This window comes from Thunnus maccoyii, chromosome 2, assembly GCF_910596095.1.
Source record: "Thunnus maccoyii chromosome 2, fThuMac1.1, whole genome shotgun sequence".
In the NCBI taxonomy this organism is placed as follows: Eukaryota; Metazoa; Chordata; class Actinopteri; order Scombriformes; family Scombridae; genus Thunnus; species Thunnus maccoyii.
This window is the reverse complement of record NC_056534.1, coordinates 8,563,656-8,630,656: the sequence shown is the minus strand read 5'-3', so window position 1 is coordinate 8,630,656 and position 67,001 is coordinate 8,563,656. Positions and strand designations below refer to the sequence as shown.

The window sequence follows — 67,001 nt, the reverse complement described above, 5'->3', positions numbered from 1 at the left end:
ACACTCCGCAACACTCCCACTTTGTACCCGACTACAGCCTCACACTGCAGGAACCACACTTAGCCTCTTACACCCCACTTCGTACTGTACTAAGTACCAAGTGTTTAGGTATGGAAATATTGTATGTCCATTGACAGTTGAGTCCTGCCAGATTGAAAATTCTTGAACCCTTCATGGATGTAGAAATGGATGAGGAGATTTATTTCCAAAGCACAACCCCACCCACCTGCAAACTTTTTGACTAGCCACCAAAAATCTCAGAATATTTAGGCTGAAGAGAGCTCCCGCAGAGCGGGCTGTTGTACACAGCTGTTTTTACAGGCTCAGTGGTATTCAAAATAACTGACAATTGTGGAGTGTCCCTTTAATTGAACTTTCCAGTTCTGCTTCAATTTTAGGCATCAGTTGAGGATACTGTATTTTTCTTCAAAGGTGAAATTTTTAAAAAATTTGCCTAAAAAATCTTAACATCTAAAATCTAAAAGTCTATAATGTGAAATATGTGTATGATCCTGGAATATAAACTCCTCCTCAAGTCATTAGACCCCCAAAGTCATAGAAAAACTACCCTAGAACGTGACCTTGGTGTCCTCAGAAGCCACAGCCCTGGATGTGTAGACAAATTTGGTGATGATCTATTCCTAAATAATGCAGTTTAATAAAATACACTAATATTTTCTTAAGATGTCTCTCTAAATATTGGTTCAATGAAGCTCTTGTGAGCTTCAAATAAAAAAAATCATTAACCACCCTTTTATTTTTTTTCTTTTTGTTTGTTTTTTTGATTATATTTAATTGCATTTTTGTGGTGGGTTTTGTACTCTGACAATAGAATAAATAGATGATCCCATAAACACACTGAAACTGTTAATCTCTCTTTTTCATGTGTCAGAAATGAGCAGCCAACCCGTCAGTTTGGTGTATTGATTGCTTCCCATGAGAAAATCATCCCACTGTAGCGTTTCATTGCCAAGCAGCAGATCAAACATGCCTGTGGAGGATCAGGGTCGATGTGTTTGTTTTCTCGCGCTCCTGTTAAAATCTGTTCCTCGTTTTCAACCTTGCAGGTACACTGACACAAACACACACACATGCAGACACACAAACACACATCAGCACTGCAGTGTGACTGTTCCCACAGCTGACCTTGTTCTGGGACCTGAAACCAGTGATAGTAGCACTGTATTATATCACATACAGTAGATGAAAGACGGAGTTAACAGCAGAGGTCACATAGGCAAATATTAACATACCTGATTCCCTTAAAGGTACATTCCATGATTTTGTTATAACATCTAATATGCCCCTTAATCCCCACTTTTCTTGTAACTCTGTATTTATGTTTTGGAATCAAAGTCTGTGATAAGTTTGAAAATTTAAGCAGTTTAGGATTTGGTCACACTGGTCATCTCCTCATCTGAACACGAAAGGTGGGGACATTTTTCTCTTTCTGTAAATTCCAAAATAATAATAAACAAAATAATCTCAAACTGGTTTGAGGAGCCTCTGTCTATTTTTATCCTCCCAAAGTTCCTGTCAGGTCAGAGGACATGTCGACTAAATTTCACACACACACACTTCACTGTGTGTAAGCAGACAGGCTGGGTCTTAAGATTTAATGTCAACATTACAAAACACTTGTAGCTGCATTATAATATATGTAATCAGTACATAAATTTTCAAGCAATAATATCTGAATGGGTTGTTTTTTTTAAATGCTTAAAATGAAAATGTTTATGTATTCCTGAAATAAGTGACCTCTTGTGTTTGTGCAAATATTAACGGTCATTTCTCAGTAGTAAAGATAGGAGTAGAGTGATGTCAGCGCTGCGGAGGATTTTAGACGAGAGGTCAGGGTGGTCATACAAAGCGTGTGATTTTGACACTGCTGGAGTCTGTGGATCATCTTACATCTCCAGCAAACTGTGGGTTTCTTTTAACCATGAAAAGACACGTTTTAGTTGCCTGAAGACCTAAACCATCCAGGTGTCAGATCAGAAAATGCTCATAGGAGATGTTTTGGGGTCTTTTGGGTTTTGGTTATTAAGGTAATTTTGTAAGGCAAATACAACCTTATTTGTCTTTTTGTAAAGGATATGATTGTGACGTGGCTGGGTATACAGGGACAGACAACACCAACACACCTATAACATAAAGATTACAACATTTTTTTTGCCAGTGTATATATATTTTTCTTACATACTAATGAGCACACAGAAGAGTAAAAGAAGAAAACAACAAACACTAACACCACCAAGTTTCCTGCTTACCACAAGCCAGTGGTGAAAAGTAGTGTACTCAAGTATAATTTTGGGGTAAAGATGAAATCGGTGGTTTCCAATCTTTTTGGCTGTTGATGTCTTACAAAAAGCAGTGTGTAGTCGGGGTCACATTTCAGATGTCTGAGTTGTTAACAGCTCCACCAAATAGTGATTTTTCCTTCTAAACTTCTCACATGGTTTCGTTTTCATAAGTGTTCAAATGATCAAATATTTTACCAAAAGTCAAAGATAAGAGAAAAAGTCCACAAACTGAAAACAGATTTTTGTATCATAACTTTGTTTTTTCTTCTTTCCTCTCCCATTAATCATCTCACGACCCCTCAGATTTATCTGGTGACCCTTTGGAGGGGCCCGACCCCTAGGCTGGGAACCACTGGACTAAACTATCTAACTGTATATAAAGTAGTTCAAACTAGCTCCAATTCCAGCAGCTACAACAGTAACAGAACTTGTACTTGTAATGAAGTGTTTTTCATTGCTGTATTGGTATTTTTACTTAAGTAAAGGATCTGAATACTTCTTCCACCACTGCCACAAGCTAGTTTTTCCCAAACTGCGGGAAAAGCACGTGTTGCTAATATCAGTATTGATTGCTGCATTGCATTTCAATTGTTATTGTTAATAGTTTTTATGTACTTTTCCTGTTAGTTTTCAAAATGAAAAAGGTGTATGAATCTGATTAATCTGAAAATGACAGAGAAGCAGCAGAGCTCTGTTACTAACAAGGCTATCATGATTCATGCTAGCAAGATTTATTGAGAAAGCAAAACGCCATGTGAAGTACAAGATGGACAAACTTTTGACAAGCAAGAAAATTTAAACCCTTGAAGGGATTTTTTTTGGCTCCTAAAGGGGAAAAATTTGGGAACTTGTCCCAGAAGTAATCATTAAAGGTCAACTTTAATGGAAATTATTAATGGGTTTGGAATGCATGTTGGACCAATCAAATTGCCACTTACATCTTTTATTATTTTTTTTTAAAATAATGTGATTGTGCAACAACTCTGATCATGAAACACTTAAAAACACACAGTAAATCAAACTCTCACACTGCAAGGCAAACCAGGCTTAAACTGTAAATGTACCAAATAATGTGATAATATGGTTATAACTGACTTTATTTGCTGATTTGATTCCTCATGCTTCAATACAGACAACATGTAGAAAAAAAGGGAATTGGCTTCGCTCTTGATACTTCTGGCTTCATGTTTTGTCAAAACAGTTCTGGTAGACAAAGTAATAAAAACCTTTTTTTGTACTAAATCAGACACATCACCTTTGGCTAACTGTGAACACATGCCTTTATGTTTTCATTGTGTGTGAGTCATGTAGATGGAAGCAGGATTTCATCTGGACAGCGCTCATGCATGTCCTGGCTTGCCTGACTGACCGTCTCACTTTAGACTCTCAGATGTCTCACGGCGTGTGTTTATACGAGTGTATGTAGGCGATGGTGTATTGGGTGATGTAGCTGCATGTACTTAAATACTGTATATTTGCATGTTTCATTAACATTTGTACAATATGTTTGTGTGCCATGTTTTTTTCTGTATGTATGGATTACGAATGTGTGCAGTATGTGTGTGCGTGACACCAGTTTACAAGCCTTCGCTGTCAGTGATGCTGTTAAACCCATTTTGCAGGCTGAGGGTTAGTGAGCCCTGAACGATGACAGTTTCAGGTTTCAGTGTGTTCCTGAACACGCAGCGCAGCCCTGCAGTTGAATTTAGTGTCTCCGTCCACAGCTCATTTACAGCTTAGGTGTCGGGCGGAAGTATTTGGTTAGTGGTCCACCTACGGTCACTTTCCCAAGACTGTATAAATACACAGGCTTAAAATGGAAATGCAACTGAATTGTAAATAAAAAGAAATGCGAGTGAGTATAGACATTTTCATTAAGGCAAAGCATGTGAAAAGCAAAAAGGATTCGGATGGCATGTTGCTCTTCAAGCCTCATCATAAATAAATTTCATTTTGCACGGATAGTCAGTTAAAATTGTAAAACAGAAACACAAATTTGAGTAATTTTATGGAGTGATCAGGTTCAATGTCACTTCAACAGGAAACACTCGTTATGGGGATTGAACTTGTGGCTTTTTTAAAGTAATAACTATAATTCTAAAATAATGAGAAATAAAAAAGAGATTGTTATTACAGGCGTGATTGTTGTCTTGCCAACTGTTTCATTTCTATGTTGCTACAGTAAGAGCAGAGTTGGATTAATCCCAAAAATGTTTGGTTAGGATCTCATCTACACCACAATTCCTTCTCCTTAGTTTGAACTATTGCAAAAAGTTTGTTTTATTGCATTTTGTAACAAAATCCACTTGCTTTGTGTTTCCGAAGCTTTAAACCACATCTCGTGGCTTTCCTCGGTGGATGAAGTTGCTCACTTGTCACAGAGAAGGTGTAGTTATTATGATGTGACCTAAGTAAGTAATAACCCCCGTCTCTGTTAAAGGATGGTCCTGCTCCAGCCATGCACTTATATTTTAGGTCATGTGATAATAACTAAACTATCTCCATTACAACTGAGTAGCTTCATCTGCTGAGGAAGGCCACACGATGTGGTTGAAAGCTTTGGAAACACCAAGTAATTGGATCATTACCTTTTTTGTCAAGCTTCTGTTTCTAAAGTCATGAATAAACCTTCAAGCTCAACACCTTCTAATTGGTTCATTTAGGTTCAATCTACCAAATTGCTATGAAAAAATGTGTAAATAAATCTCGAGTATTGAGAAGTAGTTTATTTTGTCTGTTTGGAAGTTCTGGCCACGGCAGCAGTGGAAAGAGCACAAAGCATATTCGTGCTATTTGTTGTAATTGGCCCTCTTTGCAGTTATGCTGGTTAAGAAGGAAGAAAAATGAAGCTTAATTTTTTGCTCTGCTCAGGTTTCCAAGTGTAATGGAACTGCTGGCTTCCAGACGTCAACATCCATCTACTTATAAACCCTTATGTTATAAGGTCATTTCCTGTAGTTTATTAGGGATTTAATTCTCACTCACAAACAGTCACTAATGCATCTCTCCACAGTAAGCTTGTAGGGAAACAGAAAATTGCATTTTCAAGTATAATTTATCCGGCACCACTTGAGTTTGAATGGCAGGGTTATAAACCAATTTAACAAACATAAGGACCAGTGTGTAAGATTTAGTGATATCTAGTGGTGAGGTTGCAGATTGCATTTAGGTCCTCTCTAGAGCCAGTGTTTGGTTTGTCTGTTCTGGGCTACTGTAGAAACATGACGGTGCAACATGGCGGGCTCTGTTGAAGAGGACCCACTTCCTCTATAGATATAAAGGGCTCATTCTAAGGTAACACAAATGTAATGATTCTTATTTTCAAGGAATTATACACTAATTAAAACATACTTATGAATATTATATCCATTTCTGCCAATAGATCCCCCTAAATCTTACACACTGGTCCTTTAAAGCTGCTCTAATCAATATTTTAATATTAACAATGGATAAAAAGACTATGTGATAAGTGTCACTTTTCACCTGACTGCAGTTCCCCTCAGCTCTATGGAGCATTTTGGTATCTTTCAGCTCATTGTTTTGGTTTTACAGCCCACTGCTGCTCTGTTTTGGTTCACTCTCACCGCTCTCATGAGTATCGTTTTCAGCAATTTTCAACAAAATCACACTGATAAACCCACTTTACACTACCTGACTAAACACCAAACAGCAGACACACAAAGTTATCATGAACATAAAGGAGCGACTAAAGGGTTGAATATTTCCCTCAGAGTTTGGTGGAGACCTGGCCAGATCTAGAAAGATTGATATTACTGTAATCTTATATTCATCAGGCGGTCTGAGACACATCTCAAAATAAATGCTCTTCTGTCTGTTCAATGTGTAAATAGCTGTTTGCATATTAAGCTCCAAACATTCAGGTGTGAAAACTTCTTAAGTGTCCTTAACAATTCCAATCAAATCCGTCTCAGCAATACAGATTGCCACACAATTTGTAAAAAGACAAATAAATTATCCAACCCATTTAAAGTGATAGAAATATTTAAAAACTGATAGTCTCATTTAAATTAATTAAAATATGATGGTAAATTGCATTTATCCAAAAATGTGTTTAATCTGCAGACATGCATATTTCACATATCTGAGGTGATGTGTTGAGGTGAAAATCTATATAAATCATATACTCACATCACTGAAGTGTAGGATAAACCGTCCCTGCTGCTGAGGATATAGTTTGCAGGTGCAGTCAGCCTCGGGGACGCGCACGGCTGCGCGTTCAGGCTTTGCACGGTACCTCCCACTTCTCCAGCTTGTTTAAGTGCTGGCCTCCTCCGCTTCAATGAGCGCTATTGTTGAACAGACTGTGCGCCCCTGAACGTTGCCGGAGCCGGGTCTCCAATTCTGACAGACGGAGCGGAGCCAGTGCGCTGCGGCGATACACCTTTTGGTTTAAACTCCTTGTGGACGCTAACTCTGCTGCAAACTTTTAGAACAGTTTTTTGGGGAGAGTTTGCATTGAGACACGCCGACAAAAGTGGATAAAACATTTGAGCAAAAGCTGCTCGAGCGCATTCCCGCGGACTTTGGATTACTTTACCAAGGTAAGCTTCTCCTGCGCTTCTTTCCTACTGACTTTAACTGTGAGAAGGTGCATTTTCTGCACGATGGGGATGATTTAATAGATGAAATCTCTTTCGACTCCCAAATTGAGACTAATGCGATTTCATTGCTTCTTATATTACAGAAACCATAAGATGCTGTGTGATATCGATTAGAAGCACGAAGTTAATCAGTTATCCTGTAAACTTTGACGCTCTAAGAGGCTCCGATAATTGATCCAGCCTCTCACTGCTTTACTGCTTTTACTCTGCCGGCTTCACACGTTAAAGATTCCCTCGCGGTCGGTGACTTTGTCAGTGTATCCTTGCATTCCTCTCCCGGCGCAAGGGTCACTATCTCGGGTCAGGATCTGCCGGCCAGACGCGCTCAGAGGGACGCACGGAGAGGAGAGACACAGAGAGGAGTGTTTTCCAGCAGAGATATGTGGAAACAGGATTAGCGCCTTATCGTTGTCGCTGCTTCAGACCGTGTTTGTGTCGAATGTATCAGATTAGAGGTCGTTATCTGCGCCTCCATGGTTTATCTCACTTTTTGCTGTTTGTTTTCACTTCAGAGAGGATACTCTAATCTTTATGATTGGCTGCTGATCCTCAGTGACAAATCAAGATATTCCCACTGGGACAAACAGGCTTGTAGTGGTTACTTTATTGTATATGCATATAGTGTTACCTGTCCAAGTGCGCTTATATAGGCAGTCTTTACGTGTGCATACAGGTGTTATTTATGGAATAGATTGTATATATTGTGTGTTCTGTTTTATTCTTGCTATATTTTAACCCAAATAGTCCATAATATTGCAAGAGTTGCCTACTGTTCATCTGGTTGTGATTGATGCTGAAAGGATTAGTCAATTAATCGGTTAGTCTATCAGAAGATTCATTGACAACTACTTTAATCATCGATTCAGTCATTTGTCAAAGAAAAATGCCAACATTCATCCTTTAAAATGTAAGAAATTGTTGCTTTCCTTTGTTTTGTATCATTGTAAATTAAATACTTTTGGGTTTTGGACTGATGGTCTGACAAAATAGGCAATGTGGGGGTGTTGCTTTGGCATTTTTCACTATTTTTTGGTATTTTAAAGTATAAATCTGAACAATAATGGAGAGATTAATGAAGAGATACAGTAGATTCCTTTTTTTTTCCCCAATTATGGATATAAAGAGAAAATAAAATCGTCTTTAAGATCACATCACATTTTTAAACACACATTTGATCAGTATCCATGTCCAGACTTTAAATAGACCTGCACGTCATGGTGATTCATTGGAAATGCATGAGCAACATGTTAGGCAAAGTGTTTTGCTCATGCTTCTCGAGTTGTTCAGAGTGGAACTGCAACAGTAAGCCGATTGTACAACGTCGGTACACAGAAAATTATAGTTGACACCAAATTTGATAACCACTCGACAATTTAATGAGAATGAATGCCAAACATTTACTGCTTCCAGCTTCTCAAATATGAGGAGTTCTTGCTTTTATGTGTTTTATATCATTGTAAATTAAAGAATTTAGAGTTTTCGAGAGCTGGTTGGACAAAACGAGGAATTTGAAGATGTCACTTTGAGCTCTGAGAAACTGTGATGGGCATTTTTCAGAATAATAATCAAGAGATCGTTAATTAAAACAATCACAGTTGCAGCTCTATGTGATCTTTGCATGCTCATGTGCAATCCTCGCTCATCCTTGTTTTCACATCATAAAACATGTAAAAAAAATAAGAAGATCTTTGTAATCTTAATCCATGTCTAAACTTCATATAAACCTGCACGTCACGGTCATACACGGGTAATGCATGAGCAACATGTTAGGGAGAGTTTGTAATGCATGGATGTTCAAAGAAATCATGAAATAAATCTAGACAGCGATATGCTGACCGTGACCTGCTGTCTTTACCTTACATAGCAACTTGCTGACTTCACTGTCTGTGGGCTCTACGAGGAGTCGGAGCACAATACAGGCTTTCCACATCAATATAGGTTGACTAGCTGGAAGGAACACAGTGTGGAGTATGGGTATGGGAAAAGCAAAGAAAGGTGGAGACAGAGGGATGGACAGAGGTACGTACAGGAGAGAGGGAGAGCAAAGCAAACATTCCTGACTCGGTGTCTCAGCAATTTAATTAAGGTTTTTGTGAGATGCTGCAGCAAGCACCTCGAGGTGAAGGCTTAACCCCTTAACTCCGACCTCCCCCCCAGTTTCCAGCTTGGACTAATCCCAAGGGTCAGCTAATAAGTGTTCGGGTCATGCCACCATGACAACTAAATAGAGGGGAACCCGGAGGAAAGCTCCCCAATCAGGGAGTTAATAACCCCATGAAGGAAGTTAAGAGGTACAAGGTGAAGGGGATTGAGTCGTGGATTGGGTAGTGTGTGTGTATGTGTGTGTGTGTGTGTGTGTAGATGAGATTTCGGTTGTTATCAGCCACACTAACTAAAAGCCCCTCCTCTTAGTGGGATTTAAGTGTGCCCTGTGGTGCTCTGATGTTAACACACACACACACACACCCTCCCTTCAGGTCAGATGTCGGTCACTGTACCACTGGCTGCGTCGATTTTTATAGGCAAATAAAATAAATGACACAACTGGCTGTTATGAAGTCCCACCTCCTGAAACACGTTGCTATTTTTAAACTTTAATTACATTTAAAGCACCGATGCACTGCCTGCAAAGTTTTTTCTTAGCTTCTCGGGGACATAAACAGTCTTCCTGCTGTTGCCGTCTTGGCCGTTTTTGCCATTCTGTTCCTGTTCTCCGCATCCACTGTGTTTGACATGTGCAGATGTGACATTTTTACCACAGCGGAGAGGCTTGTTTCTAAGCCTCACCCTTCTGCTCTCTTGTTCTGGTGTGTGTTCGATCTGTTTTCCATCTTGGGTTTCTGCTCTTGGTCTAATATTTTTTCTGGATTTCTCTTTTATGTGGAACAGAGTGTCACACTGACTCTAGCTCAGTTTTTTTCAATACCCGACCCTAACGCTATAGACAGATCGTTGATATCAGACAATCCTGCAAAACCCCTCATTACATACTTACATTTTTTAATGTCCAATGCCAAAGTTTTAACATATTTAACATAACAGCTGCAGTATGATTAATGTTAGGCAATTAAAATGCTTTAGGTTAAGGTTAGGGAAAGGTTGTGCTTCTTCTTAAAGGGTCTGATGTCTTTGTCTCTGCTGCATGAAAGTCAGACATGCCATACACCCATCAACCACGCCGAACTCCACTCCCTTACTGTCTGCTTCAATAGAGGGCACACTACTTCCTGCATTGGTGCTAAATGTTAGCACTGGATGTAAATCGCGTGCTGCAGAATCATCTAATATCATCTAAAATTTTGGCTAAAGAAAAAGCAAATCTCAATATTTCCATTAACTGGTTAAGTAAATATTTTAAAGAGCGTGCAATAATAAAAGAACAACATGCAGAAGCAGATATATTAGCAACATTATTTAAAGCCACTGTGTGCAAGATTACAAAGTTTCTCTAGTGGTAGTAACACGAATGACACCGTTGAAGACTGAAATGCACTAATCGGTAATTTGAATGATGTTATGATCACGTAGAACACAGTGAGTTTCTATCACTGCTCCGTGTTTCCTGTTTCTCATCAATATACCAACTTTTCAACCTCATCTTTCAGAATCGTTATCAGTTTTTCAAGCACAAAATCAAAATGCACATACAGTTAAAAAAGAAAATCTTGAATCTCCCTCCTCTTGCCGTTCTGCAGATGTATAGGTGGGGTGGGCCGAGCAGCTTGTCTGCTCATTTTGAAACGTTTAAGGGAGCAGGGGCCATGCAGATGGAGCGGACGTCCAGCATCAAGCCTGTGATTGCTGATAAATGATTCTGCTCAGTACAGTAATTACACTGCTCAGGGCTAATTTCCCTCTCATGAACAATCCGCGACCTGGAGCTTGGCAGCCATACTGAAACCATTCACAGTAACAAGCTATCTTGATGATGTATGTTGATGTTGTTTCAACTGGTTTGCTTCACTTTTGTGTAACTATTTGGCAGATGCATTTCGCCAAATTATCCAGTACTATAAATATAAAACAACTAACCCTGTAGGTGTGTAATTAATTATTGATTTATCATTGCTGAGTCTCTTGATGAGCGAAAAATTGACAGTTAACCGGAGACATCGTTGATTTGCTTGTTTTGTCCGTCCAACAGTCAAAAACCCACAGACATACAATTAACAATAATATAAAACTGAGAAAAGCAGTAAATACTTATGCTAGAGAAGCTGTCACCAGATGATGCATTTTTGCTTGATAAATAACATAAATTACTAATTTATTGATCATCAAAATTCAGGAAATAGTCCTTTTAACACAACAGGTGTCATTTATGCTCAATTGATTATCTTTTAATTGTTGAAATTAAAGATACTGCATATCTGCACAAAATATTGCCAGTTGGCAACTTACTGTAGGCCTACATTGCCTTTAAATATTAGTCCAACCCAAAACAGTTTGAGTTATTGGTCTTGGACGCTCTTTTCTACTGTGGCCCCGCTTTCTGATAAGCTTCTGTGCTCATACATTAAAATCTTGCCAAATGCAACTTTAAGATTTCTGAATGTACTATTATTTAAATGATGGCAGTTTGCTAAATTTGGTTTCTGTTTTCAGTGACATAAAAAGGCTCACATTACGTCTTTACAAGCTTTCTGACACCAGAGGAATTCTTGACTCAAACCTACAACAGGCTGAGACTTAACATGCTCACCAGAGGGGAACCTCTACTTTCCTAGAACTCGACCCTCCACCCCCTGGAGGGTTTAGGGGTTGCTACTCCTTTACTAACCTGTGAAGCGTGTCCCTAAGTACCTTCCCCCCTCATCCTCACACTGTGTTGTATAAACACAGTGGTTCAGTAAGAAGGTAAAGAGCGTGACACATATAGACTCCTTGTAACATTCCTCTGTTGGTACCAGGAGGCACCAGGAGGGAAGGATGCCCCTAACAGCAGATCTGTGGTCAGATTATTTAAAGGCGACATATCATGCACATTTACAGATCTATATTTTTTTATCTTGGGCTCTACTAGAATATCTTTGCATGATTTTCAGTTAAAAAAAACTCTTTATTTATCTTATACTGGCCCTTTATGCAGCCCCTCAGTTCAACCTCTGTCTGAAACAGGCTGTTTTAGCTCATGTCTCTGTAAGGCCCTCCTCCTGAGGAGCTCACTCTGTTCTGATTGGCCAGCTCTTGGAAGCGGCCCCTTCAACAGACTTCCGCCAGATGCAGAGGCTACATCAACAAAACAATGAAACAAACTATAGTAGTAGGATTGCGCAACTTTTTCTCGTTCTTTACCCGGAATGTCAACCTCTCAAATACATCCATACATGTTCGAGCCAAAATCTGATCCGAAATATGAGAGTAGACAATGCAAACAGCACATGGAAAAACCTTAGCAATAACCTTGCAAACAAAGCATTGAGAGCAGGCTGAAGCCCTGACTTTTGACTCGCAGGGAGCATTTCTACATATGTTTACCTCAAGTTTTGGAACTTTGACCATGTTTAGCACAGATATCCGACATCATAAGAGTATATGAATAACAGAAAATCACAAAAAGCATGATATGTCCCGTTTAATGCAGAAATAACAGGCTGAGATTATAACAATGATTAACCTTTTGATAACCTGATATCAGCATCTCCCCCAGTTCATATAACATAAAGTGTTACGACACGTACACATCTTGGGCAGAACATATATTTAGACCAGTTGTGGTGTGTTGGTTTCATCTTAAAACACGTGATATGGAGTGAGCACCAGTTTTGAGGAGATACTGATCGCAGGGCAGGCAGTATGTATAAAGAAAAGCGGTTGCATGCTTGTAGAAAAATGCAAAATGCTCTTTAAATGCAGAGTAAGAGCCCATGTTTCAACAAAGTTTCTTTAAAGAAGACTTAGTTTGCATTGAGAATACTGTCTTAGCCTTGCTAGCTGCATTGTTCTAGGGACGGCAATGTCGGGTGATCACTTTGGTCCAGACTGAAATATCTCGACAACTACCCAGTGGGTTGCCATTAAATTATGTACAGACATTCATGGTCCCCAGAGGATGAAACCAAATGACTTTGGTGATCTGACTTTTCCTGTAGCGCCACCATGAGGTGGTTTTGAGTGAAACAGCTATTGTAGAGATTGCCATGAAATACACACTTTCATGTACATCTCAGGATGAATTGTAATAACTTTGGTGTAGAGCTACAATGAAAAAAAGGCCAAGCTTCGTAAATGTGAATATTTGTTTAGTCTTGTATGATAGTTAACTAAATATGTTTGGGTTTCGCCCCGATAAAAGACATTTTAGGACATCATCTCTGGCTTTGAGAAACAGTGACCAACATTTTTCACAATTTTCTGACATTTTATAGACCAAACAACTAATCAAAAAAATGATTGACAGAGTAATTGGTAATGAAAATAATTGTTAGTTTCAGCTCTACTTTGGTAACTTATCATTTAGTGCCCTCATCCGGTCAAAAATGAAGTTTTTCCAATTCTTTGGTTTATGACTAAATACTTGCAAAACTAATGACACCCATGAGCCTCAGTTGTACTTTCTCTTACTTCACCATTTAGCTAAAAGCACAGCTGTGCTTAAGACCAACCTCACAGAGCCGCAAGCATGGCTATATAGACTCTTTGTCTTGTTAAAGTATTTTTTGGGCATTTTCTGCCTTTATTATAGAGTCAACAGTACAGAAAGATGACAGGAAAAGAGAGGAGAAAGAAATGGGGAAAGACATGCAACAAAGGTACTTAGCCAAACTCGAACTGGGACATTGTGATTCATAGTGAATGCCTTAAACCTCTAGGTCACAAGGGCGCCGCAGAAATGCTTTTGCATTTTGTCCGACATGTTGAATTTATCAACCTCGTGTTTCATTTCATTCTTTTGGGAACATCTGCCTTTTTGTGCCTCAGATCTCCAAATCCAACATAATTTACTCGTTTTTTGTTTCTTTTTAAACAGCAAACTGTTTGTAGAGAATCTATAACATGAAAATGATTGAATTTAACAAATTTTGAAACACAGCATTAAATACATTTTTCTTTACTGCGTGAGAACCCAGAGAAGCAAAGACCGTACTGTATATACAGAAAGCTTTTATATTCTGACTTGACACCTAATCTGTCTGAAGCCTTTAAGATAACACATCCCTCCCCCTCCATCCAGCGACAACAGCCATACCACTACCTGAGGGTGAGGGGCAGTGTGTGTGCGTGCATGTGTGTGTGTTTGTGTGTGTGGTAGATCAGGGGAACCCCACCTTCCAGCTCCCTTTTTCTGAGCCCCTCTCTTTTTTCTGAGGGCACATAGTCTGGCTGTACACACACACACACACACACACACACACACACACACACACACACACACACACACACATCCTTTCATCCCCATTCAACAGCCCTCATTCCTCTACACGCACACACACTCACACACACACACACATACAATCAAGTTGGAGGTAGACAGTGGCCTGGGGGCTGCAGGGCCTCACTAAGCACTTCAAAGGGCTGAGGTCTGGACCTGTGATGTTCTGAGCAACTTGAAGGCACAACAGGTGAGGAGAGAAGCTCTTTGACAAACAGAAGGTAACCGGTAGTGTTGGTTACCATGAACGCGTGTGCTGAAGTCCACGCTCGTGTGTAATGGATCGTCTTTGTCAGGACGTGTGAAAGATTATTAAAGCAGAGTCGCCTCAGGTGTAAAATTTTGGGGAATGTGTCTGCTTATGTACGTCTGCATTTAGGTGCACATGTAGTATCATGTATCATTTACACTCCTTTTGTCGTACAGTTGACATGCAAACCCGGCTTTTGTGCAACAACAAGTCTGTGTTTGCCTGTTTGTGCCATTCATAAGTTTTTGCCTTTTTCATTCGTTTTTACTCTTTAAAACTATTTTCCAGTGATGTTAATGTGAGTAAACCTAAAGTGACAACAAGACATTAATAAGGAAAAATCAATCAAAAGACATCTAGATTAAAAAGGTTCAAATGTTTTTACACTTCTAGGTTACATATAACTGTTCATTCGACTGCATTAAATGTCTCTATTTCAACATGCAGTTAGAACCTAAAATGCTGTTGAAACAATTTGTAATATGGACACTTTACTTTTCATCTAAATTAGCCTGGTTTCAACCTAGACGTCTAGACATCTTTTGACCTGCAAATGATTTATTGACATGAATTCATTCACAAACTCAACAATAATAGGATGGGAATGCATGTGTATTTTAGAGGGGGTGTGTGATTTCTTGGCATGGGCCTTGAGAAAAGACTGAAACAAAATGAAAGATTTGGGAGTAGCTGTAGGAGAAGGGGGACTTGCACTGAAAGGATAAAAGTTGTGGGAGTAACTTTAGCAAACGAGGGAAATGTACCAGACTGAGAACAGATGAATGTAGAATAAACTAAAGCTGAGGAGAAATATTAGGTGTGTGTGAGGAGCGTTCCTGGTTCAACAACTTCATTTGTTTCTCGCAAAAACTGCAGATTTTGATCTGCGACTTGTTTGAACATTTTACACAAAGACATGTTATGGAGTACTGGCAGGAGACTCTCTCAGCATGTCAAACAACATCATGATAAATTGTCACATTATACCTCAATAATGCTAAATGTAAAGATAACATTTTATCTCATGTTGGCTTACTTGTAATGTGTTTGTCCTGATTGATGAACTATGCTACTGGACTGTGGGCGGCTTGCTTGGTTGGTTTGCTGGTCCAGTCCAGTGTAAGAGCTTAAACCGGTTTGATTTTATGCGAACTGGCATTTGTCATTATGAGACGTCCAAGCGTCTCACACAGAGGCTCCGACACTGACAGGGCCGGCTGCTGCTGTCCACACAGCTGGACGCCAAAGACGAGCTGGAGGAGCCAGGCTGACTCAGGCTAACGGCGTATATCTCACTGATAACCTGGATAAACCTGCTTATAAGTCTGCTTACAGCTTCCAGCAGACTGAGAGTAGTTTGTGTTTTGAAAACAACCTTTGGATATAAAGGGATGTGACAGATCGTTTTACCAGCCTGCATGGCGGCTAGCAGCTAGTTACCATGGCTAGCATTATTAGCATAGCATAGCTGTGCCGTTCTGTGTGTAGCTGTGGTGCTGTTAACACCGTGACTACACACAGCACTCTAGCACAAGAAGAAAAGTTAAGTTGAATGGTTATTGTGAGAAATAAAAACACGTTGCGTCACTCAGTTGTCCTGATTGTGGTGCTGCTACACTCTCATTCATGGGCTCTCATTATGTTCCGCTCCAGAGCTGTTGAGTCACGTTCGACACCTAGTGGTTAAATTCGGTATTACCGGTCCGATCCGGTATTTGGCTTAATATCAAACCAGTTCGAAAATTTTTATATTGGCCCAACCCCAAGCTCCAGTTATGTCTTTGGTTTTTATAGCTTTTGTCAGATTGATTTTGGGCTTCTGGCAATTTATTGAAAAATGTCAGAGTTGTAAATTCATGTTTGATTTATAGTCTAATATTTGGACGAGTAGCAATGGAAGGTCATAAAGATGGATGAGATTACTGAAATGAAAGAATTTCTTTCACAGGAAGCTGCGACTGCTGAGAAAGCATCACCAAAAGCAAATAAAACAACCATTATAGGGTTTTGAGTGTTTAATTTTTCTCTTTCGATTGTCAAAGGATGAAATTAAACTGGATCATTGATTGTAGAGTCTTAAATTTATTAGTAGATATTTGCGCTGCAATGAGTAGTTGATTAATTGATTAGTCAGTTGACAGAAAATTAGTGGTTAACCATTCTGATAATTGAATGATAGTTTTAGTCATTTGTAGGCCTGCAGTTAATGATTATTTTCATTATAGATTAATGTGCTGATTGTTTTCTTGATTAAAAGATGAAACGTTTATAAAATGTCATAAAATTCTGAACACTGTTTGCCAAAGCCCTTGGTGCAATGTCAAATGTCTTCTGTTGTTCCAACCACCAGTCCACAACCCAAAGATATTCGAGTTATGTCAGAAAACAGTGGAAAACGCCGCTATAATTTCTTAGAGCTCATAGTGACATCTTCAGTGTCTTCTTTTATTTTATCAACAGTCGAAAATCCAGAAACAAGTCCATAAAAAGATATTCAGTTTACGATCATGTACTGTATGACACAATAAAACTTGATATCTTCACTTTTTGGAAACTGCAGTTGCTGATTGCAGCTTCTCAAATGTGAAGATATGAAGCTTTTATGTGTCATACGTGATAGTAAATGGAAAATCTTTGGGTTTTTGACGGTTGATATTTTAGGACATTTTATAAACAAAACGATGGAGAAAATCATTTGAAGATTAATTGGTAATGAAAACAATTGCATGTTAGTCTAAAGGGAGTTGTGTTACAGTACAAATATATCAACAAAACTTTAAGTCAGCTGCAGTGGGAAATCACGACCTTGACTCTCATGTGATTAGTGCTGCAGGAGTGGCCCTATGCTCAACAAATTCATCGAGAAAAATTTGGGTTGAAGGTTGATTTGGCCCTGAGTCAGATGCTCAGTATTTGTGCAAAACAGGAAATATCACTCCTGTATCTGTAAATAACAGCCTGAAGTCAATTTACAGCATACTTGGGTGCTGCAGTGTGTACGCCCAGTCTTGCCATACTCAGTTGAGTTGTAATAACCAGCAATGTAAAGTCTCAAGATCAAAGACACTGGCTGGTCGACATAAGTGCAGTGAAAGACACATATTCCTCTTAATATATGTAAAATACATATATATATGTGTGTGTGTCTTTGTGTAAAAAAAGCAAACAGTGAGATACTGATTTTAACAAAGCATACAGGTACAGTACTGTACATTTGCACACATTAATTCTTGCACAGTTTCTGCTCTCACTGTCACACACACATTCACACATACATGCACACACAATCACAGAGTCCTTCTTGGAGGCCTTGCTGCAGCTGGCAGGGGATTAAGAGGTCAGAAGTCAAAGGGGGGACCAGTCAACCCAGAGACTGCAACAAGAAACTGACGAAGCAGAAGAAAGAAAGACTGAGAGAGATACACAGAGAGAGAGAGAGAGAGAGTGCTGAATCAGACTCAAACTCCTCCAGATAATCCAAATAAGAAGAAATCTACCCCACTGAGCGAGTACCTCACAGCGGAGCGCGTTTTGTGGTTCATTATGTTTCCACTTGGCTCGAAGCCGACCATATGATGATGCTTGGACCACCACAGAAAGACAAACAGATCAAACTAGCACGTTGAGGCTTGTGCAAGATTTTCAAGTGTTACTCACTTGTTTATCAAAATGGGAGCAGATTTCAACAGTTGTTTTTCCTCTAAATGTCAGAGATCTTGAAAGGCTCGTGGCATTTTTTTTGCTTTGTCAGATGGTTTTGGATGTATTCAGTTCATGTCATAAGAATAACTTGTCATGGTGTCTAAACTCTAGTTGGCAAATTTCTTAACACACAATACTGTACATTTTAATATTTTTCTGGAGCCTCACAACATCTGTCTGAACTGTCACAATTATGAGCCAACTGCTGAAATCTAAAAACAATCTACAATAAACCATGGAGGGGAAAAAAAGAAAAAAAAATCAAAGGGACAGGCTAAATGATCCCCATAATTTAAAGTATCCAAATAAAACTACTGTGGAAGTGAGAGTGTTTCTGTATATTAAACAGATTTGTGTCTGGCTGCTGTTTAAAAAGGCAAAGGCAGGGCAGAGTTATGTATTTTACTGTTTGTGGGTGACTTTGCAATGTTTGGGTTGCTGTAAATCAGGAACACAAATATTAAAATGTGCAGAAAGCTGAGAACAGAGCAAACAACATCCACAAAAAACTGTCAACTTCAAACAGTTGTGTATGTTTAGTATGAAAACTTTAAAGTTGTTGTTTTGGGCTGTCAAAGCTCACATTATTTTCTCATCATTCATTGCACTTTTGCAGGGTAAAGAGCTCTTCTGCATAATCTGAGCTTTTTAAGAATAAGAGAAACAGCTCTTAGTTTGGTCATGTTCTTAGAAGAGTGTAACATTTAGGGTAAAAACTGAAAAAGATGGGAAAATCAGGTTTTTCTGGGAAAAATATGGCTAGTACAATTCATAACCAAGCCTCTTTTTGAATGATTGCAGCCCCAGATGAAGCATCAGCCTAAATTACTTTGCACTTGACTCTGCACTTTACACATCCTCTGTCCACTAAACCCAGCATAGCAAACTGGCTGTGGGCGAGCCAGTGGTATTTTTAATTTGGACATCTTGTTCACAGATGAGAACCGAAAGCCACTTCAAAGAGATGGCAAGCGGATCAAAAGTTATGCTGCGGCAGCTTTTAATGCACACTGGCGGGGAGAGTAATGAATAGTGGAGGTGTGTGTTGCTTGTGCATGAGTATGAGTGTGTGTGTGTATCAAATAAAGACAGAAAACAAAGACAGCAGGAACACAAGATAATTAAAAAACCAAAGTAAACAGAGTTAAACTACTGACAGGTGCGTTTCAGCAAAAAGGAAGTGCTCCAGCGCCGTGATTCCGTCTTTTAACTTCTTGTCTACACTAGAAGTGAGGATATGTCACCTCGTGGAAATTGACATCTGCTGCTTGTGATCACCTTGCGTCAACATTGTTGGCACATTTCTTCCACACAGCACCTGGATCAGCCACTCATGTTACCATTACAACAGTCATGGTGACTGGTCAGCATGTGTTAGTATTTGTGTTTTATTATGTGATCATAAGTGTGGCCGTGTTAATCGATATTTCTTTATCCAAAAACGCACCGTGCAAAGTGGAGTCTCATTTGGTTAGTTACACTATTACACACAGTCTCCCACAGCATCGGCTTTTTATTGTGTAACTAATAATTCCGACTTATATTATCAAAAAAATGTTCCAAAACCATCTGGTTTAGTGATTAGTTTGTGAAGAATGCAAAGAATGGTAACAACCTAAAATCATATAATATAATATATATAATATTAGATCATATATGATACGTTAGCATCACAGCTCTTGAAGTTCTTTACCACAGAAACAGCTACAGCAACACAAGAACTAGTTGAGTTAGGATCAGAACTGTGACTTTACTTGTATTTACTATAGTTCGCAATAGTGATCGGAAGGTAAGAGACAAAACCCGGAAATGGAACAGACAAGTAAGTGCATAAGGAGGGTGACTTCTTTTATAATTTTATGCCTTCATAGTAAAGCTATACATAGTTGTTGCTAGTGTGGTCAGTTACCAAGGAGTTAGCAACAAGCTAGCAACTGTTTTTCATTGTTTCAGCATACTTTGCCTACTCTTTGCTAATAGCTGCTGTATAAATGCAGTTGCAACTTGTCAGGTCACAACCAATCAAATGGACCGCTTGGTCTTAATAAGGCCTACAGTTTTATTGTGAGTTTGGATTGAGATACATGCTTCAGTTATTGTGAGTCAAACAAAGTTTGTTTTATCTGTGACATTCCTTAAACATAAAGGTAATTGTTCCTGCTCTGTTAACTTGTGTGCATGAATAATCAATTTTAGAGAACAAACCAAGTAATTTGTGGGTACAATTTGTTAATTAGAGGGTACACTAGTAAAAACTATACTCTGATACCTGCCAGGCTCTGTTTTATAGTTCTGTAGAGGAGAGACAGTTTTTTTCAGTGTGTCACGTGTAATGTATCACTACATTAGCGATGGCCGCTAGCTAAAACAAGACACTCCATAAACACAGACAGCCCAATACAAGTCCAAGACAAGCAGTCAGCAGGTCAGTCAGCTGGAGAGACGTTGCTCTGTGCATCTGAAGCCAAAACTCTCCAGACTGTTTAGAGTTAGTCGTGCACTGGAACAGATGGGACGCATTAGACAAATTGAGGTAGCAAAGATTGATGAGGCAATTTCACAGCCTTATAGCAGAAAATGAACCTAATATATCTGTGTTGGGTTTGATTGGGTTGTTGGTCAGTTCAGAGACTTCTGGCTTTCACTAAACTCCCCGCTCATTAAATTTTGACTGCTGCCATTATTCAAAGGGATGGAGTTCGTGTGTGTACGTTTGTGTGTGTGTGAGTGCTAAAGGTTTAAGGGAGGGAAACAACCAAGTTTGTTGCAATTTGTACAATTTGCCAAATGATAAAGTGAAAATGACCAAACACATAAATAACTTTACCTATTGTTTTCTACGGTTTTCTTCATATAATTTTCTCTGCCTCCTTAGCGTGTGTCACAACCTGGCAAGAGCAGAGAAAACTTTTTAGATGGAGTGTATTCTGTCAGCTGAACAACACGTCAGGATTGGCACACAAGACAGCTTAGTCAGCAAACTGCAGTGGACATGGAGTAAAAACTGTGTTAGGTCTTTGTTTTAACCATCTCTGTGGCTCACCACGCTCTTGCACAATGCGTTTTTAGTAAATGTACAGAATGTTCTTACCAAACCCTCAGAGAGGCAACACCATTATGCACAGAGTTTAAATGGAGTGGAAACCACATGGACTCAGGCTACAAGAACTCGATCAGACCCACTTTGGGATTCACTTTTTAATGATGCATAGATGATATGAACTCCCCTCCATATTATGTATGTTATGTGGACTCCAGCGCTAAAAGGAACTTTATATCAACTGCATATTTTCTCAATTTGTACACAGTGAAATAGAATAAAGAGCAACACAGTATAAAGATGAATCAGGCTTAAGAATAAGAAATTAAATGAAAGTATTAAAATGACAGTATTAGTGAATTTATTAGGAAAAATAACTCAGTTGGATATTGAGGAGTGCAACCTTTTTGCTTTTCAGTGATGTGACTAATTTGTGGGTAATGTGGATACAGCTGCACTTCTGTGTATGCATACCTGTGTGTTTACTCCCCATTAGCTGCGGTCAAAGCTAATGTGAGAAAATCGGTTCTCACTTATCTCGAGTTCTATCTCTTACCAGATTCACACTTGTGATTAACATGGCTGAAATACACATACCCGTGTATGGTTGTCCTGTTTGTTGTTCAGCTGAGCCTCAGTATGTTCTTCAACTAGTTAAAAGTCACATATCTTCCCATGAAATTGAAATAACCTGATATTATCTTTAAAAGGAATCTGAAAGAAGCATGGCAACACTTTCACTGACCCGTTTCAACTGCTTTGAAACTGTTTAAAGTTAAGGAAATACTTAAAAAACATTGAAGTTGTACCCGACTGCCTTTTTATGGGGTAAAAAATACAAAAAACAAAAAATAAATTGGCAACATTCTGGTGGCTATAATAGGTTTTTCATGTTCCTGTCACTCTGACCCTCTCTCCTGTAACTCTTGAGTACTTCAATGAACATTGTAAAACAAAATAACCCAAAATATATTAAAACAAGACTAGGTCAAAACCTGGTATATGGCTAGTAGCCTAGTATATGATCGTGTATGAAACACTAGAGGGCTTTTAATCATAAATGACGGCTACAGGAAGAGACAACATGTTGCGACCAAGTCCCCAGGAAGTGCGCCAGGCTTTGACTGAAGCCAATTTGACACAGAGCCTTTATCAATACCAAGTGCTTGCTAGTTTGGATTTGACAAGTTCGACTCAGGAGTACAAACCACCGAGGACAGGAGGACGCAGTACGATCACTCTGCGATTGGAACGGCAGCGTACTTGCTGGCAGCAGCAGCTCAGCTTCAACACAACTACCTTACTGTACTGTAACAAAATAATCTCAACTCAAAGCTCCACTAGCACTTTTTTCTCACACAATATAATAACCTCATTTACAGAGAGATGCAGTAAATTATGTTACTCAGTCTGTAATGTAGCTATAATAAAAATCCAAACTGTTATGACGCTTAATAAAATAAAACGAAATCTAATATAGACTGATCTGTTTTAGTACATTTTTATTCATGGAAATGTGGTGTTACCTGTGCATATAGAGCCCCAGAGGCAGCGTTGTAGTTCTGTCCAGTAAAAACATGAAGCTTCACTTCACATTCAAACTAATGTAGTAGCTTCAATTGTTAGATTTCATCTGTGAGACCAACATTTATCTACCAAAAGGAATTATATCATATATCAAAATGCTACAAAGACATTAGAGCCAGCAGTAAATTACCAAAGAGCTGAACAAATCAGTTCTTCCTGGGATGACGACAGGCGTTGACCGTTGATCATTTCAGGAATCGGGCTGCTAGCAGCTGAGATGGCCGGCTGGTCTCATGCAGCCTGTGGATCTTCACATCTCGGAAAACGTCAGAGTAAATTTCCAAATAGGCGTTATTTGGAGAAACTGACCACATATTGGGAAACTACGTTCATACCTTAAAAAATATTAAAACTTAATAAAGTGACATATTAACATAGTAACAGTTCTACAGCGAAAATGACAACAGCTTAATTGCTCATCATTGCCGGTTGGTGCGAAATGCATTCTGGGATACTTTGGCGGTCTTCGGCTGACCCATGATGTTACTTCATTGCTCAGTCAGTGACAGACATTCGCGTTTATAGGGCTTGCCCCGAGGCTGCAGTTCAGCCAAAAAATAAAAAGCCATCTTTTACCCTGAACAGTAAAGTTTTTTAAAAAGGCAAGCATTATTTATGCTATCGGTGCAAAATCAAATAAGGTCACTTGTGGCTTCTGTGGGAGTCTGTGTGTGTGTGTTGGTGTTGTGTGTGCGTGTGTGTGCGTGTGTGTGCGTGTGTATACACTCCATCCTTCCACACAATCACAACAACATCATTTTTCTCCCCATCCCTCTCAAAACATCCCTACAAGCCTCTGGGCTCTTTTCATAGTCGTGTGTCAGCACCCGGTCTGCAGTGGAGCGTGTCGTCGCCGCTCCCTCACATTTCTCTTCCTCAGTTACGCCACACACATTGCAGTGAGGCTTGCTGTGTACTTGCAAACAAGCAAAATTGCAGGATTAAAATGAAGCATAGCATTGGACTTTGTCACAATCTGCTTTACTGAACCTTTTGAAGTGTAAAAAATTGCCACACACCTTGTTCGCAAACCCCCTGCAGCTACACTGTCATCTACTTCTGGTAAACGGTGTGACGTGACTGGTTGTGGTGTTCATATTTTTGGCTTGTATTGGTTACGCTGTACAGTCAAATTGTGTCTTACTGGTTTTTCCATGAACTCACAAGTTGATTCCTTCTAACATGAAACAGTAAAGTAAGAGAGAAAAAAAATAAGAAAGAAAAAATAATCTCAAAATTATGGGGCTGAAAAAACCATCCCACCTAAAAAGAAAACAAACACACGAGAAGCAAGACAGAGTGTTAACGTGACCTTTGACCCTGTTCATCTAAATCACTGGTAGGGTAACTTGAGAGCTTTTCCATCTAACACAGTACATTAGACTCACACTCACTTTACTTAGGAGTTTGAATAAGTTGTCTCTCATTTGAAGGGAATGTTTATAAGTTTGATATTTGTCTCTGATAGTGAAGGTAATGTCGTGTGTGTTGGAGTGTGTTTGCGGATGATACCATCAGTGACCTGAAACCAAGCTGCTTTGTTAGCTGTGGTAAATGTGTGGTCTCAGCATGAGGCTCCAATCACACCAACATTAAAAAAAGAGAATTTAACAACAAAATCAGTTAACAAAAAAGTTAATCTGCCAGATTTTTTTCTCTGCTTCAAGTTCAACTTTGGTGTAATTTTACACATAAATTGGCACCACTAAGCAATAGCATTGACAGTGCTGATCTTTGGGGAACAGACAGCTGGATATTTGCATTTTTAGATAGTTTTTTATGTGTGTAAGTGAATTGTTTATGTGTAATTTGCCTCAAATTGACCCATGAGGGATGAATAAATTATTTTGAATTGTACTGAATTGAGTCCAAATGGAGGAAGATATCGTAGCTTATTAGCTTTTTTGCACCATTTAGTTTTATTTAACCTCCTCCTCTGGAGTATGAACTGATCCACAACAAGAGGGATGGTTTATAGACAGTTATAAGGCAGGGGTCAACGCTATAAATGTCTTGAATAAACAGGGAACTTATTGACCCGTTAGCAGCCAAGCTAGAGAGCTTTTTATCCTTCCTCTACTCTTTACTGAATGAAAGATGCACAATCCAGAGTACAAAATGCCAGGACAGAGAAAATAGGAAGAATCTCAGGGAACTATCATGGCCGACTAGCGCTTCCATGTTCCTGGCTGTGTAGCGTGTTAGCGGTTAGCTCGCCAGCTAAAGTTAATTGCTACTTAGCCCTAAAAGTAGTCACAATGTCACCAAGTTTCTAGAACCACTTATTTAGCGAAAACATGCAGATCAATTTCCAATTTCGACCGTTCCGCTCTCTGATGTGATGTGGTCTTAAGATGTTGGGTTTTTTTTTGTCTGTGATGTTTTGCTTTTGTGAAAGCGTTAAGCTTTGCCTTTGGTGTACAAAATTAGGAAATGCTCTCCAATATCAAAATATTCCACTGTGAAAAATGGGTTTTCTGGAAATGACAAGTTGCTCAAATAACACAGGGTGAACTTTGTCCAAATGAAAATTGGTCCCATATTTTCCTTCTCTTGCAGACACAAAAGTGGTTCTCAGCAGAGTTACCCTCCCAGGACACAGTTTACGTGTCTGGAGCTGCTTTCATACTGTGAAAATAATGGCAGGGATCAGATCTGGTCTTGTAAACTTGATGGAGCAGACGGCCTGGTGTGGCTCTGAACTGCACCACAAAGAGTTAAAAATCAGATTTTCTGTTGCTGTGCAAAATGCAGCTTTTCTTTCTGGGTCACGAACCAGCCGAGGTCACTGGCTTTAACCGAGCCAAACAAACACACACACAGTTCATTTTGCACTAATTGATTCCCCTTCCAGCAGACACAAGAATGAATTTGTGTGTGTGTGTGTGTGTGTGTGTGTGTGTGTGTGTGTGTTTACTTTAAAGGATCTGTCAGGAGTTTAAGTAAATAGATAAGTGACAAAGTAACCCCTCCCCCGCCTTCTCCCCTCGCCCACACACACACACACATGCCAAAGCAACATTTCTACACACAGACATTAACTATGTGTGCGTCATATTAATAAAATGTTCTGCGTTCATAATTTTCTTGAGGTGAACTCATTTGCCAATTATAATCCAATTATTACTGTGTGTGTGTGTGTGTGTGTGTGCGTGCGCTAGAAGTTTATCTCAGCAGTAAATCCGTCCACACTCCCTGACCTAACACTGGGTTAATGAGGTGATCCAGCAGCAGGGGATGGTTTGTACAGGTCTTTCGGCCTGTTTCAGGTCATGTGTGTGTGTCTGTTGGTGTGTGTGCATAGTGTTCATGATGGGGAAAAGCTGTATATGCATAGGACGAATATGACCTGGAGAATTTGTCTGATTGTAAATAGCAGCACTGATTGTTGCTGATTTTCTGGTGCAAATCTGCCATGCCTGTAAATTTCCGGCACAAATTACTTAGTAGGCTTTGGTGAAGACAGAGGTCCCATGATAATACTGAGCCAGAGCTCCATCATGCAATTTATAGCTTCCTGCTGAAAAGAAGGCTGTAGTCAAGTCTGAAGAAAGTTCTGAGCACAGTTTAGCACAAACTTAAAGCACTGCTTTGCTCAAAAGGAAAGTGGTGAACTGTAATATAAATGCAATACTTATGGAATTCTTACACATTTGTATTGAGGTAATTGGTGGCCAAATTTTAATTTTTCAGTGCAAACATGTTTATCAACAGGCAGAGCTTGACAAGTACAATATAAAGTCTCCACATTGTCCTATTCCAACAAAAATATGGCTGAAAACATCCACCAAATGACCTGTAACATCACAACATAAGCCTTACTTGCATGGATAGTCACAAAGAAAATGTCAGCCTTATGTCTTAAAATTAAACGTTAGAAAAAACCAAAAACATTTATGCATACGTTAAAGGTTCAATGTGCAAAAATTGGCCACCTATGGCCACTATTACCGCTGAGGTACAAAGTGGCAATAAGAGACAGTACGGGCCAGACGGGACCAGGGCTAGCTGGTTAGCATGCTAACTTCAGTAGATATCTCTGCAACACAATACATACAGGTCTTTTACATAACGTCAAAACTGTTATTTTAGTTAATTTGGGATTTTTTTAACCTAAAATTCTGGCCAATTCTTACACATTGAACCTTTAAGGCTTCTCCAAAGACAGTCAAATAAATTTAAAAAAAGAGACGCCCATTACCAAACGGGACTGATTTAAGTCAAGTTCAAGTGGGACATTTGTCAGGCCCTTGCTCCCACTTTTCTGTAACAGTTAAGCCCCTGCTGTGAACAAGTGCTCCAATCATAACTTGAGTGAGTTCTGTCCACTTTAAACATGCTTGATGCTGTATGTAAGATACGTTGCAGATTGTGTCACTTGGGCTGATTAAATTTCAGCAATGTCTACCATCTGTACACTACAGTTTGTGTGTTCCATAGTTTATCTGTTGCTAATTCTTATTAAAACCTGCACTAATTGATTTTTTTGGCCACTTGGGGACAACCCAACAAGCTGTAAACGCAACATGTTATCACTTAATAAAGGTTACATGGCTAAAGTGTTAGCAAGCAGATGCCTATTAAAACATCAGACATACACAAAGAAATATTGGCATTCACGTAGTCATATTTGTGGCCAACTGATGAATGTAAGTCCAATATTCATTTTCCTTTCAGATCTTTTTTGGTCACTAGCAACTCCTGTGGGAAATCTTTAGCTGCTAAATGCTCCACTATGTCCACCCGCTAGTTGCTAACTTTATTTTTCTGAGCTGGTAGCATAAAGTCTATTTATTCAAATTTTTCTGTTGAACTACATTTAAGCTGTAGTGCTACAGTATCTGTCTAGACTTGTATAAAATTGAGGGGAAGTGTCAACCACCCCCACTCATACCCGACAGTCCAGACCATCCTGTAGCCTGCCAGAGGCCAGAGTTAGGTAACTGACAGCTGGGTTTAACAGGCATGAAGGGGCCCCCTGTTGGGTAAGAGTCCCACAGGTGATCATCAGTCACTAATCAGGCCTGGAGGTGGAAACAGGCATGGATGGATGAAGAGCAATGACTGAGTATTTCACTGAATACCACTTCTTGTGGATCCTTATTTTTACATTAAAAACAGGTGTATTCATGCCTTAATCCCTGTGTGCATCTGATCCAGGTGACCACCGGGACAGACAACCAAGTACAACAGCAATGATGGTAGGATGCAGTAAGAAAATGGAGAGAAGAGGGACGTTTATTGGATGGAAAACAAGGCCAATTAAAACCTCAGTGAACTTTTGCCTTTTCTAAATAGCATTTAATGCTTCTTTGAGTGTCTGTCGCTATCTCAGCTTCAGGCTAGATGCCGTCTCCAGATGTAAACAGCTCATTAAAATGAGCGACAAGTGATGGCAGGGCAAGACCTGACAGATCTGAGGGGGATGAGGGAGGAGGGAGGGACTAATAATACACTTGACTGCTTCAAGGTGAAAAGGTTGCTTATTAGTTTGTAGCTGTAAGACTTTCATCCTAGAAAAATCAGCTTAAGCTAACACGAAATAGTCATTAACTGTACTTTAAATGAGTCGTAGAACTTGTTGTGTGAAGCTGTCTTAGGTTTTGTCCATAAATGTCAGACGTCATGTACTCACTATAATGACCGTAGTCTAGACTTTAAAAAAGACTAGTAACTATAGGATTTGACTTAAGGATTAAGCAAATTTGTACAAGCAGTAAGAGGGGAAGGACAAGAAAAGAGTAGACATGTTTTAGAAGCTTATTTCTATTGCAGTCTGCCCGCTGGCACACCTGTGAAGCTGAGGACAGGTGACATGCTTATTTTCAACTGTTGACAGACAGGACAAGCTCGGAGGCAGGCAAGACACACACACACACACACACACAGAAGTACACACACAAAACCTCCTACATTTATTAATGTTTTGGAACGACTTCTGTAGTTGCTACTGCAGGATGCCTCCGGTAATTGTGCTTGCGGCATGTCATTGCTGGCATACGCCCTGTTATCACGCCAGTGAAAAAACCGGTGTCACCTAAAAGCTTCCTGAATCAAGGTGTGTGCCAAACTTTAGCACAGGTAAACATCAAACTAGGCTAATTTCTCTTTCTGGTAGAGATAAGTCGGTGCGTTCTCTACTCTTCCTGCTGTCTCTAGACACACATATTTTTTAACCTTCATGCTTACATTTTTGTGTCCACAGTTTAAGGTAGGCGGCTGCATTTCTATGCACATCAGCATGCACAGGGTTCATGACCTAAAGGCACAGATGCATATTTACGCATGCATGCACACACATATGTATGTACTTCTAAACGTGTGAGGATCCTCAGTGGCATAATTCAGTACTTCCCAACCTTAACCTCTAATCTATCCATTTATCCTGCCAACTTAGGCCAATGCGCCTTGATACAGAGAGAGAAAGAGAGAGAGAGAGAGATACAGAGTGCACCGGAGAGAGACAACAAGGTGATATGACAGGGAGTGAATTGTAAAATGCAGCACAGACTGCTCTAATATCAAGGTATTTACCCCCCAAATGCTGTACTCATTCCTCCTTTTCATACTGACCATTAGAGGATCCACTCCAAATGCGCTTTCAATGTAAATGACAAAGTCCACTGTCCTCGTCTTAAGAAAAATGTGTTTAAACGTTTATCTGGAGATGATGTGAGGCTTCAGCTGTCTGAGTTAGTCAAATAAAGTTGATATTTTCCACAGTTGTGTCTTGACGCACAATGTCTTCCTGTTCAGCTGTGATGGAGGGATCGTAACAGAAGGAGGGAATTTGGCACTAAGAAGACAGTTACTTTGAAAGATATGGACTTATTTTGACTAAATTGGATGGCCTCATATTAGTTTCAAATGAACCTTTTTACATTTTTGTGCAGAAGGAGGACTTTCACTTACATTGAAAGTGGATTTCTTAACAGCCAGTATGAACAGGAGGAATGATTCTAGCAAGAAACTTTCGAAATGTTCGTTTGGGCACCTGACTATTGTTTTAGGACGTACATTAAAAATGGTGAACCTGTCCTTTACCTCTAACACCAACTTAAATCGGACCACACTGCAGTTCCGTTTAGAAATACTTCAGCAGGAAATCTAAATCTGTTTTAAAAATCTGTCTGTTGACTTTTGCCCACACTTGATCTGGTATTTTACTGTGAAAGAGCTTGAATCCCCTTACAGCAATGTTTCCTGAGCCCACAGAGGAAAATCGAGGTCTGACAAACAACAGCAGCAGCAGCACACCTAAATAATACTCTGCATTGTCATCATAGCAGCAGCGGCATAGCTGGCATCTGTGCCATACCTGAGTCAGACACCAAAACACCCAGGCGTCGCCGTGGGCCAAACCATCCACTGAGCTGGCCAAGGTTGTTATCAAATGATCAGTGATTATTAGACAGAAATCCAGTTTGGCTGGTACTATCATGTCATTTTATACCGTATGATTATCTCCTCACCAGTGATTTAACTACTGGGAGTAACCAGGTTAAACAGTAGTTACTAAGTGCTGATAGTATGCCCGCCCGCACTAACCTTCCGGTCTTGTGTAACAACAGATATGGACGTCTTTTTTTTTTTTTAATTAGGAGATATTTTGTGATGTTCTGTTATTTTTATACTGTTCAGATATCGGATGTCTATGGTCAAAGTTCTAAAACTTGAGATGAATGAATGTGAAAATGTTCCCTGCACATCAAAAGTCCAGGCTTCAGCCTTCTCTGAACGCTTTGTCTGCACTGTTTTTTTTTTTTTTTTACTTTCCCGACGTCAACTTGTCGTGCATGCCCACAAACGGCCATCCGTTGGTAGCCTTTGTTGCTAAGGTTGTTCATTGTTTGTTTGAACATGTACCGATTTATTTGAGATGTTTCCATTTAGAGAAAAAAAATAAGAAAAACAGGTGAAATCCCACAACTACTGTTTATTTACGTGGCCTCCAGAAACTGAAGAATTTTGCCGAGGGGCAGCTTCCAGGAGCTAACCAATCAGAACAGACGGGGCTCACTGGGAGAAGGGCCTTAAAGAGACAGGAGCTAAAATGTCCTGTTTCAGACATGGGCTGAACTACGGGGCTGCATAAAGGACCAGATAAGATAAATAAGGAGTTTTTTTTAACTGTAAATCATACAAAAATATTCCAGTAGAGCCACAGAATAAAAATATAGACCTGGAAATGTGCATGATATGCCCCCTTTAAATCTATGCCTGCTTATTGCACTTCTGCTCCAACAAGAAGTGGAATCGACTTTAACATTTAAGCATCGTGCTCTATTCATTCAGTTCAAATAACAAAGAGTAGTGGGTAACTGGTTGTCCAGGGTGTCAGTGCTTTTGCTTTATTGTATTACACGACTCACCTGTTGTAACATTCTTGAGCCAGACACTGGATCCCTAACTGACCCTGACCTCTGACTTCTGACTTCCACATGGAGGCTAAAAAAGCTTTGTGCTGTTTGTGAAGCCACCGATGCCTTTATGACAAAGAAGTTGTCAGTTCATACATTTTCCAACAAGCTGCTGGTTACTCCTGCAACAAAAGTGGAGAGGCGGCAGAGACAGAGAGAGGGACAGAGCACCAGAAGTCAGTAGAGAAAGTTAAGAAAAAGGTACAAGAGGACTGGTGAAGAAGAAGAAAAATCCAGCGGGTAAGAAAAGATGTGACTCAAATCAGATTTGAATCGATCAGCTGATAAAAGCTTAAAGAGGGAGGTTTTAGTTTCAAATAACAGAAGGAGATGGACCATGTTATTAATTTGTCCCAGAGGTGACTAGTCATGCTCCCTTTGTGTGTTTGTGTGTGTGAGTGCACAGTCGTGTGTATGATGACTGAATGACAGAGAGGAATAGATGAGATCAAGCTTCTAATCCTGCTGGAGGGAGAGAAAGAGGGGATCGTGTTCTGTGTATGTACTTGAGTGTTTATGCAAATACTCAGTATGTGTTTGAGTGTTTTTTTTCTTTTACACACTCTGTTGTGTTTGGTGGCATATCTATGTACCGCTTTTGTGAGTCAAGAAGCAGTTTGGCTTTTTTCCGCCTCACTGCAGGCATACAGTTGGTTCACTGTCATCCAGGGTGAAGATCACAGCAGCCATAAACACGATGACCTGCAAAATATAACTAAATCAATCATCATCATCCTAATATAGAGTAAATCACAGTTGTCACTTCCCAGTCTAGACAACAGTTGTCACCACCAAGGTGTTAACTACACAGAGGATGACTAAGTTGCTGTGGATGTCTCACAGTCTCTGTTTAGTTTACATCATAAAACTTGGCTACATTCACAGTAAACAGCTCATTTTTTTGGATGGAGACTTGGAAGCAAAGACTAACAGCAATGACTTTTGAGAACATTTGTGCACTGACTTCAGTGGAAACTAGCGAAACGATGTCTGCACAACCTCAACTTTATTGTTTCCTATTAGGGTCATTTACCCTTTTGCTTGATGTACTATATGTCTTCCAGTTGTCATTGGCTACTGTTTGGCAACAGTTGCCACTTTGAATGTCTGTGTTATTGTCTGGCTCCACATTATTTTAGTCCATTAGTAGGTATGCACTGTGTGCTGAACGACTGAAACTGAGCCACAGGACTTGATCATCAACAAGTTATCGCCCACAACAACAGCACCGCGTCACAAAATCATCCAAAAAAAATAAAAATACTGAAAATTCTTTTCAAAGAGACCACTGTGTTGGCAAAGCACGAGTGCTGATGTGGAGACCTCGGGCAACAAATCTCAGGGTCATCCAGAAGAAAAAATTTACTCTCTTAGTCACTGTGTTTTCCAATTACATAAGTGCAACAACTCATTCTAAGTAGATTACTTTGCAATGTGTATAGTGTAATTGCTGGCAATACTGACAATAGCTGTGCCAGAGAATAAAATGATTTTCACTGTAATAACTTTCCACAGTTGTAAAATCCCAACTAGTGGTATTATAAATAGGTTTGCAGTGTTTTGGCATCTGATAAGCCATCAGACTCATGGATGTATTACTGAAACTGAACTTCCTGGATTGTATTACCTTTTCTCTGTGGTACCTGAAACAACATGCTCACTCCAATGCAGCCCCTTATGCTTTCTTTTTTTTAAGTTTTTTTTAATACAGTGCTGTTTCTGTTCTGAATGTGGTCTTAGACTCCCTGAGCTTTATTCTAGTACATGTAATTGTTATCCTTTTTTAAGGACTGTATTGTAGTATGTATTGTTATTATTCTCATTTAGAATAAAGGGGAGATTGTGGTGTGCTGAGGCTGCACTGCCCAGGATTACATATGATGGAGATTTGCTGAAGTGTGCAGAAGTTAAAGTCATATTTGCCACATTGTATTTTTCACAGTTCAATAATTTAGTTTAACACCTGTAGGAATGAACCAAGTGATGAAAAAGTTTGATCTACACCAAATGAAAATAAATGTAAAAGCAACCATTGAGACATTAAGTGTGTGTGTGTGTGTGTTTGGGTTTTATGCGTTTTATAATACCCTTACACATGCTCATTTGTGCATGTACACACACACTCGGGCTGCAGATATTCATACACTTCGTGTTAAGAGTTTTAGAAACATTGAAGTCGTTAAACTGATTTTACTGGTAAGCTTTTCAGGCATGAGGTAACAGGATATTCCACTTTGGGGAGTTTCGGGGGTGTGGGAGTTGAGGTAAGGTTTGTACCACTAACTCACGTCCCCTTTTTTTCTCCATGAAAATGAGGTAATCTCCCTGTAGACCGACTTCCTAATACAATTTACGATCCCCTCTCCGCTTCTTTGTACATTAATTCCTGACTCTCCGGTTCCTCCCCCTCCCTCCCTCCCCCCTTCACCTCTCTTAAAGTCCCTCTAAATCCTTCCTCACACTTTTTACTTAAAGTGGTAATCCTCAAAATCTTAACTAGTTAATTTTGCCTTCATCTGTAATTTCTACTGTCATGTTTTCAGTCCCAGTACATCCTTTTCCTTGAATTTTCTATTAATGAAGTCTTACTTTCTGTAGGTTGTGCTATTCATTGAAAAATGGTTACAACTGATCCAACAGATCCCAAATCTCTGCACCCTTTTTGGTGTTTATTGCAGTCATTGTGGTCATTTTTATCATCAGTATTTCCAGTTTAACTTTGTGACTTATCTGATCTTCACAACTTCTAAAGTGATTGTACATCACTAAACTAATATAAATATTAATAGTTCATCTTTAGTAAATAACAAGTACAACTATGCAGGAAATGCATTTTGCCAGAGGCCTAGGGCTAAGTGTGTTGTTTTCACAGTTGAACTTGTTACTTAAAGGTACCCTGCAGAGTTTCTGACCACTAACAGTGCTGTGGAGCAATGTTTTTAAGAGTGGATCCATATTTTGTTAGTTTTGGTGCATACACATAAGGATGCACATGCACAAGCAAGCGGATGACATGATACAAATTCCTGCCAGTAGTTTCACACTATTTCACTGATCTACAGGTGGTGGTAATGTTTACAAATGTTTTATGATGAAGGAAATGCATTCAACACATTTGTTACACCTCAAGGATACACACAATGCGTTTTGGTGAATAACACTGGATATAAAGATAGAAAACTCCACAGGGCACCTTTAAAAAAACGAAACTATTGAGCAATGTTTATACTAGCCTCCTGTTGTACGATTGTTCACATTTGACTTCATCATATATGATTCATGCTTTCATCAGCACCGGGGAAGATCTTTTGAACGTGGTGCATGGAGCCCTCCTACTGTTTTTGAACATTTTTAAGGATAATTCTGCTTTATTACATCTTGGGTTGATTGCAACAGTTATAATATTGCACTCACCAAAATAATTGCTGAGATGTGGGAATATAGTGACATCACAGTTGATTGAGCAAGAAACATACGTCAGACATTCGTGTTGTAAAGCAAAGTTTCGCCAGATGTTTTTAACCATGATTTTTGGAGGTAAAACTAAAAGTTAGGTCAAAGTTGAATTGGGTGATCGGCCTGTAAACTGTGATGGACATTGGGTCATTATTTCACATATGTAAGTTTGGATACCCTGGGGGTTTGTGTACAACCTGTGTGATTGCTCATGTTTCTTGCCCCATCTGACATATTTCCAGCCATTCCCAGATCTCAACAATTAACTCGGTGAGTATTACCCATAAGAAAAATGTTTAAACCTATGAAAATAAGATCTAAGTTCTGATAAACCAGAATTATCCTTTAATTCTTCTTGAGTGATATGTATAAGTCGAGTTCTACTTGAACAGGACTTTCTATGATTCCCTGCACTTCACGTTGAGAGAACATACAACATTGTTATATCTGGCTTCTGTCATGCACTTTAAGTTTAGAGGAGTCAGGCTTTGTTTACAGCAGATTTTGGATGAATGGAGTCAGTCATCAGCTACCAGCTATTAAAACACCACATTTCTCTCTCTCTCTCTTTCATTTGTGTCCTTTTCCCTCTCAGTTTACCTCTCTCACTCATTGCTCTACCTTTCTCTTATCATGGGGGAGGACAAAGGTTTATGTGGGCCTTTCATTCTGTCTCACAGTGAGAGATGGCTGCAGTGTATTGTGGGTAACAGAATCCAGCTGTGTTGTAGACTCTGTCTGTGTGTGTGTATGTGTGTGTGTGTGTGTGTGTGTGTGTGTGTGTGCGTCTGCTGGTGTCAACATGTGAAGTGTTTATGTGTGTGTGTGTGTGTTCATGGCTGCGTGTGTTGTGTCGCTATGCAGGTCTTGGGTGCGTGTTGACCTGTTTCATGTCATTTTGACAGCAATGTTTCTCTTTCATCATGCAGCTTTATCTACGTTCATACAAATAGCTGAGGATATACTGCGTGCCATGAGTCTTAACAGCAGAATACTCTGTCAAGTTTAATAAGGAATACATGAAAGAGCAATGAGAACTGGTTTTGCAACACTTAGTTATGTGATTGTATAGTTTGCATGCAGGAAGAAACTGCTCCCTGTGTTTTGATTGCTATGGTTAATATGGTAGATGGCAGATTCTTGGCTTTGTGATGTGGGCAAACAACAGGAGAGGGCCAAGATGTTAAAAAAGGAGAAAAGTACTTAAAATAGGCATGCACAGATTGGGCAGTACATTTTCATTCTTCCCTTCATCTTCAAAATTGTAAGTAACTAATTACATTTACTCTTGTTATTGTACAAAACTCATTTTTTGTGGATTTATGCCTCTAAGTATTTTTTAAAAATCATTAATTTTATTTTTGTATTTCAAGTATTGCACTTCTCTTCATTCAAAGAGAAAATGTCTTTTGTCTCACCCCCATCCGCAGGCAGGTCAGAGGTCAGGTTCAGCTACGAAACAGCAGCCCTGGAGTGTGAAGGGATTCAGTTTCTTACACAGGGATGCTTTAACAGGGCGGATGCTTGCTGTCATGGAGGACTGAATCCTTATCCTCTGTGGTTGAAGGCATTTCTGCCTTACCACCCAGCTGCAAGCCTCCCTGAATGAGGCTTGCAGAGAGGATACAAATGACAAATCCTGTCAGGAGAGTTTACCTACAGTACTATGCATGTCCTAACAGAGGCCTTTTGGAACAGAGAAGCTTCAAGACCACATACACACAGTTTGCTTGGGATTTGAAATGGCAGACAAGCGTTTCATACTATAATATATCCTGAATGGTGTAAAGGAAAGGCCTCAGAACTTTAATTTTTATTTGCAGTAATTGTCAAATGCCTTGCGATGTGCATGATTATTTTCTCTTTTCTCCCTCTTTCTTGACTCTGAAAAACAATTTCTTTTCATTCATTCATATTCCATTCATTCCTCCCCTCCTCTGTCATCAGATTATCCACTCGGCCAATGCGCCAACAGCAACACCCTTAAAGGAATGACAATCAGATCTTATTATAACCATGTTACTGTTCTATAAACAGTACGTGACTGCCCACAGAGACAAAGACAGATCTGGATTCCAGGGCAGAGAGTGTCTTTAAACTTAGACATTTACCTCTCACAAAAGCAGTCATATACCGTGTCATAGCAGTAATTTGTCATCAGTGGAGCATGCTGTGGGATTGCAGACAGTTTCATTGTGTTCATATGTGTGTACGTGTGCATCAAGGTGGGCATTGTTGTCTGTGTTTTAGTGAGAATAATGCTGATGATAACAGCTCGTTTCTTGTTCTTCTGGCTGACAGAGTGGTTTGGTGACTTTACTGACCTAGTGCCAGACATTTTTCCACTTAAGCCGCTTTGCTGTCTCCACTCATTAGTTCATGCAGGGAGTAAAAGTGATATGTTGCTGTTATACCCAAGAGGCAAGACCTTGAGACAGTAATATTTGACCTGTTTTGTTCATATTAACCTTTAATTTAATTTGGGAAAGTTATTTCTGAGTATCAGATGCTGTACATCAAATGTTGAAGTGTTTCACTCTAAAAAGTTTATTAATTATTTTGGCAAGTAAAGCAACGTTGATGCATCTTTAAATTCTTCTGCAGACTCCTGGCGCCAGGTTGTTATTGCGGCATTGCAAGACATACTGTAATAACACAGCACATACTCATAGTGATACATTTTAACACAGGACCATGTCATTGTTTTGTGTCAATGAGTAAGAAATGGCATTTAGCATTCTTATATTGCAAAGTTGTCAGTTATATATTTTTAAATATTTTTTTATTTTTATCTTTTATTAATTACCTCTGCCAAAGAGGCTGTTTTTCAGTCCTGTTAGTGTATTCTTTATGTACCAGAAGATTTCACTGCTTTAAATTATTTGGTTGACAGTGAGCAATGCAATGAGTAAAGGAACACACATGGTGTGGATAGGGCCACCATGTGGCACTTTTATAAAGCACTCTTTGTTTCGGCTAATAACTCCAAAAAAATGATGCATTTTAGGAATTGAAAGCTAAATTTTCTGGATGAAGATGCATTTACTAGTGAAGCTTATGTCCATTTCCACCTAAAAGATTTTCCCGCCATTTTCACGTTTTGGCGAGGGAGATGCTGCACCAACAGGATTCAAACGGAAACCAAGTTGTAATTGGACACGGATTTATAAAACTTAAGAGCCTGTCAAAGATCAGACATCCCTCTGTGGTTTACAACAAGACAGGGCAGATTCATTTTACACACTCAGAACCCATTGTATCCCAACTCATTCTTATGCCACTCATTTGTTAGTGTCAGTATGTTGTGGTGACTATAAATTGAAGAAAAGCATTAGAAACTGAGATCTGGTATTCACAGACCAACCAATTAAAGTGTGGCTCTTTGGTCTATTGTTTAGACTGTCATGTGACTAACTGGATACAGGTTTGAACTTTTTCAAGTGTCCTTGAGCAAGACACTGAAACTCCACCACAATAGTGTCAGCTTCTGGTATATATTAGCTGCTGTTGAAATCCCAAGTTTGGTTCTTCAAATGCCAAATTAAAAAAAAAGTTAGATCTAGTGTTTACCACTAGAATATCAGCACTCTTTCTCTAAACAGTCAGTTCTTTAACCTATCTGTGTCTCCTTCTTCTGCAGCCTCCTGTCCTTTCTTCTCTCAGCGCTTGATATACATGCATTTTAAGGTAATATTACAAATTCCTGCCATGCTGACAGGCTTTGCCTTCACTCACCGTATGTTATAAGGAAAGGGGGATAAATGGAGGAGACAGAGGGCAGGGGGGGAACGGAGGCATGGAGCCAGAGGTGCGCTCCTGACTTAAATGAAACATCTTAGGTTTCTCCTCAACTTCCACCCCATGAGTCTTGCACAGGGCAGCGAGGAGAGAGGAGTGCAAGAGTTTACTGACTCAAAAAAGGTCAGGGGAGAGGAAGGAAGAGGGAGGGAGAGAAAGAGGGAAGAAGAAGGGTGATAGAGAGATATGTGCTGCCTTACTTGTGGTCCTGATCCAATACACTATTTGGTCATTCTAACATTACCCCTTTCTTCTGAACAGTTCAGTGTAGATTAGAGATTCATGTAGACTATTTTTTACTCCATGGTACATACTAGATATTATAGTTTTCAAATGTATTTTGCAAGCTCATGAGAAATTATATATGAGCCCTCTTTTGTTTATAGTACCATATTTATGTGGATTGATTCCAGCATATTTCCATTTTATATCATTTATTTTATTCCGCAAAATTTAATTTCCAAATCCCTTCAGTTCCATTTGTAATTATATTTTCCTCTTCCTTTTTATCTTTTACCCTTTCCTCCCTTTGACTATTGCCAGGGTTTCTCTCAAGTTTCAGTCTTTGTGACTCTTGGACAGCTTCTCACTATGCAAACCCATCCAAAATGAGCCTGATCAAATCAAACAAGTTTGAAAAAAATCTTTCTTGGCTCCAACTGGTCTGAAGTTCCAAGGTCACAGTCTCCAGACTTGATCCTGTCACACTACTGAATGAATTTGAATGACAAAAAAATCCCATTCTAGCTGAGGCTGAATCACAGCCTACATCTAAAATAGAGTCCTTGAGTCAGACTCCAGTGAAACACAAGTCAAATGTACATTACTTATACAATATTGTATATCTGCATATACACAAAGGCTACTGTATATGGACCTTATATGACAGTGAGAGAACAGTCAATACAGAATTAGGGAAGGATATGAGAGTTGGATTGTTCATCTTTTTGCACAGTGAAATGATTCAAAAATTTACTACACTAAGGAGGCACTACTCCTGCTGTAACCCAAGGCAGTGAATCTAAACACGAGTCTCTTGAACCCTATTTTTTTTCTTTTGGGCATCTGCATACAAAAAACCTTTCTTTCAAACCCCATTAGAGAAGAAGTGAAGAAGTCTAAGGTTTGATCCACACTTTAGCACAAACTTATTCCTTTGTACAGCTTTGTTTGGGCAGTTGGACTGTTTCACAAGGTTTTGGACAAACCTTGGGCTGTATTCATGACTCTTTGCCTTCTGTCAAAATCTTATGGTGGCAATTTATATGTGCGTGATGTCATTCAGTCAGTTTCAACACTGACTAGCTAAGAGTGAGATTTTGAGTTTCATTATTTCTTAGCACTTACAGGTCTGATTTTTAAAGTTGATGGATTGTTTGTCATTGCATGGTCACCCTACTCCATTTATCATCTCTGTCTAATACACACATACAAAGTCAACAGTTGCTGTTGCTCCCCAATTTCCTGCAGTCCTGTATGTGGCACCCATGTTTTTGGTAACACTATTCGGCAAATATGTCAGAAGATGTGATTGAGTGTGTGTGTGTGTGTGTGTGTGTGTGTGTGTGTGTGTGTGTGTGTGTGTGTGTATTCACACTCACAGCATATTTGCCTTTCATATGTTTGTATGTAGTAGCAGTGTGGCTGCTGATGTCCAGCTGCATTACGACAGACTCAGTTTCACGGGCTAAGGACTGTGTCATAAACACAGGGATGAGGCTGAATGGGTTTCTCACTTACCCCAGGAGGGGTCACCCTGGGTGGGCTGTGTTAACCTTGTGCCTTGGCCTCTGGGTCCTGATCCCTTGGGTGTCTACTAATTAAGGATATAAAACAAATTCACTATAATGGAACAGTCAGTGTTTCTGTTTGTATGGGTGCATGTGTGTGCAGGGAAGCAGGGTTTAGTTGATTGAGTTAAAGTGTTCTTGTGTCCATTGTATTGTACTTTATGTCTTTGTGCTTGAATGATTTAATGTCAGTGCATGTATCTTTGTGGATCAAGACAAAGGGATAGAGAAAAATTCCCCTGGCATTTATTTACAAGCAAATAGAATTAGGCTTTAGGAATTAGATTGTGAAAAGACTTACATAACTTCTATTTATTCATCAGTAACTGAAGAGTCTATTTTACACTTCAACTGTTACTGTAAAGTCTCACTCTTAACTATGGCCAGCTTATTAAGCAAATGGTGATTAACACTGACCATTTTCTCTCTCTCTTATGTCTTTCAGAGTTTCAGGCCCGACATCACCATGCTGACTTATATCCTTCTCTTCTTTGCCTCATCTGGTCTGGTGTCATCCTTTGAGTGCCCAGCAGACTGTTCCTGTCAACCCCAGGACTCAATATTCTGTATTCAGCGACGGTCCAGCACTGTGCCCCGCGTCCCCACCAGCACCCGAAATCTCTACATCTTCCAAAATGGCATTGATACTTTGGCCCAAGATGACTTCAGAGGTCTGGGGGAGTTGGAGTTGTTAGATCTGAGCCAGAATGAGCTGGCAGAGGTTCCAGATGGTGTGTTTGAGATGCTGTCAAAGCTGAAGAACTTAGACCTGTCATCTAACCACATCACCCATATTTCCAAAGAAAGTTTTTCTGGATTGGTCCAACTGGAGAGGCTGTATCTCCATGCAAATCGCATCCAGAGCATCCATATGGAAGCTTTTGATGGCTTAGAGATGCTACTGGAACTCAAGCTCCAAGGGAACCAGCTCACCTCACTGCCATCTCTTAATTTCCCCAATCTTCTGCTTCTAGATCTCAGCAACAATAACATCCCAACCCTGGGACCATCAGACCTCCAGACTCCCCACTTGGAAGCCCTTAAGGTGGCCTCTTTGGGGCTTATCTCTGTGAATGAGGATCTCATAGCCTCCCTGGGGAACCTCCATGACCTCGACATCTCCAACAACCAGTTAACTGAGGTGCCTCAGGCCCTAAAGCAGGACTCCCTCAAGGGATTGATCAAGCTTAGCCTGGCTGCCAACTCGTTGGGTGAGCTCAAGAAGGAGGACTTCCAGAAACTGAATGGGCTCCAAGAGCTGGACCTCAGTGGACTTAATCTCCAGGGATTTCCTCACGGTTTCTTCCAGACCTTCCCCAGATTGACACTTCTGACAGCAGCTGAGAACCCATTCAATTGCTTGTGTCCATTAGCCTGGTTCCCTGTCTGGCTAAAAGAGAGGAGTGTGAATCTTGGGAGACCTGAGGAAACTAGATGCCACTTCCCCCTAGTTAATGCTGGGAAGAAGCTTTCAGCACTGGAGCACAAAGACTTTGGGTGTCCACCTACCACAACATTGATGATTGCCTCCCCCATTGGGAGTACTCCTGTTCCCCAGATGCCAACCACATCTCCAGAAGCCACACATACCAATGCCATTCCTCCTCCACCTCCACCCAGTGAGGAAACCCTCTCCTCAGAAACAGACAGCTACCCCCTTCCACCAGAACCTCCAGTTTCCCCTAGCTCTACCAGTGGGGAATATGAGCAGCACATCTGTCCAGCAAACATCTGTCTCAATGGGGGCACTTGTAATTTTGACCCGTTGGGGCAACTGGGCTGCCTGTGTCCCTCAGGAACCTCGGGCCTATACTGTGAAAATGTGGATGAGGTTCCTGAGCCACCAAAACCTTCAGCAACAGAAGTGTCTGTGGTCGCCCCTGAGATACCTGCTGAGCTTGATGCCATCAGCTCACGCCAGGTGACCTCCACATCTATCCTTCTTGACTTGCACCGCTTCATCGAGACACGGCCACACATCCGTGGCATCAGGCTGACCTACCGTAACCTCTCAGGCCCTGACCGCCGTCCCATTATTCTGAGTGTGCCGGCATCCTACCCTGAGTATACTTTGCGTGGTTTGAGACCTAACTGCACCTATTCAGTCTGTGCCACTCCCCTGGGTGAGAGAATGAATTCAAGGGTCAACAGCTCTGTAGAAACTGGGTCATGTACAGAGGCTCGCACCGCAGGGGTTCCACTGACATCCTCAGAGCCCAGGGTGGAGACACAGAGCCAGCTCACATACACTCTCATACCCGCCCTGGCTGCCCTGGCACTGGTGCTGGGGTTGGCTGTGGTGGTTGGTACAATCATCTGTTTGCGTAAGAGGAGGCAGGCCAAGGCAGGAATGGAACTGGAGCTGGGCCCTGCTGATCCTGATCCCATGGAACTGGAGGGGGTCAAGGCCTGCCTGGAGAACGGGGGAAATGGTACGCTACCCCACAAACAGCCTGAGATTGATCGTTGTCATACTCCTCAGCCACCTCCATCCTTGCAACAAAATGGGGGTTTGGACTATGAAGTACCTTTGATGCAAGGACATTGCCCATCAAATAATAATCTAGCATCCCTAAAGCCATCTTATTTCTAAGATGCAATAAAATACAAACACTTGGAAAGATTTTGGAGCGAGTGGGCTTGCCCATCGAGACTTGTGAGATCCTGTTGTGGCTCATTTGGTGGTTAAAAATCAAATTTTCATTCCAATTTCAGATATCCATAATTTGAAAAGTGGCACTTATTATCCTTTATTGTCCAAATGACATGACTACAGACTGGATCATCTATTTTAGAGATACTGAATGATGAATTTAAGATTACAGCATATTGGAAATGTGCTACCACTGTGGGACAGTGAACAGGATATGGTTTAAAGTCATCCAGCAGAGTTTGATGGTGGTGAAACCTAACCAAGTGATTAAACTAAGTGCAATCGACTAGAAGGGTCTTAGTAGCAGACTGATAACGAAAGTGCCTTTTTGCATTGACACAACTGTAACTGATGGCTCATTTTTAAAAGGATTCTTTGTTTATATAAAAGAAACTATTTGAATGAGCTATAATCCTGTTGCTGGATTTGGAAGATACTGCGTTTGGTCTACAGAACTGGAGGAAATGACAGTGATATAAATGAAAACAGTGATGCAGATGTAGACTCGTCTTGACCACACGTCCTGGTACAAAATTGGATTTCAAACAACTCCAGCTGCTCCACGGGGATTATAAAAAGAACTTGCACTGAAGGGAGATATTCCTTTTCCTTTCCAGTGTCACAGTCACGAACTGCTACAAGACTGATGGTCACATGAGAAAATGCAATAACAAAAAAAATTGAAAATACTAGTAGAAAAAGAAAAAGCTAATAGGTTGATAACCATAAAAGCTGTCTAAACTCCATATTTTGTTGTTGACATTATCTAATCTGAAACAAAACTTCAGGTTTCTACACATACGGATTTGGATTCTTCTCTGTCAACAGATCTATCAATAATTCTCTCCACACATCCGAAAGCTTTTGGCTCCATGGGAGATAAATTTGCTGTGAAAGATAAATGGACTGAATGAAGAGCCATTGAGAAAAGACTTTGCCTGCATTGTTCTGTGCCGTGACAGGAAGGCTGTTATGTTTAGCTGATTTTATGATATTCTGTTTTTGCCATGTGTTTTTGTATTTTTTATCATGTTTTTTTGCTGTTGATGTCCATTCAGTATTGCTATTGTTGTGAGTTGAAACATTATTAATTGTTCTCCCTTGAAAAATCCTGCTTAATTCATTATGGATTCCATAATTTTAGCATTTTATGTTACATGTAGCTGAAACTTTCCAGAGCTCCTTGCAGTGAATGCTGAAGTAAATACTAGCTTAAGTTCTTAGTAGATCTAAACTAAAAGCAACCAACAGTAAAGAAATATCCATTAAAAAGTTTTAATTAAGATATTAAATTAAAACAAGGTGATTTTAACATGTTGAGGTTCCCCAAAATAGGTCTGGGGAACTCACCAACTGAATGTAATTGTAAAGTGTCAGATACTTTATTCTCTCTGCCAAGTCTGCCAACGCTCCATAAAGACATGGTTAAGACAAGCCTCAGACTGTTTTTGACCGCCAAAGCTTCAAAATCTGTGTTCAAAGGACTTTTGCCACAGAGCCCACTCTTATAAAGCTGCACACGCGTCCCGAGAAAAGCAATTTCAAAGTGCTTTGAGGTATATTGCTGAGTGTCAGTGAGTTTTAGGTACTTGTTTCTTCTCAGCACTGCTGACCATATCCTTTCTGATATAAGGTCTAGACAGTGCCCCCCTGTAGCTTTTAGTTCTTTCACACCCTATCCTCTCTGCCCCACCCCACCCCCACTTCATGCATCAAGTGTGTTTTTGGTCAACAACAATTATTGGCTTGTGCTTGTTTACAGCCAACCAGACTATGAAATGTACAGACTAAATGCACCGTTGTGATGTATTTATTCTCTTTTTCCTGTCTGGAGCTGGGAATATCACAAGCTTTTAGTGCTACTTTTCTTTTTTATATCTTTTCCGTTCATGAGAAAGAATCTTAAACAGCAAAGTATTTACGGAGACGTGCCTTAGGAACATTGGTATCAAGGCTTGCTGACATCTTGTGTCATATTACATGCTGATGTGTATTTCTAGAACAAAAGGGCCTTTATTTCACTGCAACAAGACATCGCATTATATTACATCATAAACTAATAATGAAGAAACATGAAATCTAATGAAATTTACTTTGAATGCAGAATCAATTTAGTCAGATTTTGAAAAAGGAGTTCTCAGTTCCTGCCTTATCTAATAGTGAAAAGCTTGGATGACTGGGTGTTATCAGTTAGTTTGTTCAGGTGTGTGTGTGTGTGTGTGTGTGTGTGTGTATATGTGTGTGTATGCCTATATTTTTGCCTTCACATTTACAATACATTGTCTGCTTTATAATTGAATCCATGCACTACACTCCAGCACTGTCCAAAATCAACTTACCATTCTCTGGCTTCACTCTGTCAATATTCCAGTATAAACACAGACACAGATGCTCATATATCGGCAATCTGCTCTCCCCTGATATATCAACTGGAAGACTTTTTGTATTGCTTTGGACAGTGAGAGGGGCAGGAAATGTTTGAAATATTTTCAACATGCTTGTTACAGTACCTTCTCTGTTTATTTAGGGAAACCTTTTTGTCTTTTTTCCATATTGTTTTTTGTTCGTTTTAAAGTCGATATGTTTTTGTGTATGTGTTTGTCAGAAAAGCAATGCTGAGAAAAAGAACAGTATTAAAAAGATCTAATTTTAAAAGAACCTTGTTTTTTGTTTTATCAAGAATGGTGTCTGCTGAAGTTTTATATGGTTTTGTGCCATGTTAGCAGCATAACTCTAGTGGCATGTCTCAAAGGATTGGAAATTTTGTATGTCAGTATGTCAACCACTTTGGTCCAGACTGTAATTTCTCAACAGTTGCTGGGTGGATCGCTATAAAAATTTATACAGATATTCATAGTTCCCAGAGGATGAATCCTACTATTTTGGTGATCTTCTCACTTTTTCTTTAGCGCCACCACAAGGTTGACATATGGATTTCAGTAAAATGTCTACTGTTCTATGAATTGCCATGAAATTTGTTACACATATTCATGTCCCCTACAGGATATATTGTTATAAACATAACAATATATAATATATACAATATATAAAATGTGTCCAATACTTTGGTCTATGACTTATACATAATATATACATGCACAACTAAAGACATTTCAATCAGCCTCAGCTGCACCTTGTGTTTTGTGCTAATTGGCTAATGTTAGCATGCTAACATGGTAAACTAAGATGGAGAACATGATAAATTTCAATTCAGTTCAACTTTATTTATATAGTACCAAATCATAACAGAAATTATCTCAGGGCACTTTTCACATAGAGCAGGTATAGACTTTTTTAGACTCTTTTACAGAGACCCAACAGTCCTCCTTGAGTAAGCACTTGGCGACAGCGGCAAGGAAAAACTCCCCTTTAACGGGAAGAAACCTCAAGCAGAACCTGGCTCTGGGTGGGTGGCCATCTGCTTTGACCGACTGGGTTGAGAGAGGAAGAGGGAGGGGGAGAGAGACACACAGTAGCATAATAATAACAATAATAACAACAAGAACAATAATAATAATAGAAACATAACTAATGATAATAATAGCAGGCATAGGCATCAAGCAGGACCATGCAAGCACAACGTCCCCACAGCCACTGTCCAGAAGAGCCCACAATCCCTAACTAGGGGGTCTATGAACCTGATCCAAAGGAACCTGTGCATGATTACATACAGATGGAGGGGGGGGGGGGGGGAGGAGAGCTCAGTGCATAATGAGAAGTCCGCCGGCAGTCTAGGCTTATAGCAGCATAACTATAGGGCTGGTCCAAGGCAAGCCTGGCTGGACCTAACTATAAGCTTTATCAGAGAGGAAGGTTTTAAGCCTACTCTTACACATACAGAAGTAGTAAGCCTGCATTTTGGGAGGGCAGTGTTCTAGTGGGGTAATAGAGCTCTTTAAGATATGATGGTGCCTGACCATTAAGGGCTTTGTAGGTGAGGAGAAGGATTTTAAATTCCATTCTGGATTTTACAGGAAGCCAGCGCAGAGGCACTAAAATGGGAGAAATATAATCTCTTCTCCTAGTTTTTGTATGTACACGTGCAGCTGCATCCTGGACCAGCTGGAGAGTCTTTAGAGACTTGTTAGGACAGCTTGATAATAAGGAATTGAGCCTGATAATAAGGAATAAACATTATATATGCTTAACACCAGGGTGTTAGCATTGTCATTGTGAGCATGTGTGCTCAACAGAGCCGCTAGCATGGCTGTAGACTCCCTGGCTGTTATCAAACCTCCACTGTTTAGTCTGCTTGAATCTTACTTCCTTATATGTTTGTTTTCCACCTTGGTACCCAGGTGATGCCCAAAAACAACCAAATTGAGACCCTTTGAGGATGTGGTCCAGTCCCAAACAAACTCTGGAGCAGTTTGTTTGCAGTAGGAAAGGGATCCAACCTTGATCCAACCCAACCGCAAGGCATACTCTTCAAGTTTGAGCTAAACAGCTCCTGTAGCCAGGTGCCCTTTGCATACATACATACATACATTGCATATTTAAAATCCAGCCAGATGACCATCTTCAGGATCTTGTCCCAGTGTTTACGTACTTGCTCCTGCTCCAGAATCATTGGACCAATGAGTGGGGTGAACATTCCCACGTGGCTTGTAGTGATGCATTTTGGTTTACTTGGATATTTCTGTGTGTGTAAAGAAACCAAACCAATGGGAAAATGCGCAAATTTACCAACTCATCCACTGATTCAGACCAGAGCAAACAAACTGTACGTTTGAAAACACCCTAGGTCTTGTTTAATGGCGCAGGAATGTGCTCAACAGTGATGGCTTTAGCAGCTTTCCTCCTCCTTGTGGATGTGAGGTTATAAGTCAGTTTCAAATGGAAAGCAGTGTTGTCATAGAGCAATGTTAAACACAACAACTGAGAAAGGATTTCCAGTAACAACAGAAGCTGATTACACACTGCCTGTATCTCTCAATACCTCATTACACTCATATACACACATTCACTAACCTCAACCACAACATGATTACTTTATGACGTTATGTTGGTTTGTGGATGGAGGTCATTTTCTGTATTTTCCTCTAATAGCCAAGAACAGATGCCAGTGGAAAATATTACAAAATAACATAGTTTCCAAATCACATACGTAGATTACATTACTCTGCTACAGTTTGCCATTGGTTGTTTTCTTGTTAACTCAGTATTTACATGTTTTACATCTTACTCACAGTAAATTGGAATGAAAACAGTGCAATAAGAAAAAAACCCCCAAACACCCAAACATATAGTGAAGAGTGCAAGTTGCAGCCTCTAAGAGTAGAAAATAGGCATTTCTCTTGTGAGTATTATGTAATTTTTTCCACCAAGTGAATGTTTACACGATTAATTCACTACCATTCTTCATAGACAGATTTAAGCAAATAAAGACTTCAGAGTTGTGTCACGGTTCAGTATCCATGACAACCAAACAGAGACTGTGACCTCATTATTCAGGTATGTCTGCTTTAATACAAAAACACTGGACCTGCCATTCAAATTGCACATGTAATGGACCTCAGCTGTCTTTATACCAACCTTTCTGATAGACAAACCTGCCTTTAAAAAGAATTGATCTAATGGGGCCATTTTTATGGCTGACATTGTGATGTGTCAAAGCACAGGTGTAACTAGTCATCTTAATTATGCATGTCACTTAAGTTTCCTGGTAAGCCATGACTGTGAGCCAGTATGTAAAAATGCCAAAGCCCTGGAATTGGCACACCTGAATGAAATGCTGTCATTATGTTGTTAATTACACCTGTGCTTTTCCTGCTACAGTATGTCAAAGTTCAAATCTCAGTGGGTGGAATGTTTCCTATTCCGTATAATCAATCCCTGTGTCCTAATTACAAATTTCCATGTTTTAAGAATGTTGTATGTTCACATTGGATAAATTACAAAATTAAGTACACTATTGTCTCTCAGCTCAGAAAAAAAAATCAAATCCTTGACAAAAAACAAACATTATTTCTTGCTCTTTGTGAAGTGTTTTAGTAGCTTTCCAAAAGTTGCAGTTTGATCACAATTTATATAATTTGTATGAAATTGTAAGAGTAATTATTTGTACACCAACTGAAAAAATATTGTCTGTCAACATCTGTGTATAAAGTATTTGGTATTTGGACACATTTTATAAATCCTAATCAGATACAACCAGTTTTAACTAATGAGCTGAGGAGCTGGCTGCATTAAGATAGACACAGAGTACATGCATACAGAGGGCATAAATGAACCATAACTCTATGCTGAGATCTGCATTAGTCACAGTTTGCCAGTTGAACATGTTTAATACCCAGAAAAAAACCCCCAGAAGAAAGTCAATACAGAAACACTAATACTTAATTATACATTCATGGATGAGATTATACCCTTTCAGTTTCTAATGAAAATGAGATTAAAATGAAGGAGATTCCTTTAAAAAGATGGAAAACTGACAGAAGCCACAAGGGCGGGTTTTTAAGATTATCATTCTGGATTCCACAGAAAATTACTGGGAGGTAAGCATTTTTGTTTCGTTGTTTTGTGTGTTTGCTAAAACAAGAACCACTTTTGAAGGGTGTGGCCTCGGATGGCGTACTATAACTGTGGCAGTAAGGAAGGAGAGGCTTCTTTTTTAGGATTCAGCAAAACAGTCGGCAGTGTAGACAAAAGACAATATAAACCTAATAAAATGTCATAATAGTACAGGGTGCTGTAAGAGGTAACTGAAACTGAGTCTATTTGTGACGGCCTAGAACATTCTTGGTTGACTCTTCAGATCAGCTTCGTAGGTAAAAGAAATGAGTGAGAATTACTGCCTAAGCAACCTTGAGAAAAACACCAAAAACTTTGAATAATATATTTAAACACTCAGATTAATACTGTAAATTCCCAGACAATGTAGCCCAGGCATGAAAGACAGGTCAGCCGAAAGTTTGTAAAATTTCAATTTTTTATTTTGAGGTGGACATCTGGAAAAATTAACTCATGTACATGACAGATGAGTGTTTGTAACAATGTGTTACCCCAGAAACATAACAGACATTGTTGCAATTCCTGAATGGCATTCGGTGTTGTGCTGTCTGAACCTGTCAAAGAACACAAGGGATGTGTCTTGGAAAGCATTTTTATAAGACGTCCTCTCTGTTTAGATTACAGTAACAGATCTAACAGATTAGATCAGGTGGTAGCTAAGCAGCAGTTAGGAAGTCTATGCTTCAACAGTTTTTTTTAGCACTGCACTGCAGACATAGATGTGAAAAATGATGTCTGGCATTAAAGGTAAGACCCATCACTTGTACAAAGAGGTAAGCAGGAGGATTATCTAGCCCTGATCCAGAAATTTATCACAATCCTGGATGACCTATCAAAGGTAACCTGAACATTAGTCACCCAGGTATTCATAAAATGCGTAACTGAAAGAAGTTTGCAACTCAGGGACAGTAATCTTAGTAGTGAGTTATCAATCAAAGTCAGGTAAGCGTTAAGTTAATGTCAGTCAAATACAAAGGAGTGATTTCAATTTAAATCAGTACAATGTTAATTGAAGATGAAACCAGATTTTTTGCTCACTGACTGGAGTGTTGCAGAGCAGCAGTGAGCTCAATACTGCCGCTTGTGGCTGGAAGCTACTGTATGTTCCAGCATAATGCTCCTATATCAGTATTGTTGCTTTAAAGCTGCCAGACAGCAGTGGTGCCTCTGAGCACACACCTCTCTGGTCAGTGAACGAAGAAGAAATCCTGCACCATCTTTGATTGGTAATAGTAAGTGCAAATTGCAAAATTTTCCTCACATTTCACTACGTAAGCACTACAGTATATTTAACAAAAGCACCAGTATGTTTAGTGCAATTTAGGCCACACATGTCATTTTTTTCAACTATTTTCACTAAGTTGTTTTTTCTGTGCAACAGGAGTTTTGAAAGACTAACAATGGTGTTTCAGACAGAGGTGCAGCAGTGTATAGGCCATGGTTCCCTAATTACAAAAACACATGCAACATATTCACAACCCAAGACCCATTTAAAAGCATGCCTGCTCCTACATGTGATCAAAGGTCTCTTTCACCTACTTGATATGTATGATTTGACTGGATTGAACCAACAGACCTTGTCGATATAGGCAGTCAATACATAAACTACATACACCACAATGAGCCCCTAAATTAAAGCAAACCCCAACTTCACAGCCCATCACCCTCGTTAACCCCACAATGTGCTTCTCGTTTAGAGACCTTTCTCTACATGGGCTGCTGCAGGGTGCTGAGAGAAAAGAAAGAGACTGAGAGGGAGAAAAAGAAGGCAGGCGAAGGGAGAGGCTTGATTTATTTTCATTTGAACAATCTGGTTGTAATGAAAACAGTCATGACTTGCTGGGGGTGGATGGATGAAGTGAGCGGAGAAAAGAGTTCGGAGGAAAGAGTGAATGAGGCGAAATCCAACTGCAGACAGATTGTTGGACTTGATAATGGTTTAAACGGGCCCTACAAGCCTCTTAACCCCCTGGCTCAGTGTGTGTGTGCATACTTCAGTGTATATACCTAACTTACCATATTACAACCATGCATTCCATATGCAACCCATTTGTGCTGCAATATATCTATCAATGCAATGCTGGCATACCTGTGTGATATGTAAAGGCCAATGAGAGACAGAGAAACAATGTTTACTACAGCTGCTAGCACACTAAAAGCATGGTTTATGTCTTTTGGACACTGATGCATTTTGAAGAGAAAGTTCTGGCACTAAAGAGCTTGGATGTCTCAGTTAAAAGGGATTCACATACTTCATAGTGTTTAAAATCATTTATGAATGTACTAAACCTTTTGGCACTAATTCATAACACAGATCTACGGTCCTTTTCTGGAATGCATTTCTAATCTCTAAAGAGGAATTCTAAACTGAAGTTTTTTGTTCCAGCTTGGATCCAGTCCCAGTGATTCTTAATCACACCCACTTACACTGGAGTTACGCATGGATTCACAGCAACCTAATTCCCTCATAGCAAGAAATTCAGACACAAGTCATCTGAGTGGATGGTTGACCATATATCTACTGATTATGGCAACACCCAGTAAATGTCTGTTTACTGACAGTCACAGTTTTCCTGATTTAGCAGCTACCTGCAAACATACCTCCTGTACCTAACCAACTTTTTACATTTTCTCTTGCTGGTTTATCATTGACTAAACTGTCTTCACAATCCATGTTATGGCAATGAATCACTAAACCTGTGTTTAATAGGATCTGAAAACCAGGATGAAGAGTTAATTCATTTTTTCATGATTTAAAAAAATCTATTCAGTCATCTCAGGCAGCAAAATGAGTCAATTGAATTAACTTTCTTTAATCCTGAACTGCATTAATCATGTGGTTAACACAAATGTGACACCTGTAAATTTCAGGCACTACAATTTGATGTCCTTGTTCTTGAGACCAGAGGCCTCATTACATACATATAAAACAGGGCTTGAAAGATACATACGCCACTTCCCACTGAAAAGTTCTTGGTTTTGAAGAATGTGGTCACCTGTATGGAAATTCTGACTCAGGTGTACAAAAATTTTGGAGACAGTGGGAATTGGCAATGCTGATGGCAAAGTGGGGAAATGAAGCCAATGACCCAATCCTTTCACTCCATCAGCTTTACTTAGACAGTAATTCTGGCCAAGTTTACCACAGCAAACATTCATTCATATTTATTGCCATTCCATTTTCAAAAGATATCCTGGTTTGATTGAGCTCATTAATTAAGACAACCCAGTTAATTTTGGCAATATGTAATCCAAACATTCTGATTGCTGTGTCCATATAAATATGGTGGTAGCACGGCAAAGCGGAACAAACTGAACATTGATGGTCACGTAACTGTTTAGATAGCTGCTTTTCAACAATATTAATCACTTAAAGAGCTGCTCCGAGTCAAGACAGCGCAGGCTCCCTTTGTAGTTCTCTCCAAAATGGCTTACCACACTGACTGAGTTGAGAGCTCATGTTCCTTATTCTCATGAGAAAAACGCAGTGGATAAAGCTGTCGACCGCTCTTTCCCTCTCTGAAATGCAATACAAGGTTTAATTGAATTAACTTTAATTGCCATTCATTTGCCCGGTGGAACCCAAAGGTCTCCTCTTACCCAGGGCCCTTAATGACTTCCATGTTCTCTGAGGCAGAATTTTAAGTTCAATGAAAGTGCTGTGCTGTCCTGTGTTGTGCGGTGTTAAAAGTCTTTAACACCGCACAACACAGGACCACCCGAGATTTCACAGATTGTTGGAACTGTTAAAAACAATTTCCGAAAGTATGTGGACTGGAGCTCTCTAACAAATAGAAATAATGAAGACAGCAGAAATGAGAATGGTAGAGAAAGGAATTTGAATAATTCTGTGGTTTACTTTTCTTGTCAAATGAAACTATTAGATGTTGTTTTTTTTACAGCAAATCATTTTCCAAAAGTTTGAAAGGGGTCTGCCTGCAGGTTTCCTCTGTGGGGATGGCTCCGGTGCAGGCTCTGCTCTCAGGGCAGCTCCACTGTCAGGACAGGAAATAACATGTTGTTGGTTTTTTGCCATGTATTAAAAACCATAGCAGAAGACGCAAGACATGCCCACAGTTGTTTTCAAGAGTTGTGCATAGTTGTGACAATGTGACTGTGATGGGTAGCTCCCGATCTGACAAGTGAGGTGAATGCGGTGGTGCCTTACACCTGCATTCTTTCTAATGGCCAGCAGGGGGCAACTCCACTGGCTCCAAAAAGAAGTCTGATTGTATGTAAATCTATGAGAAAATGACCCAACTTCTTACCTCAGTAAACAGTTTCCTAATGAGTTGATGGTCTCAATCACTAGTTTCAAGTCTTCTTCAAAACAGCAGCAATAATTTTGTAAATGATGGCCCCATTTAGAGTAAAACATACGATAAAGCAGGGTATGCTTTAGGCTGTGGCTATCTTGTGATTGACAAGCCGCTCCCACAGCGACAATGTTAATTACATAACGTAACCATGGTGTAACCCCAGATTCACAAAGTATAAGCATAGCCTTAGCCATCGCTATTTCACAGGGTGTTTTCAGTTCATGAAAGTTAATTGTAACATTTTGGTTGTCTAAAAGAGTCTTGTTCAGTGTTTGGTTGTACTAAAAGACCTGCTAAGGATTCAGCTGGTCAGTTTTTCTGGTAAGTACATTTTGTTTTAATGGTTTTAAGCCTGTTTTTCACTGGAGATAATTAACATTAGCATTGGCATTATCAGAGTTAACCATAGACTGTAAATGAACCATGCTAACCCAGCCAGTACCTAGCACTAGGGTAAACTTCACCTTCTTGTCCAAATATGGTCACTTCTGGCCCCAAAATTCCAATCAAATCACCAAACTCAAGGCTTCAAAACATGGCCATGCAGCCAATTTTTCCCAGTGGCCACTCACGTAATTGCAGCGAAAAATACCTCTGCAACCCAGAAAGCATATTCCCCATAAACCACAATTGTAAAAGAAATGTCTGTAAAACTGTTGACAGGACACTTCAAACTGCAAACAAGATCAAGTATGACTCTTTCTATTATGAATTTTTGATCCATGGAGGTTATATGTTTGTAAGACTTTCCTCAAGCCGAGAAAAGCGATTTAAAAATGGACTGAATGGGCGCCATATTTGGTCTTGTATCCAGCTCTTATAATACATCCATGCTTAAAAATGGCAGTACACAAACCAATGGGTATCGTCACTTGACTATGTCCATTTTTTTTTTTTACATTCTATGGTTTATAGTTACTAAATAAAGTATGGCAATTAATGTTTAGTTGTTTTAATAGTAGCTATATCAAAGAAATGTAAAAAAAACCCCCAAAAACTTAGTGTAATGTGTTGATGTGAGTTGCACTCTGTGGCTTGTGTAGGTTTTCCTTGTCCTCATATTCCCCCAGAGTTACTGAACTGCATCATTGTTAGCAGAGTTAGCTGTAGGCTGTAGTGCCAATAAAGCATCGTGACTTAGCATTTAGTATAAGTTTAAGTTATTCAGTATTACTATGGAAAAGGTATTGAAAATACATTGTTTTGAGTTACACATAGATTCTTTTATTTTAAGGTTCAAGGAAGTAACCTGCCTTGGCTTTGCTGCCAGCTTTAATCATGATATTTGTGTGTAAAGTCTACTGTTTACTTTCTTTTCTGTAAAACTGCAGCATATTGATGAGTAAAATGAACAATGTGTTTGAACAACACCCATTCTGGTCATTATTTGAAGCTTCCTCTACACAACAGTGACTGGGAAATTTGCATTATCCAAAATGTAAAATAGGTTGAATATTTTGCTAAGTTGTGCTGTTAAAATAGCTTACATTATGTTATCAGTTTGTATAAAACTAAATCACTGTAATTACTGAATGTTACCTAGTCAGTTATTCTGCCAGCAGTGGCTAGTGTTTGCTAATTAAGTCAATTTCATACACACAAGCAAACTTTTCCATATATGCTGTATTAATATAACGTTCATTTTGGTAGTTTTCTCATTTATCAATAGATATATATAGGCTAGAGTAAATTTACCTGATCACAATTAAATTGTCTGTCTGCAAAGAGAAATTATGACGCAGACATTGCGAATAAAAGGAGAACAGTGCATGTGTTTGTTTCTATGAGAAAGGAAGAGAGACTTCAACAGCTATAGACTACATTTGTTTATGAATCAATCAATAAATATCACTAAATTGACAGAGTTAATCACTATGTGCTACATTGACAGAATAAATCAATACATTTAATATTTACATTGGCTAATACTGCTACGGCATAGCCTATAATTATTGAATCAATGTGTATTTTTATTTGTTATATCGGTAGAGTCAATCTTTGAACATGGTATGTTAACAGATATATATATATATATATAAAGTTACTGTATTTGCAGAACTATTTAATGTATATCATTGACAAAATCACTTTAAACAGCAACATGTATTTTCCATGATAGCTGATAGCTCTGTGGTCTTTTTCCTGACAGCGGAAGTATCATCTTGTGCATTTTATTTTAATTGGGTGGCATTTCTTGTCCTGACAGTGGAGCTGCCTTGAGAGTGGAGCCTGCACCGGAAGTGTCTCCACAGAGGAGACCTGCAGGCAGACTGTCTTGAAAAGTTTGAACCAGAAGACAAAAAGAAGTAGACGTGGAGAGCAGGAACAAGAAGAACTGAAGTAAAAGGAAGAAGAAGAAACCTGCAGGTAGATGATGGAAAGAGTTGTGTCACTGCAGTGAACGCTGGCTCTTGGAGCAGCAGCTGAGGGCTTATTAGACTCCAGTATTTTTGTGGCACAACAATAGGCCCTCAGGGCCAGGCAGGGTCATGTTGTGATAAGAGATGACATGACTGCACAGAGCAGGGATTACCCGAGACCTGCACCTTTTTCAGGCCCTCACTGCAAAGCATAACTGACAAGTCTAATACTACACAGCGATAGGCATACATGCCAGTAAACCATATGCTCAAAAACATGCATACAATGTGCAAGGAGCATAAATCATGCGTGAGCATGGGAAAGCGCGTTAAAGCGTGCAGACGTATCTGAACATGAAAATTGCTTGTAAATATATAGCATATTAAATTTCTGACCCATGAACATATCTATTCTGTCATGTGAAAATCACAATTCCAGTTTTGTTTGATTTTGATGTAGAAGACTTCAGTGGATTTGGAAAATTCAAACTCAAACTCTTTGTCATAACAGGATTAAGACACTTCAGCCATGCTAGCATGCTCACAATGACAATACTAACATGCTGATGCTAAGCAGGTGTAATGTTTACCACGTTCAGCATCTTAGTTTAACATGTACATTTAGTAATTAACACTAAACAAAAAGTCCAGCTGAGGCTAATAGGAATGTCACAAATTTTTTATGAACCTGAGTATTGGACAGAATTTCAACCTGATCATGGCGCTAAATGGAAAGTTATAGGGTCACCAAAGTGATCACAATTCATCCTTAAGGGTACATGAATGCCTATATCAAATTTTAAAGCAACCCATCCTTCAGTTGTAGAGATATATCAGTCTGGACCAAAGTGGTGGACCGACCGACTGCCAAATCAACATTGCCATCCCCACGTCACTAGCATGGCTAAAAAACAACAACTTTAAAACACATCACTTTTAAGAGCCACCATTCAAGCCTGAAGGAAGTGAGTATTTGACACTCATTAGCAACAAGTTCTCCAAATTAAATGACAAAATATGTTGTTTGAACGACACATGAACAGAACCATTTTCTAATCTGACACCCAATAATCTAACGTTGACTACTCTCTCTCACATCTTAAAGTCCGATATTTTGTCTATCTGAATTAAAAAATCCTTGCACTACAGATCAATATAAGCCAAGATAAAGCTCCATGGGACACTGTAACATACAAAATAATTTGTAAACCTTGCACTGACCGTGATAATTACATTTAAGTAAAACAATATTGAGGGTTACTGGGACAAAGACCGATGGGGTATCTTCAGCCAACTGTGGAGGCGGATGCTCAGTCATGGTGCTTTAGGTTTTTGGTGCCACAGGAGAACTGTACCTTATAAACGCTATAAGTTTATAAGTACTATAAATGTTTATTTTCTATATTGGCTGCAATGACCTTGAAAGCTTGAAAGTTATTGTGTGTGATGCACAAGGTGATGCAAACTGACACATTTTTATATCAATGCACTGTGAGAAAGAACTGAGTTGTTACCAACAGCACTGGACACCAAGAAAATTTAATATGAGAATGAACACAGCTTTATTTGAAACTCTGCTTTGCTGATTCTCTGCTATGCCATATCTCTCAATGTTGCCAGATTTACCCAAGGGTGCACCCACAGAATCAACACTGTTCTTGAATTTACTTATTCATTTACAGTAAGTATTTATTTGTGACTCAGTGACTAACTGTTCTGCTCAAGTTTCTCTTGATGTTCCTTGAGTTCTCTTAGTCCGTCCTTCTCGGCTTTATTGAACAAAGCTCCTCTCTAAACACTTGCTGCGGGGCTTGTTCCCCTTGACCTTTCACCACTCAGCAAGTGACCTTTGACCCTTGGCAGGAATTGGCCATCGCCTGCCTTTTTTATGCCCACTTATAGCAACAATAAAAGGGTGTGTTTGGAGTGTTTTGCTATTTTCAATAACTCATCCTATCCTCTTGTCAGCTTTAATTACTTTGTTCTCGATCATTCTTTTTTCTTGTTTCTCCCTCTCTGCTGTTTTTAATTTTCCCTCCTACTCCTCAATCCAGCCAGCAAGTTTTGGCTTTGAGACATTATTTAAATCTTGCTCATTCTTGGGCTTCCACATTCAACTACCTTGTGACGCACTTATACATGAAAATTTATTTCTAGCGTCTTTATTTTACCTTCCAGTTTTTTTGTTTTTAATTCTTCCCTAATTTCTCCTTCCTTCTTATTTTCTCCCTCTCTCCTTCTGTTTGTTCCTCCCTGCTCTCAGGAAATGTCTGGTAAGCCTCTGGGCTTTTCCCCTCCCCTCATCAAATTGATACCAACTGAGTTATTGAACTGCCACCCCCGTAACAAAGGGCCCTGCTTTATTGATGTTTGTCAGACCAGATGTGAAGCAGGTTTTGACATGACCTGGCAGGAAAGAAGGGGTGGGGAGGGGGCAGGAGGATGAGGAGGAGGAAGAGGAGGAGTACATGTATTTTGACAGCATCAGACATGTTGATTTCTGGTCTGACATTGTGTTTGTTGGGTTTAAGCGGTTTACCGTAGCTAAGGAAACCAGCTAGTCAAAATGAACTGACTCTGTTACAAACTTGCCACCGAAAGGATTTTTAGATTCCAGTTCAGGACCATATATTTAAGCTTCTTGCTGCATTTTTTGGGACTTAAAATATCGGGTGCACGTACAAGAATGAAGTTTATAGTGGAATAGATCATTCCTTTCCAATTTGTTGTTCCTAAACTTAGATAAGGCGCTTTTAAGGAGTAATGTTGGGAGATGAGGAAAAACAAATTACAAACACAACCCTGCTGATTTTTCAAGAATGTTTTAATTTTCATACGCCTCCTCTTGGCTTTGAGTCTGGATTCCAATTTCTTCTCCTTCATTCCTGCTGATCCATTCAAATCTTCTGCCAGTTGAAGCCACATACAACCCTTTTATCTTCCTCTTGGCATTTGCTTTCCTGTCAATCAAAACTGAACCAAAAAAGTCATTAAGTGACAGAGGAAGATGAATCAGGGATTCACAACAGCTGCTGGCAAATCTTATGTCAGATTATTGTCCACATTTTCAGTTATGGATCAAAGGACTGGCACTATTTTTTATTTCCTTGCTAACACTATTGGTTTTCATGTGAATTATTTCAATTAATGGTTAAATCATCTCGCATCTGGTAAGAATCTATTACAGTAGCTTTTAATGTTGGTTTTGGTTACCGCATTTTAATAAAATCTTATTATTGTAATTGTTGCATTCAACTTAATTCAACCATAATGTAAACAACTTGTAGAGGATTTGCATTAAATTCCCAAATTTCAGCATGACCACATATCCCCTTAAAATTCAAACATATGTACATTTCAAAGAACTTGCATTTTTGACATGACTTACATGAATAGTTTGGTATTTTAGAAAATACACTTCGTTTTCTTGCCAGGAGTCAGATGGGAAGGTTGATACTTCTCTAATATCTGTCTATCAAAAGTATGAAACAGTCAGGAGACTGTTAGCTTAGCTTGGCACAAAGACTGGGAGTAGGGGGAAACAGCTAGTCTGGCTCTGTTCAGGTAAGAGGAAGTCACTGTACCTGGCCAAGAAATAGACAATCACATGTAAAACCACAACTTGTTTTTACACTTCGGTTTTTGTATTGAAATATAAGAGACGAATTATAAGAAATGACACAATAGGTCATAATGTCAGTCGCCAGACAGTGACATATAGTTTCACTTGAGTGACAGATACCATCCAGTGCTGCAGTTGGGATGATCCCATTTCTAACCACAAGTGTCACATTTCCAACTGTGAGTTGGAACAGTTTTTTTAGAAAGAAAAACAAAACACGTAACTACGATCGTCCCCTAAACTTAACCCCCTGGTTATTATTGTAGCCATGACATGGAAGGTCACCTGACTTTAAGGAAGTAACTTTATCCCACATCACGTTCCTTTAACCTTAACAAAGTGATCATTTTAACCAAAACTCAACCCAAAACTTTCCCTAAACCTAACTAAGTGGCTTTTGTGCCTAAACCTAATGAGACCTTAACCATAGCATTATCACATCATAAAACATTTTTACTTTTATTTTTTTTACTTTTACAACTTATTCTTTAACAGTGATTTGTAACAGTTGTAGAAAACACAGACATCTGGTGCTGATAGCGGCACCTAACGCTCCCACAGTATGTGTCATTCTGGAGCGCACATGGTCAAATGACCTATTCTGTCATTTCATTTGGAGGACTTGTTGAAGTATAACGTGTCATTAAGTGAACTTTACATATGCTGGTAGCAGTTTTTTTTTATTCAATTGGCAGGTTGAATGATTGGGCTTCTTGTTTATCCAAGAGGAGAGAAGAGAGGAGAGACTCTGTTCACTCCAATGAACTCTTGTCAGGCTGTTTTACAAGCTTTGGACTTCCCAGGGGCTTCTGAGATGGGGCAGCCATCATAATCCTTATTTGTTTTTAACTCAGGGAGGATTAGCTATGTATTTTCAATGTGGTTTCTGCAACCAAAGTCTGGGTCTGTCTTCTCCAGAGTCACCATTTCCTACTGGAGATGGTTTGGGCTGCTTTTTCATGGCCCTGGTGAGTGGTGTTTAGTGGAGGTGAGGAGGAAGAGGGAAACTGAATGAATGACAATTTGCAAAATCCAGTGGAATACAAAATTAGTTTATGAATCATTCCTCAAAGGGCAGTGAGCAGACGTTTTTGAACTTAACTTTTAGCAAGAGCAGGAAATGTAAGATTTCATATTGGGTGGAGTATGTCTCTTGTCTGCAATATTTCATGTAACCCATATTGTTCCCTGCACATTTATGAGCATTTTCTTTTACTCTTCCTCCGTAAATTTAAAATAGTTTTTAATTTCTCTCCTGTGCAAAAATGACCCCTCCTGCATTAAATCCTCTCATGTTACATTGTATGTTGAAAAGCAGCCAAATAAATTCAGGATGTTTAAACTATCCAAGGAGCGATGTTGAAAACATTAAGAGAGCTGCACCATAATGATAATAAGAGAGCCGCACAATAATGATAATACCATTCACTTTTAATATACGTTTTTTTTTTTAGAGTTTACATCTGCGCTTCTGTCATGTTTGGCTACTTTGAGCTTGTTGAAGGACAAACACCAGTTCATTTCCTTTCACATAGATAAATCCCCAAGAGCCTCTAAATAAATAAGTGACCTCCACTCTTAGTTATGAGTTTTTCCTCCTCAAACAAAAGACATTGTGTCTCTCTCTATTGAACTCACTGAGTGTGATGAAATGTTTAATTTTGTTAGACTCAGTGAGGAACAGACTTGGTTAGCAGGTGCAGGCGAGGGCATAGTGATTTCACCTCGGAGACGAGACAGACAAGGTCAGCTATGCACCCATTAGGAGAGAAACACACACAGAAAATACAGAATGAAAGCACATACACACACATGTTCATCCTCTACTTTACTTTCTCTGTTACTATATGTTCCCATATATAACCATCAAGCAGGATTCATGCAATCTATTGAGGTACTGAAAAAACACAGCCATTTGCGGGTCTCATAGAAACTAGTTTATTACATAAGTTTATTACAACTTGAGTCTTATTTTTGCAGTTTTGGCAACATTTCTATTATAATCACTACGTTAATTCCTGAGATCTGGGAAATGGAAATATGGCAACATCGCTACAATGAAGTCTGACGAGGCAAGAAACACGAGCAGTATTTACACACTTTACAAGTTGTAAAAATGATTACAGATAGAAATGATTGCCAAAACTTTGAAAATAAGACCCAAGTTGTAATAAACTGCAAATAAACACCAACATGTTTAGAATGTAGGCCTACTGAGTGTCCACACACACACACACACAAGAAAAATGGAGCCTCTCAAAACCTGATGAGTTATGTGAGACATATTGTTGCTGTTAAGTTTTTAAAATATTTCTTTTTGTGGCATTTTTGCCTTTGTTTGATAGGCAGTAGAAACACAGACAGGGAGTGGGAGAGAAAGAGAGAGGGATGACATGCAACAAAGGTCCCAAGCCTGGTTATTTGTTATGTTTATAACCACTTGGCTACTGGACGCTTCGACTGATGTGAAGTTTAAGGTATCCTGTTAAGTATTTGAGCAGAACTAGAAAAAGTATCCCAGAATATGGACAATCCACTGGGCCGATACTACCAAGTACATAATTATTTATATGACAAATATCTTTTATGACACTTTTTATTACATATTTTGTATTGAGTGAAAACAAGCACAAAGATGCTTAAAATGTTATAAAATAGTCATGGATACAAACTCCAAACAAACTCCCCTGAATTTCTCTCTGAGTGCCCTGTGCCAAAGACAACACACACACACACACATACACACACAAACACACACATATGCCCTCCCTGGACAAACTAATCACATTGCAACACTCCCTCCCTCTAACACACAGGGAGATTAGGATTGTGTGGGATCAGCAGTGGGCTGTATGAATACTGAAAAGTTCGCAGGTGGGAGATTGAGTATTAAAACTCAGCGGCAGGCTGTGTGGATGTGTGGAGCCCGCTGATTGGAGATATGAGAGGGTGTCGTACTGAGAAACAACCAGACACCGTGAAGTGATGGTGAGATCTGTGTGTGTGTGTGGTGATAGGTTGTCCTGGAGAAAACGGTGAGAAAATGTTTGAACCGGGCACGGAGCAACGAAACAGATGTGTGTTTGAAAGAAGAGGAGAGGGGGGTTTGCGGGTGGATATTGATGCATGCATGCATAAAAGTAGAATTTACTTTGAAACATGTATCCTTTTATGCTGTTATTTGTTGTATGAGACATTTTCCTCATTAAATTTGGGTGAAAACACTCTAAGGTCACATGTTTCTGTTTGTATGACCTTTCATTTCCTCGCTCAAACTGCAGCATCCTGCCAGCCTCATATGAATACAGTTTAATGTCTTAAAGTAAAACCTTTACTGATCTCCAGTGTGTCATTTTCAGTTAGCCAAAGTTGCGTGACTCAGCTCTGGCAATGAAAGAAAACGAAGCAGTCAAACAGGAAAGACAGTAGTGTGTTCCAACAAACAGACGTTAAAACCAGAACTTTGTTGACAACCTAATCTTAAGGCCTATGGCAAAGCTTTGTTGAAATCTGACTCTTCTTCTTTGGTATTCAAACTTTTTGGCAGTGATTTCAACACCAGCAATCCGGTGAGCATGAAGACACGCAACACACGTCTTTCAATACAAAATAGCATCAGTGAAAACAGCTCCTTCCATGATGTTGGTGCCACAGAGTCTCCAGGCTTTGTTAAAGTTTAAAGTTAAAATAAATTTGTTCAGTATTATATTGTTTTCAAATCTTCAAACCTGTGTTTCATAATGTGAATAATATGAAGAGTATGAATCTGGTGTTTGTCAAATGTAGCACAGTTTTCAGTGTAGTTCTTAGATGAATTTCATGCATAGAAAGCAGTCAAAATACTGTGAGTTTGACAGGAAATTTTAAATCTGGTAAAACTTAAAGTGAGGCGTAAAACAGTGAGTAATGCAAAAACCTGTTCATAACAGTAAGTTCTGGTGAGTCATATTAGAGCTCTTCAAAAGATGATGATGGACATAATAATCTCAACCAAGCTGTTCTGAAGACTCAACGCCCTGTTGGCTATGAATCTTACAACTTAATAGTACTGAACTCTATAAAAGTCATATAATATTGTTGTTTCTTGTTTCACTTTGCCATTTTTCTCCAGGGATAAAAAACAAAACAAAACAAATGTTGCCAGCTGGCTGAGATTTCCAAATCATGTACTGTTGTATAATGGTTAGAAGGTGTGTTATGAAATGTTTTAATTAGGTTTAGAAATTACATTCTGAATAAATGGATTAGCGCTTAAACAAAGGAACATGAGCTAGTGTTACACAAGTCAAGCTAATCAAAACCACTGCTGCAACTGCGATTCCCATGATGCAATCTCCCTAGGTGGAGAGGACTGTTAGATCTTAGTGAATATAATAAATAAAAACTGAACTGACTCGCATGTTTTCTTGTTTTACTGCTCTCTCTTCTATTCCCCCCCCCCCCCTTTTTCTATGACTTGTAGTAATATCTGCTTACTGTTATATTGAATGTCTGACTCAGCAACTCAGTAAAGAAAGAAGCACAAGCCAATAAGGTGCTGACAGACTGATCTACACCCTATCAGCATATCAGCAAGTGTGCTTCACGGTGTTCTTATCATGTAAGAGCTGTTGATTTTCACCAGCAAAGGGCTTTGTATGGAATTCAAAACAACTAACCACAGACAGTAGATTTGGTGTGGTGTTATTCTGAAACTAGGTAGCAGAAACACACACACATGCTGTACCATTGGAAAATGTGGACACATTTTCTCATTCAAGTGAACAAGAAGGCGTGTCCAAACTTTTGACGGCTACTGTACAGCACATTAAACAGTGGAACAATGATTCAACTATATACCCCATTTACATCTGGTATTAGCATGCTATTCTTCTATTTACACCCAGCCAAGATCCGATCACAATACGAGCCAGATCACCTCCAGATGTGGTCTGGCTGCAAGCATTTATACCTGAGTATTTTCCTTAACCAAATACAGGTCATGTGTTAATGCAAAGTGTGAATTTGCTGTAAGTGTTCTCGTTATCTTCATTCTGTTGTTACGCAGAACTGGTGGTCAATAAACATAGCCGGACCAAAAGTCAAAGGAGGCAGTGCAGCTGTATGACCTCTAACTTGTTTTTTACTTTGCTGAGGAAGGAGCCTTTTGCCAGGCTCGCAAGAGATATCAGAAAGAGGCAGAGTTAGTTCCAATCATAATGTGTGTCAGACCACCTACAAATGTGGTTGGGCCAATTCGCATTTTAATTGCTGTCTGTGTGAATTTACAGCTGCAAGCACTGGCATGTGTTTTTCCTCATACAGATATCCCAATACGGATCACTGAAAATACCAGGTATAAACTAGTGCAAAGTGACAAAGCTGAGATCAAAATCCTCCCAAAAACCTTAAAAAATATAGTATTTCCTTTATCAGGAGAGAAAAAAAGCAGATTGAACTGATTAAAACCAATGCATATACCACTTTGAAGTACTGAGGTTCACTTGTTATTGACATTGCAGAGAGCCGATGAGAGTGAAGCCTTCAGGATCTACAGTTTCTGAACAACCAAACAGATTAAAGTTAGTGCTAAAAGTGCTCCAAAAATGGAAATTTGAACATCTACAATTTTACTGAAAATGGGCAAACTTCCTCTGCGGAGGAAGATTTTGTGATATAATCAAAAGCTCTACTTTTTTGTATTTAGATTTCCACCAGAGTCCCTTTTTTGCCATTCAAACTCATCAATTAGCTTGCTTTAAATTCACCGATGAGATTAATACTCCATGTGAGTAGTGTTCCTGTAGCTGATCTGTTTTTCTCGTTCAGTGTCTCCGTCCTTCCCTTTCTAAAGTACGAGCAGATTGAGTGCTGACTGATGGCCGGAATTAAGAATGTGCAAACACTCTGGCAATGCTCCCTGCAGTACCTCATAAAGTTTAATCAAAACCATGCCCAGCACTTGCCCCCGACTTTCCACTGCAGCTCCTCCAGTATTCTCAAACAGAAATTAAAGTAGTCCCTTTTTTCCTTGTTGATCTTTTTTCATACAGTGGAAAGTTTACACAAAGGAGAGCCTTATCCCTGGAGCCTGCCTTTCCCTCTCCTTTCCAAATACCTGCAGGATGAAATCAAACTCCCTTTTGAAAATTACATTATACGTCTCTCTCTCTCTCTCTCTCTCTCTCTCTCTCTGTCTTTCCTCTGAGCTCGTCAGATCAGTCCAGCTTTCCCACTCTCCAGGAGAGGATCAGTCATCATTCTGTGGGCGTCAGACGTCGATGCAGGTCTTAATTAATGAAAGGGGGGGGGGGGGGGGGGGGGTTCACAGGGGGAAGGCTGCAGCAATGAAGGCTCTGCCAAGAGAAAATACAGGAAGCTGGAACAGGTAAGATATGTTTTAGATGGATGGAAGGTGCATTCTTAACATATGATGCATGAAGCTCATCCAAAGTCTCTAGCACCCCTCTGCTCCAGGCCATAAGACCAAAAATGATTAGAGACTACAGTTGAAGAGTTTGTACATCCATTTTCAGGGACAAAAACTGATTAAAACAAATATTAAATGGAGAGTTCAGTTGTACCATTTTGTCTTTGAACCATATGTCTTTCTTTTTCTTGTAAATTAAAAGTAGTCACTGCTTTTGCATGAAACTGACCAATAAAATGACTATGTGCTGTTTTTGTTTTTAGTATGTTGCTGTGTTTGTGTGACCTCGCATGAATCACAGTAAAACCACTGATTTCCTCTCAGTAAAATTTGAAGTGAGTGGAATTTGCTCTGAAAATGAATAAAAGAAAATCTATCTGAGAGCAGGTTTCATTTTGACGCAGCTAAAATCACATGGAAACATATTATATACAATATTAAGCTTCATGGGGGGAAATTCACAACTTACTTTCCTTCATCCTGGGAGGTCAAAGGTCAGGATCAGCTCCTAAGCAACTGGAAGACATTGAGTACAGTTAAGCACAGAAGATAGCTGCCGATTACCAATCCTTTACACACTGAAGTGTAGCCTCTCTATGATTTAAACTTAGTGTAGCATAAAGACTGGAAGCAGGGGAAAGCAGCTAGTTTCTACCCAAACATCTGAGGCTCACTAATTAACACATACCTAGTTTGATTAGTCTGTACGCAAAAAGAAAATGGAGTTGTATACTATGAATTTTTTATTTGGACGAACAAAGCATAGCATAGCTCAATACTCCAGG

The 67,001-nt window shown here is 39.4% G+C and overlaps 1 protein-coding gene across 2 annotated transcripts; it reads left to right on the top strand.

Moving 5' to 3' along the window:
• The first annotated feature begins 6,477 nt into the window (after positions 1–6,477).
• Positions 6,478–44,744, top strand: LOC121886754 (vasorin-like). 2 transcript variants are annotated; one of them, XM_042396998.1, is made up of 3 exons: positions 6,478–6,865; positions 38,393–38,439; positions 40,786–44,744. In XM_042396998.1, the coding sequence occupies exons 2-3, from the start codon at positions 38,428–38,430 to the stop codon at positions 42,931–42,933; spliced, it is 2,160 nt and encodes a 719-aa protein (XP_042252932.1). In that variant the 5' UTR covers positions 6,478–6,865; positions 38,393–38,427; the 3' UTR covers positions 42,934–44,744. The 2 variants fall into 2 exon arrangements, with proteins under 2 accessions (XP_042252932.1, XP_042252939.1); XM_042397005.1 differs by lacking the exon at positions 38,393–38,439 and having other exon boundaries at positions 6,479–6,865.
• Positions 44,745–67,001: the final 22,257 nt, after the last annotated feature.